Source organism: Panthera onca, chromosome E2, assembly GCF_046562875.1.
Source record: "Panthera onca isolate mPanOnc1 chromosome E2, mPanOnc1 haplotype 2, whole genome shotgun sequence".
NCBI classification, from domain to species: Eukaryota; Metazoa; Chordata; class Mammalia; order Carnivora; family Felidae; genus Panthera; species Panthera onca.
The window spans coordinates 20,642,426-20,714,514 of NC_138353.1; positions in this window are offsets into that span (position 1 = coordinate 20,642,426).

Here is a 72,089-nt window from a genome sequence, read left to right on the forward strand (position 1 = left end):
GAGAAAACAATTGCATGAGGTTTAGAGGGAGAGAATACAAATGTGCTAACTACAATGTGTTAAAAAGGAGAACCGAAAGACTCAATTTCCTTTCCAACTTTAAAAATTAGGGAAATGCAGAGTTTAATATAGTGGTTAAATAACACTTTTGAAGCACTTAAAACCACTTAGTACTTGAATTCTAAAACTGGATCACTGCTTATTGACTACAATCACAAAGATAATAGATTTCATCGATCAGGGATAAGTCAGAAGAGGAAACACAAGAAAGCAACCCCCCCCCCCCCCCCCCCCCCGCAAATGGCTAAAACAAGATATACAAGTTCTACCAGGCAAAACGAAGTAAGAAACTATGGGGACAGAATATTAGCATCAGATGAAGGAGAAGTGGGGGTAAAAATGTTAGCTGCAGCAGAGAAATTATTTTTATTGATGAATGATGTCTCCTTTACACTGATGCGCTGTCATTTGTAAATTCTTAGATTTATTAGTCAATAAATAGTGAGCTAGGGCTGGCGACTCAATGTTAAGCAAGGAGGATATGATTCCTGTCTTCCATGGGCTTATAGTCTAGTAGATTGAACTACTCATGGATCCTAATGAGCCATGTGACATTAGCATGAAATATGGTAAGCAAATTGTTAGGACAAGAAGTGGAAAAATTCACAGTTGTGCTAGAAAACTTTAAGACATCTCTTTTGGTATTTGGTGGATTTTGTAAGCAAAGATTCTACAGATTTAGATGGTTTCAAATAATAAAGTTGTTTCTTAAACTGAGATGTTTCTTCCAATGAGGGATTATATCAGAGCCCATGAAATGTTCACAAAACATAGTATTTATTGGCTAGAAAGAGAGCATCTAATAATTCTAAGTGGATGAATTTTTAAAAAGGAAGAAGAAAGGTAATTGAAAATCTTAATTAGTAATTTTAAACAATAATTAAAACTTCTCTGAAATAACTTTTACTTCAAAGAGGAAACCAAAGCTATATTTAGGGACCAATGAGAAAAATAAGGACAATGAGAACTCATGGTGTTTGGTTAAAGCTATACTCAGAGGAAAATACATAGCTTTAAATACCAAATTATTAACATAGAGTAAAAATATATGAATTAAGCATTCAACTCACAATAAATTAGAATGACAACAGGATAAACCTAAAAAGATACTGATAAAGACAAGATACTGTTAGTGAACCAGAAAACAGAAGATTGTCAAAGAATGGGAATCAGATAAAGACATTTGAGAAGTTATTCAAGTAAAACAGAGAAAACACATGTGATGGCATTAGAATAAAAAAGAAATATTCATGTATTCCAAAAAGTTAAAAAATGGTAGAAAATATAGTATATATTAACATAGAAATGTTGTGGAAATGGGTGATTTTCTAGGAAATTTTATGTGATGAATTTTAATGGTAGACTAGTTGAATAACAAAGGAAGGAAGTGGAAAAGTGTTAAAACAGATGCTTGTATAGGAAATTCATTTAAATCTCTTAAGGGGAAGAGGATGATCATGCAATAATTATAGATGGAAAGCATCCCAATCCACTTTATAAATCAAGCATAATCTTACACCGAACCCAACAAAAGTGGTAAACAAACAAAATCTACAGGTTGACCTCACATGTAAACATAAACGTAAAAGTCATAAAAATCAATTCCATATCTGTATGTATATTTATGTATATATGTGTCATATCTATAGCTAAGCTTTATTGAGGTATAATTGATATGCAAAAAATTGCACACATGTAATATATACATCTTGACAAGATTAGACTCATGCACACACCCATGAGACCATCACCACAATCAAAGTACTAAACATATCCACACCTCCAATCATTTCCTAGTGTTCTTTTGTGTGTGTGTGTGTGTGTGTGTGTGTGTGTGTGTGCATGTACTTGCTGGTAAAAACACTTAACATGACCTGTGTCCTCTTAATGTATTTTAAAGTACATAATACAGTATTTTAACCATAGCTACTATGTTGTACAGCAGATCTTTAGAAACTTGCTTATCTTGTATAACTGAAATTTTATACCCATTGAATGACAATTCCCCATTTTCTCCTCACCCTAACCTTTGGCGAACATGATTACATTTTCTGCTATTATGAGCCTGACAATGTTCGATTCCTCAGATAAGTGGAATCATGTATTATTTGTCCTCCCATGAGTGGCAGACTTCACCTATAATGTCCTCTCTGTTCATCCATGTTGTCATAAATGGCAAGATTGTTTCTTTTTGAAATCTTTTTAAAGGGCTGAATAATATTCCACTGTATGTACAATTTCTTTGTCCATTCATTTGTTGACGAACGCTTAGGTTGTTTCCATGCCTTGACTGTTGTGAACAACGCTGCAATGCACATGGGGGTGCAGATATTTCTTCAAGACCTGAATTTCAGTTCTTTTGGACATACACCCAGAAGTGCGATCATATGGTAGTTCAATTTTTAATTTTTTTTTTTTTTTTCAACGTTTATTTATTTTTGGGACAGAGAGAGACAGAGCATGAACGGGGGAGGGACAGAGAGAGAGGGAGACACAGAATCGGAAACAGGCTCCAGGCTCTGAGCCATCAGCCCAGAGCCTGACGCGGGGCTCGAACTCACGGACCGTGAGATCGTGACCTGGCTGAAGTCGGACGCTTAACCGACTGCGCCACCCAGGCGCCCCCAATTTTTAATTTTTTGATGACACTCCATACTGTTTTCTGTAGTGGCTGCACCATTCCACATTCCCACCAATAGTGTATAAAAGATTTCCAGTTTCTCGACATCCTTGATGACATGTTTTTTCTTGTTCTTCTCCTTCTCTTCTCCCTTCCCTTTCCTTTCTCCTCTCCTCACCCTCCCTCTCCCCTCTCCTCCTCCCTCTACTTCTTCTCCCTCTTCTCCTTCCCTTCCTCCTCCTCCTCCTCCTCCTCCTCCTCCTCCTCCTTCTCCTGCTCCTCCTCCTCCTAATTCCATGTCCTAACAAATGTGGGGTGATAGGTCATTGTATCGATCTTCATTCCCTAGATGATCAGTGATGTCGAGTGCTCCTTCATATTCCTGGTGGCCATTTTTATTCAAGTTTATTCAAGTTCTTTGCCCATTTTTTCGTTCAGTTATTTGTTTTCTTTTCCTTTTTTTTTTTTGCCATTGAGTTGTAGTAGATTCTTAAATATTTTCTATATTAACTTCTTACCAGATAGATGGAATTTTTTCTCCTATTCTGTAGGTTGCCTTTTCACTTTGTTGATTGTTTCCTTTGTTGTGCAGAAGCTTTTTAGTCTGATGTAGTCCTACTTGTCTATTTTTGGTTTTGTTACCTGTGCTTTGGGTTTCAAGTCCATGAAGTCTTTGCTGAGATCAATGTCAAGAAAATTTTCCCCTATGCTTTTGTCAAGGAGTTTTGCAGTTTCAAATCTTATGTTTGTCTTTCATCCATCTTGAGCTGATTTTTGTGTGTGGTGTAAGAAAGGGGTCACATTTCATTCTTGTGCATGTGGGCATCCAATTTTCTCAGCACTAATTTGTTACAGAGACTGTCCTTTCCCCCTTGTGTATTCTTGGCATCTTTATCAAAGATCAGTTGACTGTATATGTGTGGGTTTATTTCTGGGCTCTCTATTTTGTTCCATTGGCCTATATAGCTGTCTTGATGTCAGTATCTTATTGTTTTAATTACTGTAGCTTTATGGTATATTTTGAAATCAGGAAGTGTGATGCCTCCAGCATTTACAGGCCATTATCCATACTGAAATAGATGCAGAATTCCTCAACAAAATTCTAGCAAACCAAATTCAGTAGCATAGTAAAAGGATCACATACCATGATCAAGTGGGATTTAATCCTGCAAAATGGGATGGTTTAACATATGCAAATCAATCCAAGTGGTAGATCACATTAACAGAACGAAGGGAAAAATTATATGATCATCTCAATAGATGCCGAAAAAACATTTGACAAATCCATTACCCTTTCATGATAAAAAAACACTTAAGAATTAGGTATGGTAGGAATGTTCTTCAGTGTAATAAAGGCCATACATGTTAAGCCCACAGCCAACATCACACTTAGTGAAAAACTGAAAGCTTTCCCTGTGAGATCAGAAACAAGGCAAAGATTTCTCCTCTTGTCACCTCTATTGAACATAGTACTGAAAAACCTAACCAGAACAAGTAGGCAGTAAATAGAAGGTATCTAAATCAGAAAAGAAGAACTTAAATTGTTCCTGTATGCAGATGACATGGTCTTATATAGAGAGAGTCCTAAAGACTCCACAAAAAACTGTTAGAACTAATAAACAAATTTAGCAAAATTGCGGGGTAAAAAAATAAACATAAAATTGGTTGTAATGCTATACACTAAAAATGAACTATCTAAAAAAGGAAATTAAGAAGACAATTCTGTTTACCGCAACATCAAAGGATAAAATATTTAGAAATAAGGAGGTAAAAGACATACATTGAAAACTATAAAATATCAATGAAGGAAATTAAAGCAGATACAAATAAGTAAAAAGACATTTGTATTCATGGATTGGAAGAATGAATAGTGTTAAAATGTCCACACTATTCAAAGCACATAGATGCAATGCAACCTCTATGAAAATTCCAATAGCATTTTTACAGAGATAGAAAAAAAAATCCTAAAATTCATATGGTACCCCATAAGACCCCAAATAGCCAAAGCAATCTTGAGAAAGAAGAACACTAAACTTATATGAACAGAACAGTATATTTTGACGAATAAGGCTTTATTCCAGCATTTGTGAGGACGGTACCAAATTAGGAAACACCTAATTAAAAATTTAACACACCTTAGGTCATTGGAAAAAGTATGTGATCATATGTAAAAAAGGTATTTGCTCAAGTTCAACATCCAGTCCTGCCAAAAGTTTTGATTAAGATAGAAAAGAGGGAGAATTCATTACATTAGTGGTTTTTAACCAGGGACAGTTTGGCACTCAGGAGATGTTTAACAATGTCCTGATACATTTTTGATTATAGTGATTTGGGGGGTGGTGCTATTAGGATCTTGTGGGTACAGGTCAGGGTTGCTATTAAAAATGCTACAATGCACAGGAAGCCTCCCTCTCCCTCAACAAAGAATTATCTAGTTCAAAATATCAATAATGCCAAGGTTGAGAGATCCTGGTTTACATGATAAAGATAATATGTCTGAAAATTACAGCCTATACCGTACTTAAAATGGAAAACGTGGAGGAATTCTTGTGATAGTAACAAAACAAAGTCTAAGTAATTAGGTTATTATAACCAAAATACTAAAAACAATTGGGAAATAAATGCTGGAATGGCCAAATCCAAACAATTGTTATTTAATGTTGAGACATTAAAAAACTCAAGAATGTTATCTACTCTTATACCATATAAAGGAGTTCAATAATATGTCCAATTATAAAACAGATACATAGAAATCAATAGGTAGCCAATATTTTAAAGTAGTAATAACAGCCATGAAAAGGGTAAAAACATTCTATTCATATAGATGACACAAAATGTAAATTATCTAAAAGAACCCACACAACTTAAGTAGGCGAGGCACATATGAAAGAAAGAAATAAAAATTTTCTGAGGCTCATGTCAGAAAACTGAAATACAGAGATCTCCTCGAGTTGATTCATAAATAATTCTATTCTGGAACAACTATTAAATTGTATTTTCTTGGGAATTTTGCAAAATAAATGTAAAGTTAATATGGATGAATTAATATACTAGAGCAACCAATACGTATCTATATAGCAAATTAACTTACAAAGCCACAATGGGCAAAAGTATGATACTGGCTCCAAAATAATAAGTTAAATAAAAAGAGAGAAACAGTGAGTCAAGAAATAAGCCTATCTGTATTAAAAGTTTGTGATTTGATTCATTTTAAGTCAGAGGGGACACATTAAAGAGTGCACAGAGGAATTCATATTATTAAAAAAAAATCTACCAGGACGATGTATCAGTTGTGCACCTTGTGCCCTTGAAAATGTAGCATTGGAAAACATAAAAACAAAAACAAATAGAAATACAAAGATAAAATGACAAGTCTGCAATTAAAGTAGGACAAATCTCACACTTTTTAAAAGAAATGATTCTTTCAAGTAAACAAAAATAATGACGCATAGGGTTTAGATGACATAATGAATAACTAGTACTAACAAACTTACAGAAACCACTCAAATTGATAATATATTAGATGACAAAGGAAACCTCAGCAAGTTAAAACATGTACAGATCTTATCGGCTTCATTCTCTGGCCAAATAAGAAAATAAAAACTAAAGGAGAGATGAAATAAATCTCTATGCTCATAAATATGAGAACACTTATAAAAAGTCTCATGTTAATAAGGAAATAAAAAGTGGAAATTACCAACTATTTAGATATAAGCAATGGGGCATTAAATATTAAAACCTGTGAGATGTGGCCAAAGCAGCCATCAGAGGAAAATTTATGGACTTAAGTGCATAAATTAGAAAATGAGGGAAATTGAAATCAAATGGACCAAGAATAATATTCGGGATCCTAGAAAAATAACAAAAAAAATCAAATCTTCAGAAAATAGAAGGCAATAATAAAGATAAAAACTGACATCAATAAAATAAACAAGAACAACAAAGCCATTAGAATTGATCAATAAAATCTCCTTGAAATTTTATTAAGAAAAAAAGAATATAAATAAACAGCATCATTAATAAGATAAGGAGATTTCATTACAGATACAGAGGAATTAACTTTTATAAGATACTTTATATTAATAACTTTGGAAAAGTAGATGAAATGCATGATTTCATAAAAAATAAGTTACCAAAATTAACTCAAGAAGTCAGAAAACCTAAATATGCTAATTTCTGTTGAAAAGACTTCAAAGCTAGTTAAAGATATACTCTTTTACAGAGAACATCAAACCCAGAGAGTTTTACTATTTAGTTCTACCACATGTTCAAGAAATAGACAATTCTTCTGTTATGAATCAGGAAGATACTCAGCTAATTTTATAAGCCTAGTGTATCTTTGACATTAGAATCCTAATAGAAGCCAATGTATTAAAAAATATTCTTTTATGATAAACAAACAGCCATCCCCTAATATTCTTGTGCATGAGAAATAGAAGAAAACTTCCATTAAGAAGGTACAGATATCTTCTGCAAATCTGTAGCAGTGGTGAAATCATCAGAAATACTTCCATTCAAAACATGAGAAAAACAAGGATTCCCAAATATTCAATATTGCACTGGAGGTCCTGGCCAATGCTATATAATAAGAAAAAATTTAAAAAGCATGTGAATATTGGAAAGGAAGACACAATAATGTCATTTTGGTTTTTTGCAGCCAGGTTCTGCAGGAAGTACAAGATAATCCTTTGAGAAACCATTAGAACTAGTAAGTAAATACTACAAAGTGGCCTAATACAAATAAATGTATAAAAACCAATTGCTTGTATACACCAGTATAAAAAAGTAATAGAAAAAATTACTCAATTTTCATAGCAATGAAAACTATAAAACTATAAAATATGGAAATAAACATCAGATTATTAAGGTGAATAATAGACCTGAATAAATAGAAAAAATATATTTTATTGTTTTGGATGAGAATGCTTAATATTGTAAATGCATAGTATTGCCTCCAAATTAATTTATAAATTCAACATTTTTATGGAGCTTGTCAAGCTCATTATAAAATTCATTTGGAAGAGTAAATGTGTGAGAAAAGCCAAGATAATGTAGAAAAGAATGTAATAGGTGTGCTTGCCTTATTAAATATTGAGGCATATTCTAAAGCTGTAATAATTAAAATGCAATGAGATTCGTGCCAAAGATTTAATTAGAACACTGGAGTGAGAGTCCAGAAACAGATCTCTGTAGATACAGGTATTCACTTGTGGAAAAATTGGCATTTCATATTAGTGAGGGGAAAGAATACACTGTTTGTTTTTTAAAGAAATGCTTTTTTTAAACGTTTATTTATTTTTGAGACAGAGAGAGACAGAGCATGAACGGGGGAGGGGCAGAGAGAGGGAGACACAGAATCTGAAACAGGCTCCAGGCTCTGAGCTGTCAGCACAGAGCCCGAGGCGGGGCTCGAACTCACGGACGGGGAGATCACGACCTGAGCCAAAGTCGGACGCTTAACCGACTGAGCCACCCAGGCGCCCCAAGAATACACTATTTGATAAATTGTGTGGAAAAAATTAGTTACTATTTGGAAAAAATAAAATTATATTTTTAACATTACACTATTCACTAAATTCCAGATGTACTAAAGACCTAAATGTTACACAAAAACAAAACCTAGAAATGTAGTGAAATAAAAAAATAGTACATAATATGCAAAGGAAAATCTTGTGAATTTGTACAGGTAAAATTATGTTTATTTATGTCTTGAGAGAGCACATGTGAGAGAGAGAGGGGGAGAGAGCTAGCCGGGGAGGGGCAAAGAGAGAGGAAGAGAGAAATCTGAAGCAGGCTCCACGCCATCAGCACAGAGCCTGATGCGGGGCTGGAACTCATGAACTGTGAGATCATGGCCTGAATGGAAACCAAGAGTTGGATGCTTAACTGACTGAGCCATCCAGGTGCCCCACTGTACATATAAAATTAAAGGCTCATATCAGTCAGTTAAGTGTCAGATTCTTGATTTCAGCTCAGGTTGTGACCTCACTGTTATGAGATTGAGCCCTGCCTTGGGCTCTGCACTGGGTGGGCGGGCATGGAGCCTGCTTAAGATTCTCTCTCCCTCTGCCCCTCTTCTGCATATGTGTGTGTGTGTGTGTGTGTGTGTGTGTGTGTGTGTGTGTGTCTGTGCATACACCTGCTCTCTCTTTCTCAAAAAAAAAAAGGCTCTTATATGATAAAAAACACCATAGACAAATGAACAAACATATGCTGGTAGAAAATATTTGCAACAGCCGCTCTGGAAAACAGTGTGGGGATTCCTCAAAAAATTAAAAATAGACCTACCCTATGACCCAGCAGTAGCACTGCTAGGAATTGACCCAAGGGATACAGGAGTGCTGATGCATAGGGGCACTTGTACCCCAATGTTTATAGCAGCACTCTCAACAATAGCCAAATTATGGAAAGAGCCTAAATGTCCATCAACTGATGAATGGATAAAGAAATTGTGGTTTAAATTTTTTTTTTTTCAACGGTTTTTATTTTATTTTTTTTGGGACAGAGAGAGACAGAGCATGAACGGGGGAGGGGCAGAGAGAGAGGGAGACACAGAATCGGAATCAGGCTCCAGGCTCTGAGCCATCAGCCCAGAGCCTGACGCGGGGCTCGAACTCACGGACCGCGAGATCGTGACCTGGCTGAAGTCGGACTCTTAACCGACTGCGCCACCCAGGCGCCCCAAGAAATTGTGGTTTATATACACAATGGAGTACTATGTGGCAATGAGAAAGAATAAAATATGGCCCTTTGTAGCAACGTGGATGGAACTGGAGAGTGTGATGCTAAGTGAAATAAGCCATACAGAGAAAGATAGATACCATATGTGTTCACTCTTATGTGGATCCTGAGAAACTTAACAGGAACCCATGGGGGAGGGGAAGAAAAAAAAAAAAAGAGGTTAGAGTGGGAGAGAGCCAAAGCATAAGAGACTCTTAAAAACTGAGAACAAACTGAGGGCTGATGGGGGGTGGGAGGGAGGGGAGGGGAGGTGATGGGTATTGAGGAGGGCACCTGTTGGGATGAGCACTGGGTATTGTATGGACACCAACTTGACAATAAATTTCATATATTTAAAAAAAAAAAGAAAATATTTGCAACATTTGTAAGACAAAGGATTAATATCCAAAATAAATGTAAAAATTTACAAATCAATAAGGAACAAACCATTAAGCCAAAAGGAAAAACATAAGAAAACACAAATAGACAATTCATAGAAGGGGAACTGAAAAGGAGAGTATAAAAAGTTACTCAGTTTTACTAGTAATAAGGGGCATCCAAAATAATACACAAGGAGATATCGTTTTTCACCCATCATATTGAAAAAAGAATTGACATTATTGACTGAGGGGATGGTATGAAGAACCAAACATTCTCATGCTGTGCTTGAGTATAAATTGGTCCAGATATTTTGAAGGGCAATTTGGCAATATCTGCTGAAATAAAAATGCACAGACCACACGGCCAAGGAAAACCAAGAAAAACACAAAAATGTGTAGGGAATTGTATTAATGATGTTCTTTGTAGCCTTGTCAATGATGAAAGGCTGGAAACAACCAAAATATACATCAATAGAAGAGTTAAATAAACTGTGGTAAATCATACTGTATAACAGTTTTAAGAAACTTGAGGTTGATTTATATGGATTAATATGGAAAGACAACCAGGATATATTGACATTTGAAAAAAATAGGTTACAACTTAATATGTATTGTATGATAGGAAACCCCCAAACTCTTTTTAAAAGAAAATAATGCTGTGCATCTTTTACTGATGTGCATTGCAAGACAGCCTGGTCTCAGGTTTTTTGTTTGTTTGTTTGTTTTATTTTTTTGTTTTGTTTTGTTTTTGTAAAATGGTAAGATGGAGGTAGCATATGTCATGGGCTGTTGGGACGATTATATCAATGAAAACGTCTGAAGCACAGAGCGTTGCCTGACATGTTTGGTAAGCACTCCTAGGTGTTAGCTATTTTTATGATGGAAAAATATTCTGGATTTCTATACCTCACACTGATTCTTCTGGTTAGAGAATGCAGCTGAGATTGAATGAGTATTTCCTAAATAGTCAAGGAGAAGTTTTGCTTTGTCTGGATTGTTTGATTTTTACCAAAAGGATGTATTATAATATTTCTTGTGGAATTACATGAAGATCAGTGGGGAAAGTAGAAATGGCATTGAGAGAATCATTTAATCATTTGACAAAAAAATAAAGATAGAGCCTTACCATAAAGCTAGATCATCTCAGGTGTATTAAAGATTCTATTGCAAAAATGAAACTACAAAAGAATAGGAACAAAGGCAAATGTTGATTTAATAGTGAGGACAGGCTTTTCAACATGACATCAAAGGTGGAGAACACAAGGGAAAAAAGCTGATGTATTAAAATATAAATTGTTTTTCAAATAATGTTACAAGTGAAATTAAAGTTTAAATAAGTTGTGAAAATAATTTAAAACACACGTGCCAAATGGATAAAGCCATCCTTTATTAGTAGCCTTTACAGATTAATGAGAAATAGAAAAATGATCGAGGAGAATAGACACGCAATTACCAAAATTAGAAATGTAAATGGGCAATAAATACATGTAAAGATTGCTTAGCTTTAGTAGTAATAAAGATATGCAGATTTGAACAGTCTTTTCTTATTGGTTGGCAAAAATTTTTTAAATATTATCAGTGCTGCAGGAAGTTTGGTGAAGTTTCACTCAGTAAGACAATTTGCAATAAGGACTCAATGTCTTAAAAACGAGTATATTCTTTGATCCAGTGATGCATTTCCTAGAAATTAGCCAGGTGGAATAAACATGTGCACACAGATACATGTATAACGATGTTCATTGTGGTATGGCTTCAATTAGTACAAAATTAAAAACTACTTAAATAGCCAATAATAAACTGTTACATAAACCATGGTACATACAAAGTATGCAATATTACTCAACCATTAAAAATAACGCTGTTGAAGACTATCTATTGGAAATATGTTATGAGTATGTAGGTTTTGAAAAAACAAAAAACAAAAAACCCTCTGCATGTGAATACGTATAATGCTAGCCTGTATCTCTATATCTTTATCTCTGTATCTCTATATCTATATATTTATGTATGTGAAATATACAACTAGATAAAAATGTACTACGGTGTTAAAATGTATGATCTCTGGGCAGAGATGACATTTACCATTCTCTCTGCACTTTATATTGATACTTTTGTTTGCTAAATGTCACACCAATACATGAATACATTCTTATAAAAATGAATATGGTACAGGGTTGCCTGGGTGGCTCAGTCGGTTGAGCATCTGACTTCAGCTCAGGTCATGATCTCATGGCTCGTGGGTTCGAGCCCCACGTCGGGCTCTGTGTTGACAGCTCAGAGCCTGGAGCCTGCTTCAGATTGTGTCCCCCTCTCTCTCTGCCCCTCCCTCGCTCATGCTCTGTCTCCCTTTCTCTCAAGAATAAATAAAACATTAAAAAAAATGAATATGGCACAGATAAAGCTGAAGCCCCTCGGACCAATTCCTTGCTCCTCCCCTCCGCCCTCCCCACAGGGATTCATTGTTATCAGCGTGGCGTGCAGCCCGACAAGACTTTTCCTACACATATACATACATATATTTCCTCCACTCGTTTGGCAGTGAAGACATCTTTAAAAAAGTTATTTGTATTTGCTCTGAAAATATTCATTACATTTTCGTTCGGTATTTAGAACTAATTGAGATCTCCTTACTATTTGCTTCACGACTCCTTCTCCCACTGTTTCCTGCCACCTTCAGTATTTTTATCAATTGAGATTTTATTCCCAGCTTGTTTAATTTTCTTTCAATTAAATGCCTCAGTTATCAATTTTACTGATTTCCTTGAGAGCTATTGTTGACTCCCAATAGTCTTAGAGTCTTCTTTTCTTTTTCTTTTTTTCTCTTCATTGCAATATATCTTCAAATAATTCTTCCAGGAAGGGCTTGTGTCTGACAAACTTTGAATCCTTGAATGACTTAAACAGCTTTTATTTTGCCTGAATGCTTGCCTGATATTTTGGCTGGATATAGAAATGTAAATTCAGTATAATTTTCTCTCAGAAGTTTGATGATACTGCTGTTCACTACTCTGAGTTGCTGGAAAGAAATCAGGTGCCACTGTGATCCTTGTACTTTTGCAGGTAGCATTTTTTTTTTTTTCTGGAAGTTTTTAGTGTTCTTTTACTTGGTTCTCTGAATTTCACAAAATGTGTAATTTTAATTACAATTTTATCCCCTTTTATTCTGCTGAGTAGTTACGGAGCCTTTCTATCTAAATACTTGATGTTTTTCTTCAGGTCTTGGAAATTTTCATGTGTTATTTCTCTGACTTTTGTTTTCTTCCATTCAATTCTCTGCTTCCTCTCTGGAATTAAATAGATTTTAGAACTTTTGGATCTACCTTCCAAGTCTCTATCAATGGCTTCCTTCTTTTTCTTGCTGTCATTTCCCCCCATGTGTTTTATTCCGGGAATCAGCAGTTCAGTTTATCATTGTGCTCTTCAAGTGTCTCTATTCTCTAGTTAACCCATTTTTGAATTTTTTTCTTTTAAAATTTAGTGGTCAAGGGGTGCCTGGGTGGCTCAGTTGGTTGAGCTTCCAACTTCGGCTCAGGTCATGATCTCACAGCTCATGAGTTCCAGCCCCGCCATGGGCTCTGTGCTTACAGCTCAGAGCCTGGAGCCTGCTGCGGCTTTTGTGTCTCCCTCTCTCTCTGCCCCTAACCCACTCGCATTCTGTCTCTGTCTCTCTCAAAAATAAATAAAGATTAAAAAAATTTAAAATTTAGCGGTCATATTTTCCTCTGTAAGATCTCCAACTGATTGTTTGAAATAGCCAATTTCATGGGGCTCCTGGGTGGCTCAGTCGGTTGAGCGTCCGACTTCAGCTCAGGTCACGATCTCGCGGTCTGTGAGTTCGAGCCCGGCGTCGGGTTCTGGGCTGATGGCCCAGAGCCTGGAGCCTGCTTCGGATTCTGTGTCTCCCTCTCTCTCAGCCCCTCCCCCGTTCATGCTCTGTCTCTCTCTGTCTCAAAAATAAATAAATGTTAAAAAAAAAAATTAAAAAAAAAAAAAAAGAAATAGCCAATTTCCGAGTTACTCTGAAGATGTTATGGTATGTTGTTCATACTTCGTTTACAGTTGACCTCTACTTGTTCTGTTGACTTAATTTACACTCTTCTTAATTTTCTATTTGTTGCATTTGGTGTCCCTTAGAGATTGGGATAGGTTTCCTCAAATGTTTGGTTGTTTTGGGTAGCCTCAGTATTTCTATAATTAGGATTCTTGGTTAATGTTTTCATACTTTTAGATGTGCAGTTTAATGAATTTTGACAAACGTAGACAGTTGAGTGAATGTCCCTGCCATCAATAATATGCCTTGTTCCTGTTACCCCCGAGCTTCCCCTGTGCTCCTTTGCAATCTCTCTGCTCCCTCTACCCTAGCAACCACCAACTTGTTCTCTGTCCCTATAGTTTTACCCTTCCAAAATGTGATATAATGGAATCACACGACATGTATCCTTTAGAGTCTGGCTTTATTCACTAGCCACAAGGCTACCGAGCTTCATGTGTTGTATATGTCAACAGTTTTTCCCTTGGTAAGTCGAATTCCATGTATGGATGTGCTGCAATTTGTTAATCTATTCACCAGCTGATGAACATTTGGGTTGTTTCTAAATGTTGGTGATGATGCAAAATCACATGTAGGTTTTTGTGTGTACGTGTGTCATCATTTCTCTTGGGTAAATACCTAGGCAGAGTGTTGCTGGGTCATGTGGTAAAAATATGTTTAATTTTATAAGCAACTGTCAAAATGTTTTCCAAGTGGCTATAACTTAAAAAAAAAAAACCTTTTTATTTTGAGATAATTGTAGATTCACATGCAGTTGTAAAAAATAACAGAGGGAGATCACATGTACTCTGTACCTAGTTTTTCCAATAGTAATATCTTGTAAAACTAGTGTACTTTAACAAGATATTGACATTGAAATAGTCCAAAAGATACATAACAGTTCTACCCTGCAAGGATCTCTCTTCATTGTCACCATAGCCCTAGTCCAGACAATCACTAATCTGTTCTCTGTTTCTATAATTTTGCCATTTAGAGAATTATAGAGTAGAATCATATAATATGTAACCTTTTGAGACTGACTTTTTTTTCACTTAGCTTAATTCCTTGGAGATTTATCAAAATTGTTGCATATAATTGGTATATTACTGCTGAGTAGTATTCTAGGGAATGAATATATCACAGTTTGCTTAATCTTTTATTTATTGAAGGGCATCTGGGCTCTTTCCAGTTTGGGCTATCGCAAACAAGTCTGCTATAAACACCTGTGTACAGATTTTTTATTTTTTTTATTTTTTTTTCAACGTTTTTTATTTATTTTTGGGACAGAGAGAGACAGAGCATGAACGGAGGAAGGGCAGAGAGAGAGGGAGACACAGAATCGGAAACAGGCTCCAGGCTCCGAGCCATCAGCCCAGAGCCTGACGCGGGGCTCGAACTCACGGACCGCGAGATCGTGACCTGGCTGAAGTCGGCCGCTTAACCGACTGCGCCATCCAGGCGCCCCCTGTGTACAGATTTTTATGTGAACGTAAGTTTTCTTTCTCCGGAACAAATACCTAAGAGTGTAATTGTTGGGTCATATGGTAGTTGCATCTTTAGGTTTTTAAGAAATTGCTAAAGTGTCTGCCAGAGTAGCTTACCATTTTGTATTCCCACCAGCAATGTATGAGTAATTCAATTTCTCTGCCTCCTTACCTGCATTTGATATTATCACTATTTTTTTATTTTGCCCATTCTGATAGATAGTTGTCATGATATCTCATGGTGATTGTTATTTACATTTCCCTTGTGGCTAGCATGTTGACTGCATTTTCATGTGCTTATATGACAACTGCATATACTATTCAGTGAATTGTCTCAATGTCCTTTGCCCATTTTCTAATGAAATTATTTGTGTTTTGTACCGTTGAGTTTTGAGAGTTCTTTCTACGTATTAGATACTAGTACTTTGCTGGATATGTAGTTTGAAAATGTTTTCTACCAATGTGTAGCTTGTTTTTTCATTCTCTTCATATGTGTTCTTGCAGGGAAAAAGTTTAAAATTTTTTCTAAGATGACACATGTCACTTTTTCCTTTCATGATCATTCTTTTGGTGCAAAGTCCAAGAACTTCTTGCCTAACCCTAGATTCCCCTAAATTTTCTATTATTGTCTAAAAGTTGTATAGTTTTATCTTTTACATTTAAGTTTGTGATCATTTTTGAGTTATTTTATTTTATTTTTTTAAGTGAGAGGCTTAGATCAGGGCTCGGTTTTTGCCTATGGAGATTTTCTTGCTTCAGCAGCAGGGAATTGCGGTGTCAAAAATCATTTGCATATATTTGTATGGGTCTATTTTTGGGATCTTTATTATGTTCTGATCTACCACACTCTATTGAAGCTTTGCTATCAGATAGAGTAATTCCTTATTTATTTTTTTATACTTTCTCTTTTCTTTAACCTTCTTTCTCAAGAAATTTTTTAAGTCTTTCTAACATTTGTGCCTTTCCATATAAACTTTAGAATCAGCTTGTCTATGTCTACAAAATTCCTTGGTGATAGCTTGATAGAAATTGCATTAAACCTATAAATCAGTTGGGAGAGAATTGACATCTTTAGTATCTTGAGTCTTACATCCATGAACGTAGTATGTCTTTCCATGTATTTAGGTATTCTTTTATTCTGTTCATTAGCATTTTGTAATTTTCAGTATATGAAGCATGGACATATTTTGTTACATTCATAACTAAGTGTATCATTTTCCTTGGAGTGATTGTATGTGGTATTGTGTTTTCAATGTTTGTTCTTACATGTTCATTGTTGATATATAAAAATCCCAGTGTTAATCTTTGATTCTGTGATCTTGTTCTAGAAATGTTTTTGTAAAGCACTTGCATTGCATATGTGGATAATCATGTCATTTTCAAATAAAGATGACTTTATTCCTTTCCAATCTGTATGTCTACTATTTTTTTTTTTCATTTCCTTTCACATTGGCTAGAATTCCCAGTATTATGTTCAATTAAGGTGGTAAGGGTGACATTCCTGCCTTTTTCCTCATCTTAGAGTGAAAGCATTCAGTCTTTTGTCACTAAGTTTGATGTTAACTATATAGTGTTTTTGTTTATGTTCTTTGCCAAGTTGAGATAGTTCCTTTCTGTTTCTAACTTGTTGAGAGTTTTTATACTGAAGAGGTTTTATATTTTGTCAAGTGTTTTTTCATTGTCAATTGATATGATTATATAATTTTTCTTCTTCAGCTTGTTGAAATGGTTGATTACACTGATTTTTGAATCGTGAACCCCAACTTTGAATATCTTGATTAAATGTCATTTTTGTCATGGTATATAATTATTTTAATCCATTGTTAGATTCAATTTGTTAATATACTTTTGAGCATTATTGTGTCTAATTTCATGAGAGATATTAGTCTACAATTTTCTTCTCTCTCTCTTTAAACTGTTTCTGTCTGGTTTTGGTATCAGGATAATACTGGCCTTGTAAAATGAGTTTGGAAGTATTCTCTTTTTTTTTTTTTTCTGGAATAGATTGTGTAAAATTTATGTTATCAATGTAAATTGTTTTTTACATCTTTGATAGAACTGTCCAGTGAAACCATCTAGGCCTAGAGATGTTTTTCTTTTTTTCTTCCTTTTTTTATTTTTATTTTTTGAAAGTAAGAGGAATTTAAAGTATAAATTCAAATTCTATAATGTTTTTAGGTCTATTCACATTATATATTTGATTTAATTGAATTTTTATAGTTTATGGTTTTTAAGGAATTGGTCCATTTTTTTCAGTTGTTGAATTTAGGGGAAAAGTCATTAATAGTGGTCTCATGTTGTCCTTTAATAACTCCAGGACTTGAAGGGATATTGTTTCTTTAATTTGTGATATTAATGACTTGTATCTTCACTCTTTTTGTCATTCTTGCTAGAGGTATATTAATTTTATTAATTTTTCAAAGAACCAACTTTTTGCTTCATTGATTTTCTCTGTTGTTTTCCTGTTTCATTTTCATGGACTGCTGCTTTGATATTTATTATTTTTTTTCTTTTGCTTCCTTTGGGTTTATTTTACTCTTCTTTTTCAAATTCTTAAGGCAGAAACTTAGATTTATTGATTTGAGTCATTTCCTCTCTTCTAATGTATGCATTTAGTGCTATAAATTTTCCACTCAGCACTGCTTTGGCTGCAGGTCATATATTTTGACATGTTGTATTTTTGTTTTTGTTCAGTTCTATGTTTTTTAAAGTGTAGTTTTCTTTAAGGCTTCCTCATTGACCTATGGAATATTTAGCAGTATGTTACTTAATTTCCAAATGTTTAGAAATTTTCACTTCTTTCTTTTTTTCTTTCTCTCTTTCTCTGTTTTTCATTTTGTTTTGATTTCTATTTTGATTCTGTTATGATCAGAAAACATAGTTTGTATAATCTAAATTGTTGTGTATTTGTTGAGGTTTGTTTTATGGCCCCATTATGTGGTTTATCTTGGTGAATCTTCCATGAGGCCTTAAAAATATGTATTTTCTGCTGTTGTATGTATGTATGTATATATACATATATATATATATATATACACACATATATACATATATATATATACATATATATGTATATATATATGCATATATATATGTATATATATATATATATATATATATATATATATATTACTCCATGAGAATGTGATGGTTGATTGTGTTGTTCAGATCTTTTCCATCTTTTCCTGTCCAGTAGTTCTATCAGCTGCTGAATACATAATGAAGTTTCTAACTGTAATTGTGTATTTATCTATTTATATTTTTAGTTCTTTCAATTTTTGTTTTATATATTTGAAACTGTTTTTTGGTGTGCACACTTTTAGGATTATTATGTTTTTTTCTGATGGATGGATCTTTTTATCATTTTATCTCTGTTTGTCTCCAATAATTTTCTTTGCCCTGAAGTTCACTTTATTGGATATTAATATAGCCTCTCCTGGTTTTTAGGGGGTACATGGGTGGCTCAGTGAGTTAAGGGTCTGACTCTTGATTTCACCTCAGATCGTGATCTCATGGTTTGTGGGTTTGAGCTCTGTGTTGGGCTCAGTGCTGACAGCGTAGAGCTTGCTTGGGATTCTCTCTCTCTCTGCCCCTTCCCCACTTGCTGCTTGCTCTCTCTCTCTCTCTCTCTCAAAATAAATAAATAAGCTTTAAAAAAATTTAAAAAAGTATAGCCTCTCCTGTGTTTTAGAAATTAATGTTTTCATGGTATATCTTTTTCTATCATTTTATTTTCAATCTACTTAAGTCATTGAATTTGAAACGAGTTACTTATAAATGGCATATAGGTGGGTCATCATTTATTTATTCACTCTTCCCAATCTTTGACTTTTAATTGGTTAATTTAAACCATTTACATTGAAGTTAATTGTTGATATGTTAGGGCCTATGCTTGCCATTTTACTTTATTTTGTTTTCTATTTGTTTCCTATTTCTGTTTTTCCATTCTTACCTCTCTATGGGTTATTTAAACCTTTTTAAAAAATTTAATGTTGATTTATTTATAGTGTTTTTGAGTATATCATTTTGTATCATTTTTTTAGTTGTTACTTTGGCTATCACAATATTGATACAGACCTATAATGGTCTACTAACATCAATATTTTACCATTTGGAGTAATCTTTTGAGTAGAAACTTTACTTATTTTAGGTCTTCCCTTAAAAAAAATATTGTCTTGGGCAGCAGATAGTGTTGTAGTATTTGTTTCAATCATCACACATGATTTAGAACACTCATGAGAAGGATGGCCTATTGTATTTATCCACATTGTCTAGTCTTTCCATTGTTCTTTTCTCCTTCTAGATGTTCTGATATTTCTTCTTTTGTTGTTTCCTTTCTATGAGAAGAACTTCTTAGACTTTATAGGTAGGTCTGCTAGTGATAAGTTCTTTTAGTTTTCCTTTGAGAATTTCTTTATTTCCCCTTCTTTCCAAAAGGATAATTTTGTCGGGTACAGAATTCTCAGTTGACAATTCTTTTCTTTCTGCCACTTCCTTCTGGCCTCCGTGGTTTTAGATGAGAAATCTAATGTCATTTGACTTGATGTTCTCCTAGGTAGTGTGTTTTCTTTTGCTGCTTTCATATTTTCCTTCATCTTTAGTTTCAGAAATTTAATTGTAATGTGTCTTAGTATGGATTTTTTTTTTGGGGGGGGGTTATTCTATTTGCTCACCTTTTTAAATCTGTGAGCTTATATCTTTTGCCAAGGGAGTTTTTGGCCACATTTCTTCCAACACTTCTCAGTCCCATTCGTTTTCCTCTTCTGGGACTCCAGTGGTACAAAGCTTGCATTTTTCCAAGGTCCCAGAAGCTCGGTTTCATTTTTTTCAGTTGGTTTTGTGCCTGCTGTTCAAATTGGGTAAATTCTCTTGGTCAGTCCTCATGTTCATTGGTTTTATTTTTGCTCATCTCCATTCCATATTGAGCTTATCCAGAAGGATTTTTATTTCTATTATTGACTGGAAAAAGTCAACTGAAAGGTTTTATAATTTTCATTTAGTTCTTTTTAATAAGTTGTTTCTTCACTGAGATTTTTCTAATGTTTCATTTGTTTCAAGAGACTGTAAACTTGCTGATTGAACCACTTTTATGACAGTAGAACATCCTTGCCGGTTATCTCCTCCAATATCTGATTTATTTCAGCGTTGGCATGCACGGATTGTCTTTCTTTCATTCAACTTATGATTTTCCTGGTTCTTGATCTGGTGGGTGACTTTCGACTGTATTCTGAACATTTTGGCTATTCCATTAGAAGACTATGGGACTCATTTAAAACTTTCATTTTAGCAGGCAGTTACCCTGTTTAGGCTTGGCATGCAGGCTCTGGCCTACTTTTGTGGGCTGTGGTTCCGATGACAGTCTAATTTTCAGAGCCTATGTGGTGTTATTTTGATCTGCTTGGTTTATCTCCTCCCACAGGGGCTCCCACTATCCCTGCTGCTTCTGTTTGAATGGGAAAAAGCTTCCCCAGGCTGGGACATCTGGTAAATCTTGCTAGGAGAGGATGTGTGCTTGTGTGGCATGTGCCCCTTCCTGTGGGATATGGAAAGGGCCAGATGACTGTTGTGGCAGGGTTTCCTTTGCCAGTGGTGCTCTGAATTCATGGTATCTTTGATCGAGTGAGGGGACTCTCAGGTCCTGTGGGGGAGGGGAGCACTTGTTGGTCTGGGGCTGCATGTGATGGTGTGATATCCCTTGCAAGTGCCCCTGGTTGCATGGTATTTCTGGGCGGGGGGACAGAAGTCTCAAGCCTGGTGTCTCCGTTAATTTTTAATCTTTTTCTGTAGCTTTCCCTATGTATTGTGTGTGGGATGGGGAAGAGCTGGCCCATGTTTCCGGGTGAGGGCTCTGGTCATCCAGGCACTGTTCTGCCTGTCTGGAGTGGGTACTCGTGAACATGACCTCTTCTACAGGCCAATGTCTGTCCAGAGTACTGCTTGACATATTGGCCATGTGTAAGAAACGATTGGGGGTGACTCACTTGGCTTCTGATGTAGTTTTCAAATAGTGGTCTTTAGGTGCCCCAGGGACAACACCCTGCCCCTTGGCCCCAAGCCCAGCATACCCCTGGTGCCTTTGCATCATTTGCTATAGTTCTTTTCTGAGTACGTGTTTTCTTCTATCAGATCCTATCTTCCTTTTATATTTCAGGGAATTTTCATGCCTTCTGATTTACTAAGAATATCCCTTCCTATATCCAGCACAATTTAGAAGAATATATATATTATATGTAAAATACTACATATATATAATATTACATATATATTATATGTTTTTTCTAAATATTTTGAGAGTAGAAGTTTAGTTCATCTTCATAAATCTCTTTGTGATCGCCCATGTTTTCTCAAAATTTTCTAAAATACATGTGCATTACTTTTATAATCAATAAAGCCATTTATATGATTAAAAAATATTTTTTTCACGACTGTGTGTCGAACACTGTTCTGGGGGGTAAGCACTCAGAGGCCTCGTCCTGGGGAGATTACAGGGGAGTGAGAATGTGTGCTTTCTGAAGAAGGGCTTCCGGGCAGTGGAAACCCTATTCACCCTTCTGGGGGTGCTAAGCCAGGCCCCCCAGCTGCAGCGCCGGGTTTAGCCGCCACAAGGGCGTATTCAACTGGGGAAGGTTGCTACAAGTTCTCATAGGAGGGGCGAAGCCTTCCCCTTCTTCAAATTGCCAGTGTGTGCAAAATGCTAACACTACACATTTAAGTGACGTATAGATCAGAACAGAATCATAGCTTGATGACATAAATTAAAGTAATTATATTCATTAGCATGATAAAAAATATGCAAACAAATGTTTATTAAATGCAACCATACATCAACTCCAAAGGCTTTGGCGTTGTTTATGTCTTTGTTGCTCTAGCATTTTGTCAAAGGTGGCCTGTCAGGCTGAACTTAATTGACACTAATGACAGTGGGGGAGGCGGGGCCAGCCCAGAGTATCACTTGGCTCCGTGAGCACTGGAGGTTTGGGAATTTGCTAGCGGGCCTCACTTCCCTTCCCAGGGCTGACCCCAGAAAACGCCCTGGGAAAGGAAGGACAAGTCTCCTTGCGTTTACTGGAGGGAGGGCTGCTCACCTCTTCAGGATATTTGTCACCGGCTGGGCCAGAACATGTTCCCAGAAGGGTAGAGATGCATTTTCTCCTATCAACATCGGATACGATACTTGCCCCTAAAAAGGTCCCTTTTCGGCAAGATCAGATATGTCTTTCCAACCGGCGGTGACTCTCTGGCAAGTGAAAGCCCTCGCCTGTTCTGGAGCCCCCGGAGATGGGAAACAGGCTCCTGATAGTGGGGCTGTTGTATTTTGTGTTGGGTTCTTGCTGGGGAACCTGGCAGGCTGCTCTGATGAGGTATCTTATTTTTGCCAGAAAGCATGTGAATTATACCCACAAGCACAGTCACAGAAAGAGCCAAGTTCCTTAACTGTGATGCTCAGGCGTGTTGGGACACTGTTTTGGCCCTGAGGGCTGATGTATCACAGGTGTGCTTCTGTGTGGGGCCCCTGCCCGCTGTATACACAGCCAGCAATTATTAGCATTGTTTACTATACCCGGAGTGGTTGTTTAGAAAGAGCTGGGCCGGCTACAGTTGTCTAGTCTGCCTGTCTGTCCACCCATCCGTTGTGTGGAGTGGAAGCCAGGCGGGAGTGAGATGTCAGGAGGGGCAGAGAAAGGAATGTGGAGGAGGAAGGAGCAGGGAGAGGGTCCAGGGCTTTCCACTGGAGCCAGTGGCTGCCCCTTCTCCTTTTTTTTTTCTGCCTCTTCCGTATGCTCCGAGTTCTGGGAAAACCGCGGCCACGGGCGGGAGGGTCTGGCGTGGCTCTGGCTGTTGACAGGCTGGGCTATCATTCAGTGTCATCCATTTTTTGTGATTCCACTTTATCCCCTGATCAGAAGTGAGCTCTCCCTGTCCCTGGGTGCTGGCCGACTTCAGAGTGTCTTTGTAGCAATGGTGACTTCCTAGGTGTCACCAACGTGGGTCCGCTTGCCTTTTAAAGGGAACGAGATGCTACGGAACACGAAACGTGTCCTCTTGGGATCCACCCCATTCCTGCCCTCACTGCAGGACGGGAAAGGTGAAGATGCTGGGTTTTTGTCGTCAGGGTGAGCGCGGAGCGAGGGGACGACGGTCCGGGTGCCCAGCGAGTGCTGCAGCGCTGGAGGCGGGGAGAGCCCTGTGGTGGCCGCCTGGGCACCTCGGGACGGCTGCTGCAAACCCTTATTTCTTCTTCCCTAAAAAAAAGGGAGCCTGCGTAATTTATTTCTGTGGGGTGGTTTATGCTGGGAGGGAAAGAACAGATGTTAAGAAAACAAAGGAAGGCACACCAGTTTTGTTTCTGAGCCAATGGTGATCAATTCTGTATACTTTACTGCCTTGTCCATGTTTTGGGGATGGATATTTCAGGCCATTTCAATCAAAAGTGGTGCCACTCTAGGCTCTAAACAAAGGCCTAGATTTATTTTTTTTCTGGCAGCACAATCCTCAAAGATTACACTTGCTGCGACATTTTTAGCCACGTCAACATTCCTTAGGAAATACAAATATGGGCATTATTTCATGGAGATGGCACCGGGTAATATAATAAAATGGATTTATTTCATCTTAATTTATTTAAAATGTGCATAGACAGAACTGGGATAAAATCCATGAGATGAAATATCTCGTTTGCATGAATATATTGAAAAATTCAGCCACCTTCTAAGCCAAAAAAAGAGGCAACTTCTTTTTTTCATCCTCAGAATAATAATAAGAATAGGTGCTCTTTTTAAAACAAGAAAATATAACCTTGACAGAGAGAAGTGATTCATGTCCCACGGCCCCTGAGAGGGTGTGAGGGGCGTGTGCAGTCGGCCGCTGATGCTCCGGGGTGAACAGTCGGGGGAGAGTCGAGATTCGCGTGGAGGGTTCGAGCGGGGAAGGCGGACTGATAGGCTGCGTGGGTTTCCTGACGTGCTGGCCGCCAGGGGTGCAGTGGCAGCCACAGCTGCCCCTGCCTCTGGCCTCCGGGGCTCGGATGTGCCCGTCGGTGCAGTGCCCGACAGCAGCGCCTGACACCTGGCCCTTGGGACCGTATGCTTGTCACCCCGCACCGCCCCAGGGCTTCTGTGTCCACTAAACATTCAAGGCCCTGAGGGGACCCGTGGAGCAGCAACACGACCCAGGAACCATCTCCACTCTCTGACCTTCAGGCCAGGCAGCAGAAGGTTAGGGCTCAGCTCTGTCTGTCACCTGTGGGCTGTGTGATCTTGAGCAAATGTCTTAACCTCTCTGGGCTCTAGTCTCCTCATCTGCAAAATGCATTTGATAGTGGGACCTCTCACAGTCTAGGAGATCTACATGAAATGATCATCACAAGTACTTAGGGCATGTCTGACTTATCATTAGCATTCAGTGAGTGTCCTAAAATTTTCTTATCAATAGAATGGAAATAATCCAATCTCCCAGGGTAGATTCGTAGCAACTATTACTGTTTGGGATTGATCCTACTATTGTTTGATGTTAATAACTGCTTTTAATCTATCCCTTCTGGGCTTATGAACGCCTTGAGGGGAGGAATGACAAGTGCTTGCCGGAAGTGTTGGCTAATGCCTGTGGGTTGAGATTTGTAGGTTTTCAGTCTAGGGAAGGTTTGTGCCTGGGAGTGCTCCAAGGGGGGCTGACTGGGCCCTGAGGACCAGCTCTTCCGACGGCCAGCACTGGCCAGTGGCGAATGACTGGCTGCTTCTGGGAACCTGGGTTTCCCACCTTTACCCTCCACCCCTGAGCACCTGCTCGTCCTTGGACTGACCTGCTGAGGAGTGTGGAGGCCTCCCTGGTGCCCACCTCCCCTCTGCTTGTGGGCAAAACCCTTTATGCCTGGGAGCTACCCACATCTTGCTGCCTGCGATAAGGTGTAAAGTCGGTACAGGTAGTCAGGCCCTGCCTTCAGATGCCCAGGCTGGGCATAAACACTCTTGGCACAGGGTCCCTCCTTCTCCAACCGTTTGCTCAGGTAAAGGTGAAGCCAGTGGGTTTCTTGGGGAATGACCCTTACCCGTCACCCCCTGCTTACCTTCATGCTGCTAGGTGAGAGCAGGAGGTGGGATCCAGCAGTTACTCGAGGCATCTGAGCCGGATCTGATGCCCCTTGAACTCCACTGGGCCCGATTCTATTCAGTCTTTATTCCTGGGTCCTTGGGGACTGCCTGGCAGTGAGCTTGCTCTTTCTGACTGAAGAGGGAAGTTTCGAGTGCCTGGTCTACACTGCCAAGGAGCTGCAGAGAGAGTAGCCATCATCCTCGCTCTCCTGTGACACGGAGGCAAATCCAGGTGGGATTTGACGGGCTGACCCTGCTGGGAAGCCGGGGTCACTCTTCACTGGGCCCGTCCGATCGCAGAGCCATCCAGGACGGCACTCTGAGTGTTCACATGGAGAAACCGAGGCCGACAGAGGGTGCGGCCCTGGCCAGGCACGCCTCACGACCAAGGGGGTGGCAGAGCCTTCTGGTCTGCGGGGGGTGGAAACTAGCAACACTAAGAACAAAGACCAGATCAAGAAAAAAAAAAAAAAAAGGATAATGTCAACATTTCCCATAGTTTGGAGAATCATTATGCTGTACAGTGTTGGATCTCAGCTCAGTCTGTTTTTGCCGGTTAAGGGCTTGTGCTCTGAGGCAAGGAGTCAGCCCTTGCTGAAGGGCAGCTGGGTCCCCTCTGTGCCTTTTCCCACCAACGTCAAACCCAGGAAGGGACAGAAATCCCTTTATTTGTCCCACTGCTCCCTCAAACTGCCTCTGCCTCCCCTGCAGCAGGAAGGAGACCACGGCCAGGAGGCAAAGACAATAAAAAAAGCTGAAGTGTTGACCTTGGCACGTCTCAGGGCCCAGGGAGTCTGTGAAGGGCTCAGGGGATAATTCTGACAGTGAGCGATGTTCACTTTTGGCTGGTGGAGCTCCAGCCTCCAGGAGGGTGTACCTCACTGGGGACTGTTTGGTCCTGTCTCACACACTTGGGTGGGATTCCCTTCTCTTCACCTAGGACACGGGTCTCCGACGTTCTTCCTGGGGGCGTCTCCTGAAGGCTGGGCTTTGTGCCAAAGGCCTTGGTGGGGGTTGCTGATAGCCAGCCTTCCGGGACTACGTCGGCTGGGAAGGGACTTCGGAAGGACCTCTGAGACACCTGACGATGCCTGGGCAGTTCCATGTGCCTGGAGGTTCTGTTGTGGGTGGACCTGACTCCTGCTGATCCAACACCTCCCTCTTCTTATCCTTCCCCAGGCATGGGGTCAGCTCTAGGGTGCCACAGCAGGTGTCTGCCTGGTTCTATTGGTCAGGCGGATCTGACTGATCAGACAAGGCCCTGATCACCTGTATTGGTGCATCTGGGGAAACCTCCTGCTGATGCCCGTGATGCTGTTTCCCTACTGACGTGAGGTCTGAGTGAGGCTGAAGGCTGGGCTGGGCTCTCGATGTGGGGTGATCAGTGGAATATGAAGTCCAGCGGCATAGACTGTCCGGGGTTCTGGATGTGAATTCCATCCAGGTGCACCTTGCATTCTTGGGGTAGCTGCTGCTCATGGGAGGCCTGCTGCTTTGACCTTAGGGAGCATGGGGGTTGCTCCCTAGATATGAGAAGTCACAGCATTGTCAGAGCCACTCCTGGGCTCAGTATGGCATGTGCTGAGCCCGGGTATAGACTGGGTGACCATATAATTTCTTGTCCAGGCCAGGGCACTCCAGAGAGTGAAAGAGGATGTAATAAAAACTTTGAAAGTGCAAGGATTAAATAGAGACTGTCCCCGTCCAACTGGGACACAAGGTCACCTTGGGAATAGACAGTTCGGGCACAGCTCAATTCTTAATTTGATCGCTTCCCCTGCCCATGTCTTGGGAATTTTGGGATTCTGGAGTCAGCATGAGCACGGAGGGCCTGTGCAACCAGCCTTGGTCGGCAGGGTATGAATCTGGGCACTTCCTGGACCCACCAATGGCTCGTTCCAGGAGGCGTGGCTCAGCTGTCCAGGGATCCTGGCTTTGGCTGTGTCCGTGAGGGTGGGGTGGTGAGGTGGGAACATGTGCTGTGTTGCTTTTGATTTGCTTCCCTTTAACTAACTGCCTTAAGGGTGGGGTCTCTCTCTCCTCCCTGTAGTGCATGGGCTGGGGGCTCAGGCACCCCTAGGTTTTTATCCTAGCTCTGCCACTTACTGTGACTCAGATCAAGTAACTTATCTGAGCTTCTGTCCTCTCAGCCATTAAACAGGGATAGTAACGGACCTAGCAAGGCTGTGGTGGTGGTGGTGGTGGTGGGGTGATCGTAGTAACTGTAACAACACGTGCCTGTATTTGGCACATAACACATGCTCAGTTATTATTTAGGGTAGTGTTGTAAGTCTAGAAGAAGCTGCTCTATTTTGATGCTCGAATAAAATATAACCTATTAGTATTTGTTTTATTTTACATTTAATTTTAACAAAGTTGTGGGCAGTGAAAATATGCATGGTGTATTATGCATGTAGTAATACATATATAATTAAGCAAAACATGAATACGTTATTCACGTATTGGAGGGCATGGCCAAATGTTTTACCAATAGGTTTATGTGACCAGAAGAAGCTTGGGGACCTCCTTCACGATTAGGACAGGACCACCCATCCAGATCAAAATACCTAAAATTACAGGGGACACACTCATGGAACACGAGGAAGCTGTTCCCATTCATTCACTCATTCATTCACTCAACAGATATTTATTGAGCACCTGCCGTGTTCCAAGCACTCGACATGCACTAGTGAAAGAGATAAATTAGACAGTATACTGGAAGGTGTAAGTGCCGTTTCAGAGAAGCAGAGTGAGGGGAGCTGGGAGCTGGTGTGTGGTGTGGCTTGTGCGTAATTTAAAACGGGGTGGGCAACATGAGCCTTGTCGGGAAGATGACAGTTGAGCAAAGACGGAGGAGGTGAAGGGCTTGTGTCCCTCCTACCCAAGCGCTGGCTCCTTTCTCCAGGCTGATTTCAGTTCCCAGATCCTAATCTCCAACTCCTCCCGAAATTCTTGAACTCTTGTGGGTCAAAGCAGACTTTCATCACCATGTCACGTCTAGGAGACCACCAGCACGTGCTGGTAGCACAAAAACAGACTTTAATGAGCATGGGATCTTTTTCTAGTTAAAAAAACAAAACCAACAAACTTCCAACAACCCCGTGTTCTGGGTTTTTGTTCCTTGGATTCAGACAGAGAGCAGAAGGATGAGTGTTGCTGATAGATGCCGGGTCCCGCGTTGCCATCTACCCGCACAGTGGTGGCTTGTTGGCAAAAGAGAGGAGGGGGACCCTCGTCTGGGGATGCATTTTTGAGGAGTGTGTGTCCTCCTCTGTACGTTTGTCCTGGAGGTGACCGATGTTGGGTGGTGTGGCCCTGAGGGGACTGGCTTTAGCATGACTGGCTGTCGTGGCCCCGCCAGTTGTCCGGAGGGGACTGAGGCTCCGCACGGCTTTACCCCCTGCGCAGGGAAGAGCTTGGGATGTAATCTGGAGCTCTGGTGTTTATGTTCACATTTTTACCCTTCTGATTTATTCCGTCTGTGCAATGGGCTTCTAATACCTGTTCTATCTGCTTTCTGAGGTGATTGTGGAGATCAGATATGATGGAGGCTTTATGAAGTGGGATTCATCATAATGAGTCGGCTGTTTCTCTCTCAGCGGCGTTAGCTACGCCCCCCGCTTGGTGTCTCTGTCTTGTCCATCCGCCTCTAACCGTCTTGGCTACGCTTTGTCCCTTGTCCTTCACTGAAAAGTCCGAAGCCGTAGGTCACAAATGACCTCGTCTCTGGCACCTCCAACCCGCTACAAAGTACTTGCTCAGGTACCCCTGCCCCCCGCCCCTGCCCCCCACGCCCCACTTCTCTCTTCCTGCCCCTTCTCTTGAAACCCTGCTTGTTCACCTTCGCTCCATTCGCCTGCACAGCCCAGCACGGCCTGGCTGTTCCAGGTTACTTTCTAAGCTGGCTGCGTTATCCCCCGTATTTTTAAAAGCCTCATTCCTGACCTCCTATCTTCCCTACTCATTTCTTTATTTTTTTATCCCCTTAAAAAAGGTGGAGGCTTGTGAAAGCTTACAAAGAATTGTGTATACATGCTATCTTCATATCTTTACTTCCCACTCGCTTTTTTTTTTTAACTCCTGGGAACTGGCTCTGTTCCTGCCCCTCCTGGTGGCCACTATGTTGCCACACTTGGAAACTGTCAGCTGGTGTCTTCTGGTTTCTCCCTCCTTCCCCCCCTCCCTCCCTCCCTCCCTCCTCCTCTCCCCTCCCTCCTCCTCTGAGCTCTGGATCCCCATCTCCAACTGCTTCTTTGGAAGCTCTCTTCAGACAGCCCGGCGTCTCCATGTAACATGTCCGATATTGAAACTCTAAATCTTTCTTCCCAGTCTCCCCCATCTCAGCAAGTTGCACATGTCTCCACCCCGTTGCTCACTTCCCAAACCTGGGTGTTACCCTTTGTTGTTTTGTGATTGCGTTTGTGAGGTGTGTTTCACGTAGTGTAAAATTAAACCATTTTAAAGTGGGCGATTCAGTGGCACCCTGCGTCTACATTTCCAGACCCCAAAATGAAACCCCATACCTATTCCTTCCTGCTCCCAGCCCCTGGCAACTCCCCATCTGACTTTGTCTCTATGGATTTACCTATTCTGGATATTTCATACAAATGGAATCACAACGTGCAAACTTTTGCGTCTGGCTGCTTTCACGGTGCATGACGTTTCAGGGTTCACCCGCACCGTGGCGGGAATCGGTACTTCGTTCTTTTTTATAGTTGAATAATATTCCATTGGATGCGTATGCCACAATGTGTCTATCCATTTGTCCGTTATTGATGGACATTTGGGTTGTTCTCACTTTTGACTATTGTGAATGGTGCTGCTATGACCACGCATGTTCACGTATTTATCTGAGCACCTGTTTTTAATTCCTTTGTGTATGTACCTGGAAATGAATTTAACTTTTTACAGTGGCTGTGCCATTTTATACCCCCACCAGCAACGCAAAAGGATATGTATCCTCACCAACACTTGTCATTTATTTTTTTTTTCAATTAAACACTTTTTATTATAGCCATGCTAGTGGGTATAAAGTGATACTTCATTATGGTTTTGATTGGCACATCCCTCATGACTAATAATGTTGAGCATCTTTTCGTGTGTCTGTTGGCCATTTGTATAGCTCCTTTGGAGAAATGGCTATTCAAGTCCTTTGCCCCACAGTTCCTTAGACTCCTTCTTTCCCAGCTCGCAGGGTCTACCTTAAGGCATACCCTAATCCATGCACTTCTCTGCATTTTCATCATGCATCTAGCAGTCCCCACACCCCCTTTGTTTCTTACCTGGATGATGCTACCATGTCTAATTTGTCTCTTTGCCTGTATTCTTGTCCCCTTATAGTCTCTTCTCTACCCAAATAGCCATAAATGGTCTCCCCAAACCCCAGACAGCAGTGTTAGGTTTATAGTGATATTGGGAGGAAGATGTAGAGATTTCCCGCATACATTCTACCCCTACACATGCATAACCTCCAATGTCAACATCACTCACCAGAATGGTATAGTTTCTACCAAAGTTGAACCTACATTGGCACATCGTGGTCACCCATAGTTTATCTTAGAATTCACTCTTGGTGTTGTGTATTTTCTGCGTTTGGCCAAATGCATAATGACATGTATCCATCATTATAGTATCCTACAGAGCATTGCCACTGCCCTGAAAACCCTCCGTGCTCTGCCTTTCATCCCTTTCTGCTCCCTCCCAATCCCTGGCAACTCCTAATCTTACTGTTTTCATTGTTTTATCTTTGCCCAAATGTCATATAGTTCAAATCACTCAGTATGTAGCCTTTTAGATCGGCTTCTTTTCCCTGAGTAATATGAATTTAAGCTTCCTCCAGATCATGGCTTGATGGATCATTGCCTTTTAGCAGCGAATGACATCCATCGTCTGAATGTAACATTCATACAGTTTATTTATCAATAGTTTATTTATCACATCCTGCTTGCTTCCAAGCTTTGGTAATCGTGAATAAAGCTGCAGTAAACATCAGTGTGCAGGTTTTTGTGTCGACGTAAGTCTTGAACTCCTTTGGGTAGATATCAAGGAGCACGATCCCTGGATCACATGGGAAGGGTATTTTTAGTTTTGCAAGAAACTGCTCAACTGTCTTGCAAAACGGAGGTCCCATTTTTTTAACCAGCAGCGAGTGAGAGTTCCTGATGCTCCACGTCCTCATCAGCATTTGGTGTTGTCAAGTGTTCTGGATTTTGGCCACGCTGATGGGTGCACACCCGTGTATCTCGTTGTGTTAATTTGCATTTGCCTGACGACATATGATGTGGAGCAGTTTTTCACACGTTTATTTGCCCTCTGTATTTCTTCTCTTTAAAAATGCTTATTTATTTATTTTAAGACAGAGAGAGAGAGCAAGTGGGGGAGGGGCAGAGAGAGAGGGTGAGAGAGAATCCCAAGCAGGCTCCACACTGTCCAGAGCCCAACGAGGGCTTGATCCCACGGACCGTGCGATCATGACCTGAGCTGATATCAAGAGTCAGATGCTTAACCAGCTGAGCCACCCAGGCACCTTACCTCCGTATATCTTCTTAGGGACTCTGGCCCATATTCGAATCAGGTTGTTTGTTCTCTTATTGTTGAGTTTTAAGAGTTCTTTGTATATTGGGATAACAGTGCTTTATCAGATGTGTCTTTTGCAAATATTTACTTGCAGCCTATGGCTTGTCTTCTTATTCTCTTGACAGGGTCTTTCCCAGAGCAGAAATTTTTAATCGTAATGAAGCCTGGCTTGTCAATGATTTCTTTTATGAATCGTGCCTTTGGTGCTCTATCTAAAGAGGCATCACCATCCCAACGTCATGTATGTTTCTTCTCATAACAATTCTTTAAAAATCTAAATTAGGGACGCCTGGGTGGCTCCGTCAGTTAAGCATCTGACTCTTGATTTTGGCTCTGGTCATGATCTCACGGTTCGTGGGAATGAGCCCCAAACTCTGCACTGACAGTGCGGAGCCTGCTTGGGATTCTCTGTCTCCCTCTCTGCCCCTCTCCCGTGCTCTCTCACTTGCTCTCTCTACCTAAAGAAATAAACCTAGAAAAACCCCAAAACCTAAATTAGACTAGGTGTCACATCTACTTTAAACCTCCATAGCCTTCCTGCTGCAGGTAGAGGGGGTTTAGGACTCCTTAATGAGTCCCTGCTTCCTCTCCAGCCTGCTGTCTGCACTTCAGCCATAACGCCCTTCTTGGACACCCCTGTGACACGTGGCTTTCTCCTCTGCCCTAGAACCTTTGTTCACAGTACCCAGCGACCCACACCATCCCTCTGGTCTTGGCTTATCTGTCACCTCTTCAGAGCAGTCTTTCCCGCCCACCCTGTTAGATCAGGCATCTTTACTGCCTACGTTATCTCAGAAGCTTAGCATTGCTTTTGGAGTTTTAAAGAATCTTCCAGGTGCCTACCATGTGCCAGGTGCTCTGCGCTCACCAGGTTTTTAGAGGTTTGCAAGGCAGGGAAGTTTCCTGTCCCTGTGTTGCTGGCAATCTGGCCTGAGAGACAGATTGTGAAAATAAGTGTGCAACACCTTAATATGCCATGTGGAGGACATAGACAGGGTAAATAGTGTGGGCTGGGGGAGGGAGGAAGATGGGCTTTCTTCAAGCATTGGGGTGGCCCCCGAGGAAGTGATATTTGAGCTGAGAGCTGATGTGTGAACAGCCAGCTGAACAAAGGCTGGGAGAAGGGCCTTTCAGAGACAGGGAGGGGCAGGGCTGTGTTCCGAGGGCAGCTAAATCCTGTGGCTGTTTCCTGGTGAGGTTGGTAGAGGGTGAGGGTGGAGAGGGGCACGGTGGCAGCAGCAGTCTGGAGCCAGTCCTGTGTTCTCTGGACCGTGTCTGGCTTTTGCACTACAACGTGCATGGGACACTCACCTGCTTTAACACCGCTGTGCACCCAGCTCCTAGCACCTGTGCTCTGCTGGCCCAGAGCAGGCGTCCACTCGGCGTTATTGTTATTAATGAGATTAACTAGATCTCCACCCCACTTCCTTGTTTATATTATTCACGTTCTTACACAGGTTTTGTTTTTGGGCCACGTCCGAGGGACACTTCAGCTCAGCCCTGGCTGAATTACTGTAAAGTTTGGTTTGGGGTGGTCTGCAGTTCATCAGTGAGTCGTGGATGTGCCCCTAGTCCCCCGGGGATTGCGCGGTCGACAACGAAAACTTCCCCTTTTAGTTTTCACTAGGAGTCCTCGGAATCTTCTGGAAGCTCCTAAACCAGTTCCCACCAAAAGCCTGAGTGCTATTTCGGAATCACAACAGCAAAAGCCCTTCTTGGTCCGAAGGTGGAATCTTCTCCAGTTTTGCGGGCTGCTGGCGCTGGGGTTGGGAACAACTCCACAGGGCTCACTTCTGCATGCCTGAGGAGAAGGCTGTGTGTTTTTTATATGCAGCAGGATGTCTAGACGGGGCCATCTTTTCTGCATTTGATGTGGAATCTTTGTTAGGCACAGGGGATCCAGGAGAAGCTCGAATCCAAAACAGCTTCAGCTGAGAACCTTGCCAGGGAAGTCTGTTTTGTAATGAGATCTTTATGTCGGCAGGCACTTTATTAATGCAGGGCCAACCCGGTTTTTTTCCACACGAAATTAATTTATTGGCTGGATTGCTCAGACGTCATTTGGCTCTCACTGGTGCTCCTGGTGCTGGCCTCTTTTGGAAAAGACTTATTATTTTTAAGAACAAGGGTCTCATGATTCTTCCATGGTGTTTTGCTTTATTGATTCCCTTGGCTTCCTTGAGGAGCTGTGTCCACTTTGGTGTGTGTGTGTGTGTGTGTGTGCGTGCGCGTGGGCCCACGTGCGGGCAGTGCCATGCAGGTGTACTGGAACTTAAAAAAGCTGGGGGCCTGGGTGGGCAGGTGGCATGTGAGGGGAGACCAAGATGCTTGGGAAATTATAGCTCAGCCGTCTATACAGTTATAACCACGCGGATCAAACGGCAGCTGAGCATAGAATGAAACGGGCATGCTTACAGCCGACTGCCTGGATCAGAACCCCAGCTCTGCCGCTCACCCCGTGTGCGACCCTGTGCACATTACGTCATCTCTCTGTGCCTCGATTTTCTCACTTGCAAAATGGGGGTAACAAAAGTATCTCAGAGTCGTGGGCAGATTGAATGAGTCAATGCACCCCCAACACTTGAAACAGTGCCTGGCATATGGTGGGCACCCTGTAAATGTCAGCTCACGCGGTCATTGTGACCTCTCCTTGGTATCTTTCTTACGATGGGCTATTTACAGTATTTTCTGAGAAAGCCTCCCCCACCTCCTTCTACCGATTGATCCAAGTAGGCTAGGTGTTGGGTATTTATGTTCCATCTGGCTCCTAAATGAGTCACCACAGGATTCTGGGGGCTGTGCCGTGCAGACCCTTGCCAAGTTCCCACCAGCATTTGCGGTGTCTGGCCTCCCATTTGACACCCCCACATCCCCTCCGCCTCTCTCCGTTTTGGAACTGGCCTTGTCTGTGTGCACACACCCACTCCTGCCTCCCGGTGTCCACCCTCCCAGACCCTAGCACTCCTCAGGGCCTCTCCATGAAAGCCCCCAGGCTCCAGCTGGGTTTTCTCTCTGCTCTCGCTTTGCTCTGGTGTCGTCCCTGGAAGGCAGAACTGGCTGAGTCCCCGCAGAACCCCCGGGGTCATTCAGGGGCTTCTCCCAGCTGCTTGGTCTATGCCTGGTAAACCCAATGGGTGGGGTCTTTTTAATATTCGTTGAATTAAGGGCAAGTTCCTTTTGAGAAAAAGCTTTTTCTACCAGCTTATTCTTAAATACACTTCTAACAAATTTATTCACCTTTTTATTCATATGTGATAAAAGTCACTCTTTCTGGTGTATAGTTCTATGAGTTTAGGCAAAAGCGAACAGAATTATAATCATCACCACCACAAAGATAATGAACAGATCATCACCCCCATATTCTCTCCTACTGCTTTTTGTAATCATCCCTTCCCCATGCCCCCAACCCCTATAATTACTCATGTTTGAATTTTTTTTTTCAATGTTTATTTATTCTTGAGAGACACAGAGAGACAGAGCATGAGGAGGGAAGGGGTATTGAGAGAGGGAGACACAGAATCCGAAGCAGGCTGCAGGCTCTGAGCTGTCAGCACAGAGCCCGATGCGGGGCTCGAACCCATGAGCTCCGAGATGGTGACCTGAGCTGAAGTCAGACGCTTAACCGACTGAGCCACCCAGGTTCCCCTAATTACTCACGTTTTTGGATCCATAGTTTTTGCCTTTCCCAGAATGTCAGATAAGTGGAATCACACACTTTCGCGTAGGACTTCAGAGTCGCCCACGTTCTTGTGTGTCTCAGTACTTTGTCCCTTTGTAATACTGAAGAGTACTCCACTGTGTGGGTGTTTTCTTTCTGTTTACCCATTCCCCGGTTGAAGGACATTTGGGTGGTTTCCAACTTTTTGGAGACTGTGAAGCGCATTCACTACGAACATTTGGATTCAGGTTTTTAGGGGAACGTAAATTTCCATTGCTTTAGGATTATATTTTATAATAGACTGCCTGACGGTTTCCCGAGGTGGCTGTGGCATTTTGTGGCAACAGCGTGTGTGAGAAGTCCAGTTGTTGTGCTACCTCACCAGCCCTTGGTATTCTTTTTATTCTCCCCGCCTTTATTCATTCATTCATTCATTCATTCGTTTCGGCATTTTAGCTAATCTAACAGGAATGTAGCAGTAACTCACTGTGGTTTTCATTGGCATTTTCCTGACGGCTAGTGGGGCCGAATACCTTTTCCAGTGTTTTTTTTTATCTGTTATTTGTCCATCTTCCTTGGCGAAGTGCCTGCTCAAAGTTGGGCCCATTTTTTATTAAGGTGTTTGTTTTCCTATTACTAGGAGTTTTTAATATAGTGTGGATTTGCGTCCTTTGTTGGATATGTGACACGCAGATATTTTCTCCCAGTCTGTGGCTTGTCTTTTTATGCTCTTAACAGTGTCTTCTGCGGAGCAGAAGTTTTTAATTTTGATGAAGTCCAATTTATCATTATTTTCCTTCATGGGCTGTGCTTCTGGTGTCATTCCACCGGTTTTTAATTTATTTTAATTCTCCTCAGACTATGGACAGCATTGGGGTGTGGCTTCCGCACAGCTGTGGTGCAGGGCGGCCCTGCTCTCTACTCTCTCCGCACTGTCCCCTCACAGCCATCATGGGCCCCAGCTGGCACTCCCGTCCAGAGGAATGTAGTTCTGCAGGTGTCGTCTCTCAGAAGCCCTGGTGGAAGGTGTTGCTGGAGAAGAAGATCACTGAGGATATCTCCCATGAACACGGTGTCCTTGAGTGAGCTGAGTTGCCTGCCTAGCCCGTTGCCTTCTCAACTTGTCTTCATTCCAGAAATTTCATCGCCTTTCCTGGCTCCAGTCTTTGCCGGGGCCACTACAGTCCACCCCATGGGTTTCTCTAACTTTGAATGTCAGGAAACAAGTTTGAGCCCCTTATCTTACAAAAGGGTTTGGGACTTAATGCAAATTATCTAGGGGGTGCTAGGCTTAAAAATCTGCAAAAATCTCTTTTCCCCTTAATTGCAGCATACTGATCACACACCCGTTTCCACATTGCCTGGACAGGAAAATTGGCCTCAGTTGCCTGGCACTCTTTACTCCCTGAAATGGGACTTTTTAAAAAAATATTTGAGAGACAGAGAGAGAGAGAGAGAGACAGAAAGAGAGAGAGAAAGAGAGAGAGAAAGAGAATCCTAAGCAGGCTCCACACTCAGTGCAGAGCCTGATGCTGGGTTTGATCCCGTGGCCCTGGATCATGACCAGAATCAAAATCAAGAGTCAGATGCTCAACTGACTGAGCCACCCAGGGCTTTCCAGAAACAGGACTTTTAAGTGCCCAGCTCAATGGACCTCTTGTTTGACCTTTGCTCTGACTGTGCTATGTTGTGCTGGCTGAAGCAGAAATTAGGCATCGGTGAGTTCTTTGTGTCCAGCTTTGCTGGAGTAGATCTAGGAGGCATCTGTGTCTCAGTGCCCAGGGAATCGGAGAGCCCTGGAGCCTGGAGGCCGGGCTGTGAAGCATGTCTCTCACATCTAAGTAATGTGGCCATTGCCACCGGTTTTGCTGAGCCTGTAGCACTAATGTTCAAATGTCAGCCGGTCCCTCCAAGTGAACCCGAGCCAGAACTCTGCAGTGTGGTCGATGACTTGTGTGGTGGGAGGCAGAATCTGGACCATCACTGCCGTCAATGCAGACACAAAGAAACCTCTTCCTTTGTGTGGTCTTGATCGCCGCCCCCCCCTCCCCCCCCCCCCCCCCCGGGACTCTCTCACATGATGCTTGGGGAGAGGGGATCGCTTCAGACCTTGAGCATCCTTACCTCACTCTGAGACATTTTTCCCTGTCCAAGCCTCCAAAACAACACAGCGACGTGTAGTGGTTGGGTGACCTTCTGCTGCGGTAATTCCCTCCTTTGGGCATTGAAATTGATTTTCTTCCTCGCGGCGTGTAAAGATTCAAAGCGTGCCCCTTGCTCCCCGTCCCAGGAGGGTCCCTACATCAGCGGTGGAGTCGGGGACGCGGCGAGTGCTGGCCACCGGTGCTGGGGGGAGGGCTCCCTGGAGCATCTGCCGGCTCCTCAGCTCCGTCTGCGTGTCCCCGGGTGTGGGGACCGGGCACAGGTTCTGCGGGGTCAGAGCGGGCCAGGTTTGCAGCGGCTTCCTTGCCAAACTGGATTTTAATAAATAAGAGCCAGAGGCCCTTTATCTGTCAGTGGTACCTTCTTGGAAATCCTGTGTTAGTGTCGGCCCCCAGAGAACTCCCGGTGGCCTCTCCTGTCCTGGACACCAGGCCCCGCCCTCTCTCTACAGAGGAAACCCCAGGTGTTGGGGGACACGATGGAGTGCAGTCCCTGTGCTTTTCCAGAAGATCCAAAGAGGGCAGCTCCCGTCCGCATTTGTGCCCCTCCACACCTTTTTCCTCTGCTGTCACGGTGGCATTTCCAGAAGGCACATGGGATCCTGTCACTCCCGCGCTTAGAACAGCCTCTTTTATTGAGCAAAAGCCCAAACACCTTCAAGTCTATTGTCAGCCGGCCCTGGGTTAGGATGACTGTCTTAGGGCCGTTTTCGTGTCCCGACAAGGTACTCCAGACATACTCTCTGCCTTGTGCCCCACCTCCTTCCATGTTCCTCCTAGTTTCAGCCTCAGGGGCCTGCACTTCGTGGATCACACCCCCCCTCGCCTGCCCCTCCAGGTCGGTTCGGGGCTCAACCCAACAGGTATCTTCCGCAGGGAAAAGGGGCGGCGCAGTCTCCCCCACGGGGGCATCCGTGCTGGTGGCAGGACACAGACAATGAAGAAGCAAATAATACGCAGGATCATGCAAGGCTGTGAGGCTTGCAGGGTGGATGCAGGCACGCTGTACATGTGGCCAGGTGTGGAGACATTTGAGCCGGGAGGAGCCCAGCCCCTCAAGGATCTGGAAGGCAGTGCTCCAAGCAGGGAGAATAGGAGGTTCTAAGGCTCCGAACTGAGCAAAGGCTTGATGTGTCCGTAGGAGCCCAGGAGCAGAGGCGAGGCTGACCCGTCGGGCACACAGAGGGGATGGTTTCCTCCGCCCTCTCTTCACCAAAATGATTTTCAGCAATAATTCAGAAACAAAGCAAATAATGGTGATGACCAGAAAAGAAATGTAGACAGGGAAACATCTTCTTTTGTTGAACTTTGTGTGAATCATCATGCCAGAAAAAAATTAGCTGCACAAACAAGAAAAATACGTAATAAATACTATAAAATTACATGAATGTGGAAAAAGTTATTCCTGCGTATTGATCTGCTGACGTAGTAAATAACAACACCAAAGTTTCTCATTTTGAGACTTGGTCCCTGCAAGCAGCCCCGGGCGTGGAGGCCCGGGGCGAGCAGTGTGTCCTGTGCCACTTACCATGGTTCTCCATGGCTGAAGCCGCTCCCTGTACCTGAGAGGAAGGGGTCACAGAGTCCCACACAGCCTCCAGACCCTGGCTTTGCATACATTTTCATATATTCACATTCGGTAATGTCCACGGCCGGATTGGTCTGTCTTTGCCCGTGGATGGGTGAAGAGCACCTCCTTATTAATTTTAATTTCGAAGAGTTTCCTTCACATGAAGCAACCGATATAGAGGTATAGTTATGAACAGTCTTCAACATGAGGATAATTTTGGCAGAGATTTATAAAAATTCCATTTCAAATGTCTGTTCTGGTTGAAAAATCACTAAAATATCATGACCAGAAAATTCATCACCAACTTCTACTTTTTTACAATGTTTTTAATGTTCTATTTATTTTTGAGAGAGAGACAGAGCACAAGTGGGGGAGGGGCAGAGAGAGAGGGAGACACAGAATCCGAGGCAGGCTCCAGGCTCCGCGCTGTCAGCACAGAGCCTGACGCGGGGCTTGAACCCACGAACCGTGAGATCATGACCTGAACTGAATTTGGATGCTTAACTGACTAAGCCACCCAGGCGCCCCTCCAATTTCTATTTTATTCAGTAAAAACTTACAAAGGTTTTTCTTCTTTTACAAAAATCAGGAAGAGGGTTGAATAATAGTGAACATGACATGATTGGTTCCATTGCTTTAGACGGAGCGTCCAATTCTGGGTGTGGAAGGATCAAGGCTCTTAAGCTTTGCTCTTTCAATTTCTTCTGGAAATTTTAGAGCAGTGTCTTTTGTCATTTCTCCTGGCATTCTTCTTTAAAATTTGATTCTTTTTCTATTTAATTGTCCATTTCCTTGCGTTTGTTTGCTGCAGAATTAATGGCCTTCTCCACAATCTCTGGGCATAGATCTCAAGGAACAGCATTGATGCTTGATGTTTCTTGATTGTCCAAGGCAGGTTTTGGCTGTTGGCAAATATTTTCATGACCAATGAACCTCATTTATAAATTCACACGAGGATCAAACTACCATATTGTACCATTGCTGTAAGATGTTATTTTCTTAATTCTTTTTGCTTTTCAAACAAATAATCAACAATGGAAAATAATGAATTTCAATCGTAAAGACTCGACTTAAATTCCATAAATCATGCATGAACTGAAATTTGCACTCATAAAACAAAAGGGTCACACCATGTAGTCCACACTCTGTTTTAAATTTTAAATACAAAAGAACTTCCAAGTGATCACTTACAAAGACAGAGCTGAAGTCACATAAATTCTGTTTCTTCGTCACTGCAATCACGAGGCTGTCACTGTTTATTTCCAATCTACTGTTGCAATGCAGGAGCATGTGTCTATAGGGCTTGAAGACAGGGTCCGTGCTCAAAGTGAACTTGCCCAAGACTGGACTGCTACAAACTTACTCTTAAAACAAGTGTATATAGTTGAGTTCATGTGTCTCAGGGACCTCTGTATAACCGGGAGTTATTTGATTTAACTTCCATGTAGAGCTCAGTGGGTATTAAAATGTTAAAATGATAAGTACGTGTTAATTTGGAGCTTGCATGTATATTATTAAAGCTCAAGGTCATGGAAATAGGTGTTTAGAACCTAGACCCGACAATGTTTTTTGGGGGAGAAGGAGTATTTTATCACTGATGTCATTTGGGATTGCTGGCACATGGCAAGAAAGTGCTCACAGACAACGCAATCCCTTTCTGCTTGCTTCTGGGGCGGTTGCTTTTCCATTGGCAGGATGGCTGGTGTGTTTGGAGAGCAGGTGAGTGACGGCAGGGTGGTGAGAAATGAGGCGGAAGGCACTGGCCGGAGCCAAGTACTGAGGGATCTTGCAGGCCACGGGGATGAGGCGTGGCTTCTTTCTTAAGTACAGGGTGCTCTTACGGGGCCAGGTGGACATCCCTACCACGGCGCATGAACAAGTAATCAGGAAATTGGGAAACAGTGGGATGCCTTTCCCGACAGACCATAATCTCCTTAAGGGCATGAAATATATTTCATGTATCTTTGTAAACCCGATATTCTTTTCACTGCTTATAGGAGCCTGAATGTTCAGACATTAGCCAGGCCGTGTCTAAAAATTGAACTCTGACCCACAGTCTGCAGCATCCAGCCCAGGAAACGAATCCATGATCTATAGCAACCAGTCCAGGAAGCCAAGCAGTAACCCCTACAGCGTTTACCCTCAGATGGGTAGGATTTGATTAATAACTGTCAGCGTCCCTGACTTTTTGCCCCTGCTTCCCATTTAGGACCGACTGGAGAAAGCCAAACATGTGCCTCTCACCAATCACCCAGGATGCCCTGCTTTGAGGTGGCTTCCCCAGGCTGGCAGGGTATCCCCGAAGACTTCCCTATTCCTACTGGCAAGCGTTCCAGTCCCGTTTGCCTTTGAGTCTCTGCCAAATCCAAGAGGCAGCGGCGGATGCCCCTGGCCGTAGCAAGCTCTGAGTACGTAGCCTTTGCGCCTTCTCATTTGGGTGATTTTCCTTTAGGAATGAATTAGTGAGTTACTGTGCTGTCATCAAGAAGCCAACCGAAGTCATGGCCGAGAGGAAACTGAGGAGGAGGAGACTAACAACAGCAGGAATGGCTGAAGATAGAGACAGTGTAAGGCTGCTGGTAAACAGGCACATCCTCCGGTGTCTCTCTGTCTGGTCATGTTCTCCAGATGCCCGCTCCTTTCTCCACATGGGATCCGCCTCTGCAAGGTCAATTCTCACCTGCTTTCTTCGCTTACGAGACTGTGTGCATCACTCCACTTCACAGTAAATTCTTCAAGGATGCAATTTTAAATTTTTTTTTTTTTAACGTTTATTTATTTTTGAGACAGAGAGAGACAGAGCATGAACGGGAGAGGGTCAGAGAGAGGGAGACACAGAATGGGAAGCAGGCTCCAGGCTCTGAGCTGTCAGCACAGAGCCCGATGCGGGGCTCGAACTCACGGACCGCGAGACCATGACCTGAGCCGAAGTCAGACGCTTAACCGACTGAGCCACCCAGGCGCCCCAAGGATGCAATTTTAAATGGTTGCATGGTATATTCCGTGAGGTCGAGTGGAGGGTTGCTTCAAGTTTAAGGCATAAAAGTCCAGAGTCAAAGTTTGCACTAAACTGTCAAGTTTTTTTTTTTCTTACAGGTTTCCAGATTCCTCTCCTTAAAGGTTAGAGAAATTTGCCCTCAGATTCAAAGTGTATGGGGCATATACACTTCCTCCTTTTTCCACGTTGTGTTTAACAGTCTTTTTCGATCTTTGTCGATTTTAAAGCCCGAAAGTGTTACTTTGTATTGATTTACATTTCTTTGGCAACTAATGGGCTAAATAACTTTGTTACGTAGTCATTGAGCATTTTATTTGTTTTATTTTTGGATAAATTTCTTGTTCATGTCCTTTCATGTCTTTTTCTGGTCCACTTCCATATGGTTTTAATGCATTACATATACATTACATATACAAGTCAGTGGAAAAGTGCTATCTTTATAATAAATACTATCGGAACCTGGTATATCTCTTCGTTTATCTACACCTTTTTGTTTTGCGGATAGGCATACTTCACATTTATTGTTCAGTTTACTCTAATGTATTTAGATTTTCTATTGTGATTGTAAATGATACTATTTTGTATTATTAACTATGGTTAGTTTTTAGTGGTCATGTGGATACTTAGGAAAGAATATTTAAAAAATATATATATAAGGGTAACTGGGTCCCCCTCAGGTGGTTCAGTCGGTTAAGTGTCCGACTTCGGCTCAGGTCTTGATCTCATGGTTTGTGGGTTCGAGCCCCACATCAGGCTCTATGCTGACGGCTCAGAGCCTGGAGCCTGCTTCCCATTCTGTGTCTCCCTCTCTCTCTGCCCCTCCCCTGCTTGTGCTCTGTCTCTCAAGAATAAATAAACATTAAAAAAATTAGTATAACTGGCTTCCACATTGACCTCTCTTAGTTGTTCTAATGTTTATTTTCAGTTGATTCTCTTGGGTTTTCAAGGTCACCAAACATGTTGAGAAATACTAAAAAATTTGCCTGTACCTTTCCAGTAGTTGTAAATCTCACATCTTGTCTTTGTTTTACTGAACTGTCTAGAACAGGCACAACATTGCTGACGGTGATCAGAAGCGCCCTTGTCCCATCGCTCACTTGAATGAAATGACCGTCACGTGTGATATTGGCTGTGGTTTGCAGTAGATATTTTGTATTGTTTTAAGGTCAGACTCTTTTATTCTGAATGTATTGAGTTTTTATCAGGAGGATATTGAATTCATACCATGGAGCCTTTTCAGCCTCCAGGACTACGTTTAGTATGCACTCGCAGCTTTCTAACTCTGTATTCATTCTGTGTTAGCAGCTGACATACTACTGTAAGGAAGAGTCTTTTCTTTCCACCTTGTTTTTTAAAAATGTTTATTTATTTATTTTTGAGAGAGAGAGAGAGAGAGAGAGAGAGAGCACAGCTGGGGAGGAACAGAGAGAGAGAGGGAAAGAGAGGATCTGAAGCAGGCACCAGGCACCGAGCTGTCAGCACAGAACCCGATGTGGGGCTTGAACTCACAACCTGTGAGATCATGACCTGAGCCAAAGTTGGCTGCTTAACCGACTAACCACCCAAGCGCCCCTTCTTTCCACCTTCCTAATGAAAAAAATTTATTTATTTATGTGTCTATCTATCTATCTATCTATCTATCTATGTGCTTACTGATTTATATCAGTATGGATTCATGGACTCAATCTATTCAGTGGTTTATAATCCATTATTACCATTATATACAAAATATTTTGATCTTAAAATTGTCCCAGGTTTGGCAATCGGGAGTCCCTTCCATCTGGTTCTTCTTCTCATGACTCTTCAAGCACTTTATCACTTTCTGGTATCGAAAGATGTCAGGTTCGTGTTGTCCTCCTCTACCCTGGCTCTAGATTCAGTTATTTCTCCAAGGAGCCTTACCACAAACAAACAAACAACAAATACTGATCCCTAGTTGGTGGTACTTCAGGTTGGTGTCCTTTTTGCTGTGAATTAGAATTTTGAAGCTGACTTCTGTGAGGTCTAGGTTTGAGCAAACGAATACCTATATTGAGGATAATGGCAGTTGAGTTTCTCACTGTTGAGGGAATATGGAAAGGAAGAGATCAGAGGTGTGCTGTGTTGTTCTGGATTCAAATGGAAGGTGCCAGATGAATCTATGGTTTTTAAAGTCATCTCTCTCTCTCTGTCATCTATCTACCTATGTATTTATCATCTATGGATACAGAAATAAATACTGATGTCTGAGTAATATGTGTGTGCACATGTGTGCGCGCATGCATACGTGTATGCGTATGTGTATATGCATGTATGTGCGTGTGTGTACAGGCGAGTGGGCACGTGTGTACATGTGTGTGCATGCATATGTGCCCATGTGTATGTATGTGCATGGGCATGCATATGTGCATATGTGCATGTGTGCACGTACACTCGCCTTTGCATGTGTGTAACACGTGCGTGTGCATGTGCATGTGCGGGCGTGCACATGTGTGTATGCACGTGCACGTGTGTATGTATGTGCGCATGCATGTGCATGCACATGTGTGTGCGTGTGTGTGCATGCATGTGTATGTATGTGTACACACACGTCCTTCCCAGCTCAGTCTGCTGAGAGGACTTAGAAGCAATGACGCACCAAAAACGAACATGTCTATTGCTAAGATCTTGATTTTTAATTATTAATCTCAATTAAATTTTTAAAAGTTTATCCTTCTTTTGTGCACGTTATATTATAGGGACCTTTTGTAAAGGTTCTGCAGCACTTTACCCACTGCATTCTGTGTAGCAGCACTGTCCAAAGCACTGTCCAATAGAACTTTTTGCAACAGAAGTGGGATGCACGTGATCTATGGTATCCACTAGGCACGTGAAACGTGGTGAGGAAGATTGTAGAAGTGATTCTTCATTTTCATGTTAATTAGTTAAGATTCGAATTTAAATAGCTACCTACGGTTAGTAGATACCATATTAGACTTTTGGGTATACGATTTGAAAGACGGGTATGTGTATTCAAGTTTATCAATAAAATTGTTCAAATGCATTTTGTTCAAATATCATATTGGATCTTTGGGTTTATGATGCTATGTGTTCTATAGAGACACAGACATATGTCAGTTAATTAATAATATTAACCAAATCTTCTCTAGTTTTTGTTTATATATCTGGTGAAGACGGAGTGAAAATCGTTCACAGTGACCATTCTGCTTCAATACTTCCTTTGTTAAATATTAATATTATCATCCCTGATTCATTTTTGTGTCTGCATGGTAAGTCTTTGCCCGTCACCTCATTTGGCATTTAGAAAGAACTCAATATTTATTTGTTGAATGAATAAATGCATGAATGCATTTTGTAAACTTTCCGGGACATTTTGCTGTAAGTGTGCTCCTTTAAAATAGCACAAAGCTGGGTTTTGTTTGTGACCCAAACTGAGTTTTTTAAGAGAGAAATTAAACTCGCTTACATTTTCATGTGAACTGAAAGCATAGGCATGTAGGTCCTTCTGGGTAAGGGTCCTGGGGATCATCTCGCCTTGAAGGGTTCCATACTCAGGTGGCCTATGGAAGATGTTGCCTGTGTAATTATTGCTTCCCTACTCCCTTTTTCTTTTCAGTTTGAACTACTTGTATATCCTGTTTAACCATCCTCCTTTTCTTATTTCTTTCTCATTTTTTGTCTATTGGCCCTTTTTTTTAGCCCTGGTAATATCTCTTGAACTATTCTTTTAATTCTCCACTTAAAAATTTATCAATCATACTTCTCACCCCAAAAACAATTTTTTTTGAGATTTTTTCCTTTTAAGACTGCCTCCCATAGTTTCATAGTTGAAATGTTCTCTTGGAAGAACACCTAAAGACTACATTTTCCTCCTGTTTCTTGCACTAACTCTGCCATATAATGTGACATTTGCTCTAATTGCTCAGATGAATGTCTATATCTTGAATGGCTAAATATTTCTACACGTCTCGTGATTTCTTTCTGTTTTCTCGCCCATCCAGGGGAGGTCAGAGGGTAATCTGGTAGGGAGTTCTGGAGAGGATGTCAGGGCTCCTGTTTCAATCTGTCAGTTTCAGTGGAAGGAAGGAGGGAAAGATTTAGATTTACCATGGTTTTCTTTTGCCAAATTAGCTTTGATGCCACAGCCAGAGTCCCCAGGCAGGTGGTTTCACCTTCCTGTTTCCTGTCGGTTGTGGCAGGCCCTGGTTAATGAGAATAGTGTCCTCCTTCTTTATTTACTGTGACGGCAGAGGCTGAGAGGTGTTTTATGTCCTTAACCATCCAGAACGTGTGTGTGCTTGTAGGGTTTGGACAATATAGGAGAGAAACTACGTTTATTTTTTTTAAAGACTTAAAATTTTTTTAAAGTTTATTTTCAGAGAGAGAGAGAGAGAGAGCACACAAGTGGGGCAAGGGGAGAGAGAGAGAGAGAGAGAGAGAGAGAGAGAGAGAGAGAATGAATCCAAAGCAGGATCTGTGCCATCAATGCAGAACCCAATGTGGGCCTCAAACTCATGAAGTGTGAGATCATGACCTGAGCCGAGATCAAGAGTCAGATGCTTAACTGACTGAAATACCCAAGCACCCCTAGAGAAACAAAATGTAAAGACTGGAGCAGAGAATTCCCTGAGATTGAGGGTAGCTCTGCAGAGAATGAGGTGCCCCCACCTTCCCTACCTGGCTGCCAGTTTGACCTGCACCCTTGTGCCTGTGGGGATCAGGGTCAAGTTGGCTCAACCCAAAGGTGCTCTTTTTGTTCCCTTTGCACCTGTTTGTGTCTAAAGCTCCAGTTCGACCAACTTCGGGGTTGAGGAGTGAAAGCATGAAGTTTGGTTTGATTTGGAACATAGAAAGCCGACCCACCCAAACTGAATTCTCAAAGCACCACGCTTTCTAGGGCCATATCCAGCCTAATCTTGACTTGACTGGCGAGAAGGGGTAAAGGTGACATTGAACCTCTCTGCCCTCTCCCAGAGGTGAGGGCTTCCTTGAACCGGAGGGTTTTTTTTTTTTTCTTTCAGGTTTTATTTATTTATTTAGCATGAATTGGGGAGGGGTAGAGAGGCAGAGAGAGAGAATTCCAAGCAGGCTTCATGCTGTCACTGCAGAACCGGATGAGGGGCTTGAACTCACAAACCATGAGATCATGACCTGAACTGAAATCAAGAGTTGGACACTTGGGGCGCCTAGGTGGCTCAGTCGGTTTGGTGTCCAACTTCGGCTCAGGTCATGATCTCATGGTTTGTGAGTTGGAGCCCTGCATTGGGCTCTGTGCTCACAGCTCAGAGTCTGGAGCCTGCTTCGGATTCTGTGTCTCTCTCTTTCTGTTCCCCTCATCCCCTTGCACTCTCTCTCTCTCTCTCCCAAAAATAGATAAATATTGAAAAAAAAAAGAAAAAGAGTTGGGCACTTAACCGACTGAGCCACCTGGGTGCCCCTGGAGGTATTTTACTTTGAGAAGGGGTACTGGAGGTGTGGGGAAACGCTGGGTGTGTATCATGCAGAGACATGCCTGCTGCCCAGACTCCAGCTGGGATACTCCAGCTTCTCTTGTCCTAGCATCTGGCTGAACAGATGTGCCTTCTGACCCCAAGACCTGCCTTGGTGACCATGCCCATATGCACCTATGCATTCTTAGGAAAAGAGTGGGGCTCTGGGGCCAAGTCTGGACTCTGCCGTTTGTGGGATCTGGTCGAATTTCTGGGGTTCGGCCTCTCTCCCGTATGTGGGATAAGCATCTCAGTTTCATTGGATCAGCCTCCTCAGGCTTTTTGCCATATAGTGAAGGGCACACATTGGGTTCTCAGATCATAAATGCAAACCGGTCTGTATATATTCACCTGGAGGCAAAACAGCACAGTAGTTGGGCTTGTAGGTGTCAGACTTGGAGCTGCCTGGTGTGAAAAATTCTGGTTTTCTCCTCACTGGCTGTAGGTCCTGAGTTTACTTGGCCTCTCTGAGTCTTAGGTTTCTCATTCGTAAAATGTGGATGAAATACTCCTTAGTGCATAGTTCTTGTAAGAGCATCAAATGAGATGTGTATATAAAAACACCAGCACACCACCTGGCACATGGTAACAACCCCATAAAAGGCAGACATTTTAAATTAAAAAACAAACAAACAAACAAACAAACAAACAAAAAACCTTCAGCACTTCCACTTGTTGGTATCCGAAGAAAGAATAACACAAGTACACAGGGATGTTGATTGCAGAATTGTTCCTAGCACAGTGCTAAACACTGAAACAACCACCTAGATGTTCATCAGCAGGGTGATGGGTAAGCAAACGCTGGCGTGTCCTTCTACGGGACCCTGTGCGGCTGCCGCAAACACTCAGGGGGCTTTCCGTGTACCAACGTGGACACACGTCTACCACAACGTGGTAGAATGATATTCAGTAAAAAACAAAAACAAAAACAACCCTCTGAGACAATGTGGATCTCCACGCAGGGGCTGGCCTCACAGGCATGTGGCTGAATGCTGGGCATGCAAATCTCTGCTAAGGCAGCCTTAAGCATTTTGAAATTTTTAAAAAATGTTGCAACTCCTAGTGATTTAATCTTTGAGCAGTGTTTGGTAAGTGAAGTCTCATGGCCCATGCGCACGAGGGGCTGTATCGGTTGAAACATGGACCGGGAGCCGGATGCAGTGGTGACAGCAGTGGCCACGGGAGGGGCTCCACGTGGGAACCGCGCTGGGAGCCGCAGTAGGAGGCCAGCTTACCTGTCCATCCTCGGAGCTGGTCCCTGTGGCGTCTGCACAAATATTAACTCTTTGATCTGAGTGCCAGGATGGGAGCTGTAAATGCCCAGGCAGTAAACCCTGTCGGTAAATTACTACAAAATAAAAGTTTACACGTGGAGATTGTGGACATTATAATAAAGCATTATCAGGGAGTTATTAGAATCTTCAAAGACTAAAATCTCTCTTTTCTTATAAATTGCTACATTACAAAGCAGATATCCACAGGCTTGGATGGAAAGATTGTCCCATTTGATGGAAAAGAACACTGCTTTGATAGGAGCTTCCGAAGAATCAATTCTTAGCGAAGGGGTCAACTGTAAAATTATTTTTTCCTAGTAATTGAAGATACAGTGATAGACTACATCAACAGGCATTTTGACTGTTGACTGTTGACTGACATATACAACTGTTGACTGACATATACAAATGATGGAGCTACTTTCAGTTTCTTGTATGACCTCCACCAGTTACAGGAGATGTCAGAGGAAACATTAAAATACCGTTGTATGCATTTACATTGAAAATTAAATTCAGACTTACATAAAACTGATTCTTTTTTTTTTAAATTTTTTTTAACGTTTATTTATTTTTGAGACAGAGAGAGAGCATGAACGGGGGAGGGTCAGAGAGAGGGAGACACAGAATCCGAAACAGGCTCCAGGCTCTGAGCTGTCAGCACAGAGCCTGACGCGGGGCTCTAACTCACGGACCACGAGATCGTGACCTGAGCCGAAGTGGGCCTCTTAACCTACTGAGCCACCCAGGCGCCCCACATAAAACTGATTCTTTTTTTTTTTTTAATTTTTTTTTAATGTTTTTTATTTATTTTTGAGACAGAGAGAGACAGAGCATGAACGGGGTAGGGGCAGAGAGAGAGGGAGACACAGAATCAGAAGCAGGCTCCAGGCTCTGAGCCATCAGCCCAGAGCCCGACGCGGGGCTCGAACTCACGGACCGCGAGATCGTGACCTGAGCTGAAGTCGGACGCTTAGCCAATTGAGCCACCCAGGCGCCCCCATAAAACTGATTCTTATGAAGAGTTAGATCTTTTTAGAAAAATTGTTCCATGGGAATCATCAGCTCTAGATGTCCTAAAATTTGTATTTCAAAATAATTTATCAGAAATGAATTCCAGGGCTGTCAAAGCCTGTAAAAGACTCTTCAGAACTCCACTAACATTTGTATCAGCAGAAAGATCATCCTCAAATTAAAAACGATCAAATATTATTTGCAGTCTCACAGCTGGCAAGGTTGATTGACGTCACTTTCAATTGTATCAATTGAAGATGAAGTTGCTAAAATTTTTGAGGACCTAATAAATGATGTTGCAGATATTTGCAGAAAAGAGAGCCAGAAAAATCTCATGATCAATCAAAATATCAGATTAATAAAGTATTATTTATTGTATTATATAAAATTATGACACCAGCTTTTTTTTTTTTTACAATTTGTAAGCTGTGCTGTTACTCATGTAATCATTTGCCCCATTATGTCTAACAAGTAACAGAATTTTTTTTTATTAAAAGAATTTTTTTAATGTTTTATTTACGAGAGAGAGAGAGAGAGACAAAGTGCAAGTGTGGAGGGACAGAGAGAGATGGAGACAGAATCTGAAGCAGACTCCAGGCTCTGATCTGTCAGCACAGAGCCCGATGTGGGGCTCGAACCCATAAGACATGAGATTATCATCTGAGCTGAAGTCAGACACTCAACCGACTGACCCACCCAGGCGCCCCAGTAACAGAATTTTTTAAAGGAAAAGATGTATTTTAGTATCTTAGTGTATCATATCAGGTGGTAAATGATGCTTCTATATCATATTACAAGTAATATTAAGTTTGAAAACTTGGTTAAAGAGCTGTCTACCAGGTTTCTAATTCTTGTCAGGAGACACTTTGAAGCTATGCAAATATCCTGTTTCTTTTTTTTTTTCTTCTTCTTTTTTTTTTTTAAGTTTATTTATTTTTGAGACAGAGAGAGACAGAGCATGAACAGGGGAGGGTCAGAGAGAGAGAGGGAGGCACAGAATCTGAAACAGGCTCCAGGCTCTGAGCTGTCAACACAGAGCCCGACGTGGGGCTCAAACTCACAGACCGCGAGATCATGACCTGAGCCGAAGTCAGACGCTTAACCGACCGAGCCACCCAGGCGCCCCTGCAAATATCCTGTTTCTTATCACACTTCTGCTTGCTTAGCTGATTCTTGCCTGCAACGAATCATTACCATGGATCAAAATACCAACGACATTCTTCACAGAAATAGAAAAAACAGTCCTAAAATTTGTGTGGAACCACGAAAGACCCCGAATAGTCAAAGCAATCTTGACAAAAAAAGAGCAAAGCTGGAGGTATCAGCCTTCCTTATTTCAAACTATACTACAAAGCCATCGTAATAAAAACGGTATTCTGGCACAACAATAGACACATGGACCGGTGGAACAAAATAGCCCAGAATTAAACCCTGGCATATCCAGGCACCTGATGTTCGATGAGAGAGCCAAGAACACCCAATGGGGGAAAAGACCATCTCTTCAACAAGTGGTGCTGGGAACACTGCAGAGATACATGCAGATCAATGAAATTGGACCCCACCTTAGAGTACGTACAAAAACTAACTTGGAATGGATCAAAGGCTGAAACCCAAGACCTGGTACCATAAAAGTCTTAGGAAAAAATTGCAGGGAAGTCCATCAATATTGATCTTGGCGGGGCGCCTGGGTGGCTCAGTCAGTTGAGCGACCAACTTCGGCTCAGGTCATGATCTCATGGTTTGTGAGTTCGAGTCCCGCGTCGGGCTCTGTGCTGATGGCTTGGAGCCTGGAGCCTGCTTCGGATTCTGTGTCTCCCTCTCTCTCTGCCCCTCCCCCACTCATGCTCTGTCTCTGTCTCAGAAATAAATAAACATTAAAAAAATATTGATCTTGGCAATGATTTTTTGGACCCCATGCCAAAGGCACAAAAAACAAAAACAAAAATTAATAAATGGGACCACATAAAACTCAAAAAAGTTTCTGTATGGCAAACAAACATTAACAAAATGAAGACAACCTACAGAATGAGGGAAAATGTTTGGAAACTATGGATCAGATAAGGGGTTAGATTACAAAGCATGCGGAAGAACTAAACACACAATTGAGCAATTTTTTTAAAGTTTATTTTGAGAAAGAGAGAGAGAATGCTCAGTGGGGGAGGGGCAGAGAGAGAGAAGGAGAGAGAAAGAATCCCAAAAATGATTTTGCCAGTGCAGAGCCTGATAAGGAGCTCGAACCCATGAACTGTGGGATCATGACCTGAGCCGAAGTTGCACGCTTAACTGACCGAGTAACCTAGGCGCCCCCACTGTGGATTTTTTTTAGAAGATTTTTTGACGCCAAATTTTGGCCATGTTTTAGCCATTCAACAAATGGGTATTGATTCCCTATCATACAACAGGAGCAATTGACGTCACAGAGAGAGGAGGAAGCACCAAGATCTGGGCACCTGAGCCCACCCACTGGGATGGATTTGTGTATACCCGAGGGAGGAAGGACAAGCCCAGCTGATTCTTGGCACATCATACAGCGGACGTCCCTCTGCTCGATCTACGTCCTCATTTGTAGCTCTGCTTGGGAAGCCTAAAAGACCAGGGCTGAGGAATCAGGGGCTTTTGTGCTAAAATCTGTCTTTTACCTGTTTAAATTACAATACTGAATAATTATGTATGTGTAAAAACTGTCAAAAGTATACTTAAGTCGTACCTTTGCCGTGTGCTAAAATTACTTTTCATTATGACCTATTTGTACATCATTCGCACCAAATATCTCAGCCTGGAAATGTAAATGTGTTTTTGTTTTTGCTCTGCAGGTTAGGTCAGCAGACGTCTGCAACAAATATGATTGCAAGGGTGAAGGCGACATGATTTACTTAAATCAGGCAATTTCTCCATTAAAGCATTGAAGCCTCAACTCATAAAGACACTCTTTAGCAGATGAACTATAACGTCGCCCAGCATTTGTCATATTAGGTGATTTGAAAGGAAAGAACAATTATAAAAATGAATGTAATTCTCTGTTGAAGAAAAAAAGATCCAGTGTTTGCAGCAGGGGGTGGTTAATTTTCCACGGATAAAAACAGGTTTCACAGCAATTCTGCAGCTCTAACGTGCCACAATTAAAACGTAGGAAGGAAAGGTTCACCGTCAAAGCAGACAGTCGTAGGAATTAGTTGTGTGGGGCTGGGGACGCAGGCTTCCCCTCCAGCACGGAAGGTCTTTTTGTTCCCCGTAGGAATAGCTCTGTTTGCCATGAACGGTGCTGGTGCGCCCCCCGCCCCCCACCTCACCCCGTTTCCGAGCTGCTTTCAATTAGCAGGGATTATTAAACTGGAAACATTTCAAACTGCTGCCGAAGCTGCTTTCCTGCGTTATGAGCTGAGCTAGAGGCGTCACAATAAAAGCTGATTGATTAGCAAAGAATGTACTTACAGCAACTGATGCCCAGTGTCATTTTCTATGCATTTCACAACCTCTCCTGCCCCCTGGATTTTGTTTTCATTTGGAGATTAACCTTGGTTTCTCTCTCTCTGGAACCTTCCACAGCCTGGAGGCTCTCAACTTCCGTGGCCACTGCCTGCCCTGCACCTGCTTTATCTTCGACCTCATCTCCTGCCTGGACCCCAAAGTCCAGAGATCCCAGGGTCCCAGAGGGATGGCATTAGAGTCCTGTGGTATCAGCCTGTGTTTTCTTTGGTGTTTAGCTGTCGGAACATTAGAAGGACAGCAACAATCACACGCCTCCCAAGGAACACGGGCCACAGAGCATTGACGGGGTGGAGGCAGGTGTCTGTGTACTACTGGAAGGTTTACAACACTGCAGGCATTTGCCTGGAAGCATTGTCTCGCCCTCCACAGTCCTCTCTGTCTTCTACTGAGCTTTCAAAAATTTTCTTGCGAGGATCTTTTGTTTCTCCAACTAACCGAGTTAATTTCACAACACATGCTATGCTTAGCACTGTGCGGAGGTCTGATATACATTTATTTACTCTATGCTATGTATTTATTTATTTATGCTTATACCTTTGCTATATGTATTTATTTACTTTTCTATATATCTATTGACTATATATATTTATTACATGCATGTATTTAGAAAAAATATATATTTTTGTATTTTTTACATATAGCGTTTAATATTTTTATAGATCTCATTCAATTACAATTTTTTTTTAATGTTTATTTATTTTTGAAGGAGAGAAGGACAGAGTATGGGGGGCGGGGAGGAGCAGAGAGAGAGGGAGACACGGAATCCAAGGCAGGCTCCAGGCTCCAAGCTGTCAGCGCAGAGCCCAATGCGAGGCTGAAACCCACAAACTGTGAGGTCAAGACCTGAGCTGAAGTCAGAGGCTCAACTGACTGAGCCACCCAGGCACCCTGATCTCATTCCATTTTAGCAACAGTACTCTGAGTTAGGTATAGTCAATACCCCCATTACAGATGAGTAGACTCCTTGAGTGTCTGAGGCAGAATGCTTCCCTACCATGTGGCTTCTTTGTCCAAACCTGTCCTTGCTCTGAGCTTCAGATTCCTCATCTGTCACAGGAGGGGCTTGGAATGGATCCTCTCTATCCTTTCTAGGTTGTGCACATTTAAAAAACCCATTGGTTTAGTCAACGTCCGCCTGGCATGTTGCAGTGTCTGGGGACAGTGATGTGCTAGTCAAAGCAGCTTCCTCCTGTCTTGGGATCAGGGCTCACACCCTAGCGCTGGTTTTTGCCAGTTTGCAAGGTAAGGGCCATCCCTCTTTGTATTTTCCATCAGGCTCGTGGCCTCCAGTGGGAGCAAGTTTGGCCGTGAAGCAAGGGTGGGTCCTGAGTCAGGGCTCACTTATTGCTTGAGAGAGGACGCTAGGAGGGCATGTGTGACCAAGCTGGGGCCAGCTGAGGGTCACCTGCCAGACTAGGACAAATGCACGTGCCCACATGGCCACTCACCATGGAGGAAGGAGGTTTCAAAGTTTTCAACTTTGCCTAACAGCTTGAGTTGCAAGGGCTCAGCGAATCGGCTGGAAAGAAGAGGTTGGGTCTTCACTCTGGTTCCACAAGGCCTGCCTTCGGTACCCCCCCCCCCCCCCCCCCACGCCACCTTGGAGGCAGGCAGAGAGGGGCTGGAGTTCGGGTCTGGAGCGAGGGGTGGGGTGGGAGGGGTGGAGGGAGGCGGGGAGCGGTACCCGTGGAGGCGGGGCCTGGGGTGAGGCCGACCACAGTTATTTCTGGATTATGACTCAAAACACACAACAAGAAGCATTTATTACCTCCAAAGTAGTGGCGGCTGTGTAGCGCTGAATGGAGAGGTGAGCTATTGTAGCTGCTATCTTTTGAACTAACTGCTATTGCGGGTCCCATGACCAGCCGTGGCAGGCAGGGTTTTTGTTCCCATGAATGAATGGGCTATAAATCTGTCGGAGCTGACACTGGCGGCAGCACTAGAGGGTGTAAAGAGAAAATGTGCAGAAGAATCTTGTGGTCTTTGCTTGCCTGGAAAATGAGTTCAATAAAATGGAGGTGATCAGTGCTTATTTATAGGGCAGACGGATACATCCAGCATGGGCGTCAGAATCTAACTTAGCGTTTGCTCGTTTACTCTCCCCTGTGAGGCACATCCCTGCACCGGGACCGCCTCAGAGCTGCGTGCACTTCAGCAGCAACCGGAGAAGGAAAGGCGATGCCTGGAGAGAAGGAGTGTTTCCCTCTCTGCTTCTACGGTTCAGGGGCAGGCAGTGGTAACTGGCTGGACGGGCTTAGTCTGGAGCTTTGCAAAGAGCAGGAAAACCCGAGACCGTGGACGGTTCTTTATTTACATTTCAATTTTGAGGGTGAATGACAGGAAATGGGATAAAATTAATTGCCATTTTTCAGGCCTCTGAAACAATAAATTCCAGCAACCATAAATTTGGAGCTGGGTTAAGTACTGAAAACAATTTATTGCTAATTTTTCCCTTAATTGCATTCCCAAGAAGAAGGTTTGGTGCTTACTGGTGGAATTATTGTGTAAAAATTATTCGTTAGAAAGCACAATGAACCATAAATCAGAAGCTTACCTGGAACGGGGTCAAGGTTCCCCACAATTCATCTGTCCCCCACTTGGGGCATCACCAGTGAGGGTCTCTGCAAACATAAGGATCAGGGATAATTCGGCCACGTCCCCTTGCCCTTCTTTCATGCCACCTTGAGATTAACTATTGATTCCATAAGATGCCTCACTTCCTAAAAGTGATAGTGTGACTCACACGTGGAAAGGGAACAGAGAGAACATAATGGAATGATCACCGCATGGCCTCCCTGCCTCATTTAATTTCTTCTGAGGCTCAGGCTAACAGGAGTGGAGGCCAGTGGACAGCCTGATCCACTAGAGGGTGGAGAAAGCTGAAAGGCCATAGTGTTGTGTCCGAATCTTCTGGGATGAAGTGAAATTCTGTGCCCGTGTCCCCTTGGGTTCTGAGAACCATGTCCCCGGTGAGCCTACTTTGCCAGGAAAAGCTCGTTGGGACAAGGGACAGGGCTCTGAGAGCTGGTAATGGTTCTGGGTGAGAGAGGAGTGGCCACAAGTTACCATAAGCTATGGAGGTGGTCTGTTATCTCCTGGCTCTTTGGTGGGAAGGGCTTGGCTCCATGGGGGGGAAGGAAGGCTGTCTGCCATCTGTGTTCCTTCAGGGTCAGAGGAGGCCATCAGGTGGAACTCACCTGCTTGGATCAGTCTTCTTGATATTTTGCGGCCAAAGAGGGTGGTTGATTTGCCTGACCAAACCAGCCAGAGATAGAGCCTGGCCAGAGCCTGTGTCCCTGTGGGAGCTCCTTGAAGCCGAAATAGCAATTTTCATAGCCCTATAGGGAAGAGCCAATGGGTGCTGAGAGGGTTTATTCTGTAACAAGTACGTATGGCCACGCATCGGCCTCCCCCCCCCCGCCCCCGGCTCCCACACACGCTCTTTCTTATGACGTGAGCATATCAAGAAACTCCTGTCAATCAAACAGGAGCACAAATGGAATCCTCTGTAAGACCAAGGAGAATTTCTTAGACCTCTTACTTCCTTCCATCCTCCTTCCCTACCGCTTTCCTCCAATTCCCATTCCTGCCACGAGCAGATCACGGAGAAGGTGCTGCCCTTGAACTGAAGCCCAGGGTTCAATGTGGTTGAGGGGGTGCTAGACAAGCACACTGCTGTGCTCCATGGGACGCCACACAGCCGAAGCTGACCCTTGTTTTTTGGACGTTATATGTGAGTGTCGGGTGCTTGCCCTGGTCTGGGCATTGTAGGGTCGGGCTAGGCAGTCAGATGGCGGGAGCTGAGGGCAAGGAACTGAGCCTGTAGACCTTGGGTTGAAAGCAGGGGAGGAGGATGTCTTCTCTTGGGCCTGTGGGGTGGGGGGGGGGGGGCGCTCAGCCTAGAGGAGAAGCCGGAATGAGCTCACACGGAGGTGGGGTAACATGTACTTTGCCGTAAGTCATTCCGACAGCGAGTGCTGTGGGGGTTCGGTGTGTGTAAAGAACAAAAGCAAAACACTGCCTTCTAAATAGAGGAGGAATACAAATTTATTTTGGAACATTTGAAAATATAGGCAAGTTTCAGGAAGAAAATAAAAACTGCCTGTAATCCCACTACCCAGAGATAAACATTGTTAAATTTTTTATGCATTTCTTTACAGACCCATGGGCATTTAGATGTATTATTATTTTTTTCAGAATTGGGAATCTACCATACATACAGTTTTTATGTCCCGCTTTTTTCCCCTTAACATATTGTAAACATTTCCCATGTCCTTAATGGTTCCCACAAACTTTTTTTTTTTTTTTTTTTAATTTTAAGAATTCACAAAACTGCATTTGTTGGATGTACCATATCATTTAACTCCTTCCTTCTTGGTACCCACTGAGTTGTTTCTCATTCTTTTTGACATTAGCAGCGAAATTGTGACAAATATCTTTTCATGTTAATCGCTGGGTGCACGTCTGGTTTTACCTGCGACTGAATTCCCAGAAGAGGGAGTCCTGTGTAGGGAGGCCCCTTTAGTTTGAAAAACTTGTCCCCAGGGAGGGTTGGTGCAGGGAGCGGGGAGGCAGGAAAAATGTTAGCCTTGCTTTTCAAGCAGGTGACGGTCTTTTACAAAGCTGCCTGTTTGATAGATGAAAATATTTAAAATTAGGATTTCTTTTATGATAGAGGTTGAATACATTTTCATATGTCTATTGCATATGTATATTTCTCCTCCTGTGAATTGTTTGATCATGTGCCCATTTTTTTTTCCTTGAGGAGTGAGTCTTTGAAAGAGCTCTTTATAGCATAAAGATATCAACTTCTCAGGAGTTAATCTCCTCTCTTCTGACGGGGCTGAGGAAGCAGAGGTGGGGGGCCAGGGTTTGAGGCAGGCCTCAAAGAGTTGGGGGGTGGGTTGGGTAGTGAGATCCGATATCAGTCCAAAAGGTACCTGGGGGGTGAGGCATGGGACAAAAACCACAACATCACTGTGTGCATTGAGGAAACTAAGCGGAATGAGCAAGGGCAAAATATTTTTGGTCTTGGTCTCTGCTGAAAATAATGTAAATGACCATGAGCACTTTTTTATCTAAGGGAAGAGGCATACCGACAACCTTCATGGAGAGGTTCTCTGTCAAACAGGACAACCCGGCTTCACTCTGATTTTCTTCCTTGGACTGTCAGCTTGATCAGGGAGGCAGAGGGTTGGGGAAAAAAATGACAAGGCTTGGGGGAACTTGTTTTTCGCTGTTTTGCCTGTGCGTGTGCGAGAGCATGGAAAAGGGTTGGATCCCAGAGCGCGGCCGTTTGGACCCTTTATGAGATTGCTGCTTCCTGTAATTTCTTGGTGGGAGGCAGTTTGGTTTTCAGTACCCCCCAGAGGCCCCTTTTTTTTGTGGCCACTGCCCTGTATTTTTCATGTTTGCACGCACGTGGGATTGGGAAGAACTGGCTGGTTCCAAATTTGGGCCAACCCTGGCTCCATGGTAGGCCGCTAATGATCACAACAGCATTTCAGAGGGTGTTGGCAAGGCGATAATGCAATTAACATCTCCCTCTTTGATAGAGAGTGAGGTGAAGACAAGCTGACTTTTTGGAACCTGATGATCACTGATAATTAGGGAAAAACCCTTGAGGGGAATGTATTGGGTTGTTTTAGCAATCGTGCCCAAACGGGCACGTAGTGAGTCCACCTCTAGAAGAATGGGCAGGGCAGACAAATGCCCACCGGTCCCATCCCTTTGGGGTTGGGGTGGGCATGGCCGCTCTGTGCTTTATTTTTAGCAAATGTGTGTAGCTAATGTGGCTAGAACCACTGGTGATGTTTCAGGAAATTTATTTAAAATTCAATTTGTACATCGTGACTTTAAGCACTACTTTTGGGGAAGTGTGTTTTGCATTATGCCATATCAGTTCGGGATTATGGACTCCGAGGGAATATGTATAATTTTTATGCACTATGTTTATTGGCACATTTGTGTTAATAGCCAATAAGATGATATTGCCATCTTAATACCTTGCGAGTCTCTGTGACTCTGTGGCTAATGAGTGGGGGCCTCTGAGTACCTGACTGAGGGGGAGAAGGCGCTATGGGCTTGAGGGTGTGGGGAATGATGTTGAAAATCCAAATACTGGCTTGGCAGGTTGTGTCCCTGTAATACAGAAGAGGAACCTATAATGCAGAGGGGGAATCTGGGCTTAATCAGGGGACAGACCACCAAGGAGGCATTGACATGCTTGCACAGCAAAGTGACCTTCCTTTGGAGACAGAAAACAATCCCAAAGATATTTAGTTCTCAATTAAATAAAGCCACGTCCTCCTGACTTGCTTCCAGCGACCCTTTTGCTCCCAGGAACTGGGCTCTTGCTTTTTGCAGTGAATTTATGGCTGCTTCCGGACAGATAACAAGAAGTCGGACAGCTGACCCTCCAACTTTGCTCTGGCTCCTTCATCACTGTGGATTGTGTGTGATGATTTCCTAAGACATACCTCTCACGTTGAATTATTCATGGAAATGGCACCAAGGAACAGTGTAATGTTATATATATATATATATATATATATATATATATATATATATATTCATCACAAACATCACATTAGTGCAAAGCATGCTCATTGGAAAATTAAAAAAAAAAAAAAAGAAAAACCAAAACAGGACATGACCATTTTCTGCGCCAAGAAATGGTACTGGTGATGAGGTCTCTGTGTTTCCTTATATGTGGCCAATAGAGATTTTGGGTTGCAAAATCCTGGCCTTGATTGGAGCACCAGAGATGAACCACAGCACTTAAGCAGATTACAGATATTTTTTAACTACGTTGTCCAGGTCCTGTTGTGAGTCCCTTTTATACCAAGCTGGCCAATGTGATTGAATTAAAATGTGGAGAAGTCATATCAACAGGCAGCTTCTATGAAGACGGGTCAAAGAAGACGGGTCAAAGTAAGCAGGCTGACTTCCAAGGCCTCTGTCCGAGCGCGATTCCACTGCGCTCTCTTGGCTAGGACGTGGCTGACGTCGTGGCTAACTGCATTGGGAGAGCTTACCTTGGTGTCTTGCCTTTGCCCCTCGACCTTGGCCCTTGGGCAAGAAGCACATCCGTATTGTTAATGATCTTTGCATTACCTATGACACAGGGCTTGGCACCCGGTAGGATCTCAGCAAAGATGTGAGGATTTATAGAATCTGGGTAGAGGGCTGCAGGAAAATGCCCCCTGCAGCCTGGAAGTCATGAGGGGAGGATGCCCTCCCCACCTCGTGATTCCAAGGAGAACTTCTTCTGTGCCTCAGCTCCCTTCCCCCAACCCAAATCAAGATGTATTTGCCCAAGGCCCCTCCCTTCTGTGTGCTGTTGTGTTGGAAAGAAAGCCAATAAGTCCGTCTGCAGAAGGTGATCCCTCCCTCTCAGGGAGAATCTGCATCTTAATCAGGGAGGCTTGAAGACCAAGCTCTTCCAGCCAAAGGGAGAGGCAGGCAATGGTGATAATTTGAGCAGGAGGTCTAGCCATTTTGGGGGGTATTTTGCAAATCCATTCCCATCCCAACATTATAGAATGTTCATCTATTTTTCACCTGACATTGTATGGTTTTATTTTTTATTTTGCCACATTTAAATGTTGAATCTGCCTGGACTTTTTTTTTTTTTTTTATGGCGTCAAGTACAGATAAGAAGCCATTTTATTTTTTCGCAAATGGCCCATCCATTGTGATGTTGGTTCTTCAGCACGGGGAAGTCCATGGCACTTGGCCTGGTGGTCATCTCTTTCCCCGATGCCCACAGAGACGCTGAGATTAAAAGAAAGAGTCCCAGTTAAGAGAATGAGCTTTGGAGCCGGTGAGGTCTGGGTTTGCATTCAAACTCTGCCGGTAACCAGCTGTTCAGTGGGACGACTTATCTACCCTCTCTGAGCCTTGGCCTCCTCACCAGGAAACAGGTAACACCCCATCCCTGGCTGGGGTGAGGCCTGAACAATATCCCGGATGTTCAGCAGGCATCCTCATTCTTGCCCTGTGAGAGTGCCCAGTGAATGCAGGCTGCTGCTGTTACTACAGACCCCTTCTATTTTCATTCAGTTGAAAGACCAGCCGTAGGACCTCCAATGCCATTATCTTCAATCTCATTGCCTCCTCCAAATTGGTTCCTCTTCCCTTTGCTGATGCTGACCATCCAAGGCACACAGTAAATCAAGTAAATAAGTCTTCTTGGCCTGCCTTCTGGTCCCTCCCGCCATTTCTGATCTGTCATGGAGGTAACCGGGAGTGACCGGAAGCAAGGCTTTAGAATCAGGTCCTCTCCACCATTGCCCCAGCCTCCCTCTCTCTGGCTTCGGACCTGCTGCTGTCCATACGCATGCTGCGCTCTGACTGGGCCCAGACAACCCTACTGTACCCACCTGCTCCCCACTTGCACCTGGGTCTCTCTGTCCACCTGCTCATTTCACCAGAGTGACTTCACCACCTTCCGTGTCTGTTAAATCCCGGGCAATAAGGTTGCTGCCTGGAGAAGACACCCTTATGTTCCTCCTTTACCTCCTGACACTTAGTGTCCGCTTCTGCCGTAGCTCCTTGATAGCTGTAGCCCCCCCAACACCGGCTGCAGGTGAGGGCCCTCCAGATGGGGCCGGGCACCTCTCACACCCGAGCATGGTGCCCGCGACAGGGCATACTGGTATGCCCTGGTATACGGTAACTTCCGGTTTTGAGGGCCAGAGGGTAGAGCAGAGCCAAGATGGCATCCTGGGACTGGCCTGGTGGGACCTGACTACCACAGACTCAAAGGGGTGGACTGTCATCATGGCGGCCATCGTGGGAACCACGGACAGCGGTTGTGCTGCCAATGACCATCCTTTTAACACCCAGCGCACGTCCCAGCTCTGTGCTCAGCACGGGCCATGAGATAGCCTTCTCTGTCCCCATTTCACAGATGGGACAAATGGGCCATGGCTCAGGGGGATGAAGAGGCGGGAGGGGGAAGGCTGGGAAGAGAAGGCTGAAGATGGAGAGAGTGACTGGCGTACTTCCCTGCAAATCTCACTTTTCACAAAGTAAATGCAAAGGAATGACTTTGTGTCTCTCTCCCTGGTCTCTCCGGGTATTTCCCGGTTCCTGCTTGACTGTGGCAGGTGGTGCTTAGGGGCTGTTGCTCGGATAGCCAGAGGCAGTGGCCGAAGGGGTGACATCACCGGCCACCTTCCCTGTTCCCACAGGCGGCGATAATCTTGTAGACACTCCAAATTTCTCCCTTTTAAAAAATTTCCGATTTAATAACTCTACTTAGGTGTTTTTTTTTAGACCCCATAGTGTTTGCAACAACTGTTATGGCTCTATTATGATAATACAAGAAAGTTACATTACCAAATAAATGCATTTTTAGGTTTTTCCCTGGCAACATAATGTAAGGATCATTCTGCATGTTGGTACTAAAGAATCAAAAACAGTTTAGTCAGTGGATGTGAACACTGTTTCTTGTCATCCAGTTAATGGATCTACTGTAGTATTTGTGTTCCTTCCAGCCTTGCTGCTGTACATCAATGAAAAATTATGTTTTTTTCCTCGGTGCTACAACACCCGTCATCTTTATAGGCAACGCATTCCCCTTCAAGTCGTGCGGTGTAAAATGCCTACCATTTCTCGGCCCCTTTCCCTCCCCGTCATTTACCTGGTTCTCGGCAATAGAGGGTCAGTGCCTCCTCTTATTAATGTTCTGTGTAATAGAAATCAGCGTGCCTGTGTTACTCATGTGGAAGCCCCAGCAAACAGCGGCTGTTAGTGTGCAAAGGGCAGACAGGAAGCCCGGCTTTATTTTTTTTAACCCTCTTTGTTTACTGGATCTGGGCAGTCAATCACAGCCCCTCCTTGAATTTAAAGCAAGCCCGCCTGCCTCCCGGAAACAGCCACCAGGACCCTCTTGCAGTTAAGACGGGGGTGAGCCAGGATGCCGGTTTCATTTCAAAGAGAATTCTAGAGTCCTGGCCTTGCCTCACTAAAAATTTTACTCCCCCCATCTGTAAAGTTTTGCTGGCTCCAGGGTGACCTGGGAGGCCCGAGAGGAAAATGGGCTCTCTCAGGTCATACTCTTTTAGGGCTATGTGATGGTGGGGATTGGTGTGGCCAAGCGTCACCTGGTGGCCCTGTGGCTTCCTCATCGTGTTGATATCTGTGGTCCACATATATCCTCTCCAGACTCACAAATCAGGCACCAGCAGGGACCAGGCGGGTGGCTGACACCAGTGACCTGCACAGAAGAGGGTCACCCTGCCTTAGCCCATGTTGCCAGGCAGGAATGTGACCCAGTCTTATCAGACCCTCTGCTCTTTACTTGGAAGTGGTGGCACAGACTTAAAAAAAAAAAAAAAAAAAAGGAACAACCTTCTAAATTTTATTTTATTTTTTAAAAACTATTACTTTTTTAATGTTTTATTTATTTTTGAGAGCGAGCACAAACGGGGGAGGGAGGGCAGAGAATCTGAAGCAGGGTCTGTGCTGATAGCAGGGAGCCTGATGCAGGGCCTGAGCTCATGAACCGTGAGATTACGACCCGAGCCGAACTCAGACGCTTAACCGACTGAGCCACCCAGGCATCCCTAGCCTTCTAAATTTTAAATGCTGGGTAATCAAAGTGAAAGATACTTTGTGTGTGCTGAACCAAGCTGGACCCCGGACTGGTGCTGCTTTTCCCTCCTTGACCTCTCCCATATCCTGGATGTGCCGTGTGACCTCAGTCTTGGCTTCAGGGAAGGGGGTGGGGGTGAAATTGTCTGGAAACTGTCTCAGCTCACCTGCCTCGCAGGGGCTCTCTCTCATAGCCTTAGAGCAGTCTGGGGTCAAACAGTGTGAAATGTCCCAGGTCCTCGGGGAGGGGGGTGTTCCTGTGACAGCAATGCCACCTGGGCACCTTCCTGCACCTGTAGCTGGAGAGTCCAGCTCTGGGCCAACACCCCCACTAAACAGTGGCTTCTCAGACCTGTGCTTTGCCGGGGGATTCCAGAACTTATCAGAGCCTGGATGAGCACTAAGCAAGAGATATTTGGAGGTTCAGAAGGGGGCTTTTGGGGAATCTGGCCTGACACTCTGTGCGCCCCTGGAAATCCTGACAAGATGCTTTTGGGAGCGGGGCCTGAGGGGTGGTTTCTCGTCCTTGCTTGACTATTTGACCTCATGGCTCTCTCCCCACAGTACTTTGAGATGCTTAAGGATGGAACCAGGGTTTTCTTAATTTTTTCTCCTTGCTCAGTGTCTCATACTAGCCTCTGCACCGGTAGATACTTGATTTAAGGTCCTGCCTTCCTAGGGAGGTGGTGCGCACTGATGGGCTGCTGTCATTAGAAAGAGTGAGCAAGAGAGAGGAAAGTTAGCCCATCCTGAGTGAGGAAGCTGAGCAAGCCGGCAGCTAAACTCCAGGGTGAGAGGTGATGGATGCCCAGGGAGAGGAGGGCAGGTGGAAACCTTGCTGTCCAAGGTCCTGAGAAGAACCCATTGAGCAGCATCCCCCTGGATCCTCGGGGCTGCAGGCAGCACACATAACCTATTTTAAAAGCAATATCCTTCTACAGAGAGGCGACTGCAATCTGCTGGCACAGTGGCTCCCGGGCCGTCTGGCGCCATCTCCCGGGTGCCGCGAAGTCCGATTCTGCTGCTCTGTCAGTTTTCTTGGAGTCAAGGCTGAGAGTGTCAGGGTGTCAGTCTCCAAGGGACAGTGGCTGCTGTCCTAGAGGCACGTGTGGGCGCCAGAGGGGCTAGGCCAGGCAGTGTAGGCAATGGGGGACCAACCGGGCATTCATCAGGGTCAAGGTGAGAGACCTGATGCTGAACCCACAGTGTGCTCTGTCCCAGTGAGGTCCTGACGGAGTCCCAGGGCTCGGTGGTCTGCCCCATTTCCACGGCTTCTGCCTCCAAAGGTGATGGAAGTCGCTGCATAGCCCGCGTGCGCTGATTGGCTATCTGGTTCTGCGCGGGTGTCAACCCTCAATGGCTGATGACAGCATGGGGACCTGGCCTAATGTCTTTCTCCGGAACACTGAGCAGCATTGCTGTGCGTTGACTTTCCCATTACCAGCTCCCAGTGCAATCACGGTGGACTCACAGAGGGGGCCTCGCAGGGAGAGCGCTAACTAGGGCATGGCATGGTATGGCTGTGGGGCCTGGAGCTCAGGCCAGGGCTCTGTCGCTCACGCTTCCTTGGAAGGTGGTGGGATTCCTGGAAATGGGCACTGTCTTCCTCCCCATGCGCCTTTCTTCTTCTGGCATCCTCTCTCTCAAGGCCCCTTCTGCTTTCCGATTCCCCTTCTCTCTGGCACCCCCTTGGAGCCGAGTGGATTCAGCTGTCGTGGGACAGGGTGTCATGAGGAAGGACCTGTCCTCCATGCCCGTATCTTCAGGTCCCAGTGGGGCCCGGCTGCTCAGGATGCATTTCTTCCAGAACGTTAGTGGGCCAATGCAGGGGTGGGCCAGTCTTCCCAGAACAGTCCTTTCCTGAGGTCAGCTGGACTGCGGGCCGGTGTGACCTTTGGTTATTGCCACCGTTGCTTTTAGGGACTCAAGGGGATAAATCTGTGCCTGCTAGATGAGCAGTGGGCAGGGGTTGTTTGGAAGTTCTGGACGGAGGGATTGGGGAGATCTCACGCAACATTCTGTACTCCCCTGGGATTCCTAAAGAAGAGGTGCTCCGAGCAAGGGGCCTGGTGACGGGTGGTGGTCCGCCTCTTGTCCTTGCCTGACCTCGTGACCTCGTGACTCTCCTCCCCGACTGGGCTCTGTGGTCCTCAAGGGCAGGAACCAGAGCTTTCCTCGTTCTGTCACCCTCTGACTTCCTCCTCCCTCCTCACTCTTCTCTCACGACTGCCCGGCCACCCTCGTCAGCCACACTTGTCTTCCTCAGCTGGAAACAGAAGCCGCCGCTGCTCTTTCTTCCCTGCAGGCAGACATGTGATGTGGCCCTGGAGGAGGGGCCCGTGTCCAGGTGATGCTGTGGGGAGCCTCGGGGCAGGGGTGAAGGGGGAATGGCCCCCACACCTGGCTTGACCTCCAAGAGCCCTGCACAGGTGGAGATTTGCCGTCTGTCCTCGGAGAATTGCATGTCGCATGCCTGGCTGGCCCGGCCTGACCCCTTGGTCTGTGCTTTTCCAGACTGGAACTGTCTCTTGCCCCCCAGAGGCCCTGTTCAGCTGAGCGAGGCCTCGGTCAGTGCCACTTAGTGTTTCTGCTTCATCTCCTGGACACGGGGTGAGCTGCCTTTCTCGAAAAGTCTTGAGCCATAGTGGAGAGCTCTGTTCCTGGTGGGTATTTTTGTTTTTTTGTTTTTTTGTTTTGTTTTTTTTTTTGCAGAGGCCTCCTCCAAGCCGAGGAAAAGGGAAGACCTCGCTGTCTGCAGCATGGGGGACACAAAGGCTCCCCCGCCCGACACACACAGACAATCAAGGCAGCCCTGCAGGGGCCCTTCCAAGGGGACCAGGACTGTGGACACTCAGGCATGGCAGGAGCTCAGGCACACTCGCTGGCTTGGCTGGTCTGGGGAGGAGATTCCCTGGAGTCTGGGGAGTTGCCGGGTGGGGAGGTGGGGCTGGTTTAGACCAGACGGAAAGCAAGTTTGTTTCCTTTCAGGAGGTTGGCTGTGTGAAGGCTGGCTCTGTGATCCCAGACAAATCCTTCATTCTCGCTGGGCCTCCGTGCCTCACCTTGTGCCATCAGGATGAGAAAATTCTCTGACACTGTGGGTAAAAGTGTGAGGGGGTGTTTTGCACTTTGGGAAGGAAAGTGAATCTCATGGTGCTGTCCATCAGTAGAAGGCCATTGCTGTGGGCTCACAGCCATGGGACTGGTATGCTCTTGAGTTCTCGTCCCACTTGGTGTAGATTCATCCACTCACCTACCCATCCACCTCTCCAGCCATCAATCCACCCACGCACTCATCTGTTCACTTACATCTGTCCATCCATCTACTTCCTTCCATCCATCCATCCATCCATCCATCCATCCATCCATCCCCCACCCAGTTCCATCTGTCCATCCATCCCCCACCCACCCATCTAACCACTGCTCCATCCACCCATCCCTCCACCCATCCATCCACTGTTAATGGTCTTAGGCACCACGTGGGGCTGCAAAGATTACCGCATCCATGTCCCTGCCCTCAGAGGGCCGGACTCATAATTATGTGCTTGTTTTACTTGGCTTATTATTCCTTTTGAGTCTTGTAGGCTGGAGAGACAGAGTTTATTATTTGTTTCGGCTCAGGTAGGGCATGGTGAATGCTCAGAGGAGGGAGATGTCAGTTCTGGCTGCAAGGATGGGAAGACTTTAGGAGATGCCATTCCAGAAGAGCCTACATGGGTGTGGACACAGTGACAGTGAGGCAGGAGTGTCTGCGCTGGGTGGGGAGGGGGTTGCTATTCACAGGGAGTCCTGGAGATGCGGGCTAGTGAGTGTCTCTGCACGACCTTCCCTTGGGGGAGACGCTGGGTTTTAACGGCCTCGCCCCCCCTATGGTGCTCACTTCCCCTTTGATTGCCTTTGGGTATCTGCACACATATCCCTCCCCGTGTGAGTCTGTGCTCGTGCAAAGCAAGCAGGCTGTGTGGAGAAAGTCCCAGACAAGGGCAGCTTAAGCACAACCTCCAAAGGGCTGTCAGAGAAAGGCCGTCTCTTCAGACCTTGCAAGAACTGCTTCTGCACCCAGGTGGGATTCCTCACGCCATTTGCGTGGCCACTTCAGAGGCTTCAAAGCTGCAGGACAACAAACACTCAAGGGGCCCGTGGAGGTCAGGAAGAGGGAGAGGGCATTCGGAGGGTCCATTGGCAGATCAGAGAGCTGACGTCCTGGGTCCACCCCTCCCAAGCAAGCTTTTGGGTTAGCTGGGGAAACTTTGCCCAACTTAATGAGAGCAGCAAACAAAGTTGCGGGGCTGAGTGATTGGTATGCATTGTTTTGTTTCTTTCATTAATTCCTGCTGCCATTTGGGATGCAGGGATGAACAATAGCAGGGGCCTGTACAGATCAATACCAGATTGCTGATAGTGCCTATCTGTTCTTGGAGCAGATTATTTGATAAATGGCGTGGTCCATACGTTTTGACAGGTGTTCGTTGTACAGCCCAGACTGAGCCAGTTTACTGGAGCCCCATCCCAGGAAGCCAGGAGGGCAGAGAGGATATTTCCTTTTGGGTACAAATTCATATAGAAATTGTTGCTTTTAAGCTATAGGTAATGAATTTCTAGCGAGAGAGGGAGGGAGGCAGGGAGGGAGGGAGGGAAGGAGGGAGGGAGGGAGGAACCTGGGTTTTCTTCCCATGTGAATTACTTCCGCCATCCTTGGGGTTTACTGGGTCCTGGCTTTGATAGGGAAGAGTATGAAGGGTTTTATTTGGAAGGCGAGGCACCACCCCCCCTCGATGGGGGTGGCTGGTTTATAGGTGGAAGAAGTTACCGTCCCGTGAGCTGAGGGAATCCTGATGGATGGAGCCTGGGGCCAAAGAGGGTGGGGCGGGTCCTGGGTAGGATTTCAAAGAGGAGCAAGGGACAGAGAGAGCGGTGGTGCAAGGTGAGAGCTGCCAGGTCCCAGGAGAGCTCTGCTGGTGACAGTTTGGGTCTGCACCGGCCTGGGAGCTGCCACTCTCTTTCCATTTCTGCTGCATCCAACTGACCTGGCTTCCTTCTGTCCACACGGTGGGCACGTGCTTCAACACCACAGGTGTCAGGCTCTGTGATTCGGTCAGTCTTGGAGGTCCAAGTTTCTGCCTGGCACAGAGGTTTCAGTTGCTGTCCGCCCCCATCTTTCTCATTATCCTTGTCCAGGGCTGGCCACGCAGATGGTGTTCCCCGTGTGTGGGGGTGAGCAAAGGAGGTAGCGAAGGGGCCACTTAGGCCAACTAACTACTAGGCAGGACCATGCCTGGGTCCCGGGGGAAGCTACTGGAACCCAGAGCCGCCTTGGAGAAAGCAGTGAGTTGTGTATTTGGGGTATTGAGGAGAACAGAGTACTTCTACAGGGGCATTACTGTGTCTGAACCCCCCCAGCGTTCCTATGAGGTGGGCTGAGTGTTTCACCCACCCCATTTAGCAGGAGGGAAATCGAGGCCCTTTCACTGCCCACCCTTCCTCTGGGGTGAACAGTGGCTCATGGACAGCAGCTGGGGTGCCCACGATGGACTTTGCCTTCTTGGCTGCCCTGAAATCCACCCCCCCCTCCCCAAGAAAGAGGAACCCAGAAGCCCCTGTGGAGCCGTCCTTCTTGTAATGTGGAATCCTTTTCCAAGGACTTATTGCTGAATGAGAGGCAATTACATGCGGGAATGGTGACCCTCGTCTCACAGAGAATGTTGGGGAGGCTGGGGCTATGATATATGGGATGTCAGGCGTTATATTTTAGACTTTGATTTTAAAAATCTCCAACAACCTCCTAAGGAATGATTTGACATCCTTAAGTTCAACACCGGGCACAAATAAAGCTTATGGCAAAATTAACATAAATCATTAGCATTAATCATGCAGGGTTATTGATAGCCGTATGCAGGCATGTATCACAATCCCGGCCAGGGATTCGGGTCGGCCGATATTTCTTCCAGCTGTCCCGGCCAGCTTTGCCGCATATGGCGGTGGTGGAGGCTTTCTTTTCTAATTTTCTTCCTCAGCTTGAGCTGTCAGAGACACCCCTTGTTCCCCTTCCCTTCTCCTCACGCTGGGCCGCTAACTTCATTGCCTCATTCTCCCTGTCCTCTCTCTCGTTTTTAGAAACCAGAATTCTCGTCAGGGTCAGAATCCATCAACGTCTGTGGCTGTCACCCACCACGTGACTAGTGGAAGCAAAATAGCTGGGTGACAATTAGCAATGGGTGGCCTATATAGATCAGTTTCAATTTGGTAACCTTCACTTTTCCTTACACATTCATCTCCGGAGCTCAGCAACGTGCCCCGCGCCCCCACCCTGCGGATACTGGTGTGCTGGCACCTCACCACGGGGAGGAGATGTGCGTTGTCACCAGCCCAAGGGACCGGGGTGGGGGGACACTATAAAAGTAGATTAAAGCAAGGGATGAGACGTTATTGCCATCGATGGCATTTTGAAACCTATTGGCAGGGCATATTACCTTTGTAATATGGAGGGAAAATCTATCTGTCTGACCTCTCCATAAGGTCTCTCCAGCTATAATGCAATTGTGGTTGCATTAATGGGAGTATAGGATAAAGGACAATGGAGGTGATAGGAAGGAGCCCTATCCTACTCTGCTGACCAAACCACATTGACCAAACTGTTCAACGAAGATTGGGATAGGTTTAGCTACACAGGACCAGGGATATATGAGAAATGAATAAAAAAGATTCAACCCAGACATACGAACAAACAGGGGGATTGTGATTTCTATTTGGATCTCTGTTTGACGAGCTTCCGGGGGAAGAGGGACCAGTGAGTTCCGAGAAGCTCGGAGGGTTGGGAATTTTGGAGATGTGGATACCTGCCCATGACAAGGAAAAGCCTGAGACTTTGGCACTGGCTAAAAATGGTATGATCTCCAAGGGAAGTGGCGAGTGAGTTTTCCATCACCAGACATAAGCAGCACAGGTTATGTGGCCATTTGCAGAAGAAGTTGAGGAGGAAGTAAACATTAAATTAGAGGTCAGAGTAGATGGCATTTAGGGCCCTTTCTACCCCTGCAGAGTGGAATTCTGAAATTCTTGGAAATTCCAAGAATTTCTTAGATCACTTGGAATTTCCTGGTTGTACCCTGACTTGAATGATAGAAAGAAATAACAGAGCAGTTCCTCGACCACTCTTTCCTACCACCAGGCTGCAAGATATGGGCTCCTCTGTCATATCATCCTCCTTCCCCTTTTTGTGAGCTTTTGGCTTCACAAGACTGCAGCGAGCTCGTAGTGCATGATTGAATTCAGAGAGAGCTATGCAATCCCTTTATGGAGAGTTTGCATGGGGGCATTTTAAACATGTTTCTTCTTCACATGCCTCCGGCGGAATCCCAGAGAAGCTAGCAAGCCTGGCTGACAGGGGGCAGTTAATCAACAATGGGCTTGGACAGTTCAAAGAAGGGGTCATTTCCAAATATCAAAGACTGGGACAGCCTGGGGTTTGATAAATAACAGAGGTCAGCTGCAAACAGTGGGAGAGGGGTGAGTCCTGGACAGCCATCAGCCCTGACCCCTTGGCTCTGTGAAAGCCATGGGATCCCTTCTTTGCTGTTGTTACTGGCTCTTGCGGAACACTTGCTTGGAGTTCCCGTCATCTTTCTGTGTTGTGGGAGGTGTCAGGAAAGCTCCCGTGCTTTGTAGGACACAGGATTCTAGAAAGGACCTTCTACATCCTGCGAATACTGCGTGTCATGAAAACCGTCCAACTCTCACTGGGTTAAATAAGAGGGACATGTTTTGGCCCTTGTAAAACAAACGTTTCAAGGTATCTCTGGTTCAGGTGGGGTTTGATCTAGCAGATTATAGGATGTTACCAAGGGAGTTTTTGCTATTGGCTTCATCGTCAGCTTTCACATGATATTACATCCCCTCCCA